Source organism: Crocodylus siamensis, chromosome 7, assembly GCF_052110815.1.
Source record: "Crocodylus siamensis isolate JL-2025a chromosome 7, ASM5211081v1, whole genome shotgun sequence".
In the NCBI taxonomy this organism is placed as follows: Eukaryota; Metazoa; Chordata; order Crocodylia; family Crocodylidae; genus Crocodylus; species Crocodylus siamensis.
Genome location: NC_143401.1, coordinates 27702216 through 27774304, shown reverse-complemented (window position 1 = coordinate 27774304; position 72089 = coordinate 27702216). Strand labels below are relative to the sequence as shown.

The 72089-nt window shown below is 44.6% G+C and overlaps 1 long non-coding RNA gene across 1 annotated transcript; it reads left to right on the top strand.

Moving 5' to 3' along the window:
- The first annotated feature begins 27231 nt into the window (after positions 1-27231).
- Positions 27232-39679, top strand: LOC149859642 (uncharacterized). Its single transcript, XR_016443666.1, has 5 exons — positions 27232-27351; positions 33326-33410; positions 34644-34725; positions 35332-35442; positions 39353-39679. It is a non-coding gene; the product is annotated as an uncharacterized LOC149859642 (long non-coding RNA).
- Positions 39680-72089: the final 32410 nt, after the last annotated feature.

The window sequence follows — 72089 nt, the reverse complement described above, 5'->3', positions numbered from 1 at the left end:
AGACTGACTGAAACCTATGTCAGGGGGCAGGCTCTGATCTAACGTAAGCCGGGCTGAGAGAACGTGGCAACCCCAAAGGGTTTGAGAGCCACAGAATGGTTACAAGAAGCCAACTGCGCTTGGCAATGTAGTTATTAGATGGTTTTTTAATGGTTTACTCAAGTCTGCAAACCTCATAAAAATCATTAGCTTCATTCTATTAAAAATTAATTTTAAAAAACCTCATATTTTGGCATCCTGTATTGCCACAATATGCCCTGTCTGTTATTTTCTCACATGTGCAATAACAGCACTGACCTTTTGACAATACACCCTAATAACAGATGGCATAGGAAGATGTAGCTAACACACAGTGTGGGACAGACTGATTTACTCCTTGGGCCTAAAGATATGAATTGCTAAGTGTACCTCATCTCCAGCAATATCTCCGTTTTGATTATATGATCCAAGACATTAAATGACTTAGTGAAAGACAGGGGTTTTGAGCTTTTTCCTGAGGTGACTGCTACAGCAACACAGAGGTCTAACTTCCTGAAGAGTCTAGACACAAACTTCCTCACCACTACTTTTTCACTCCCACCACTTGCTAAGTCAAATGTGAAAAGTCAGCCAGAAAGCTGCTGAGAATCACACCAGCCAGTGGGATGAGAAGTACTGTAAGCACAGAACTGCCAGGGGTAACATATTCACAACCTGTGAAGAAATACCATGTCACAGGCAGATATCTAGAGTTTTTTGCATGAAGGTCTGTTTTATAGTTATTTCAAATCAAGTTACATTAATTTATTGATTATAATCTATTTGTATCTAGCAGCAATAATCTGGGTATGGCTTCCATTACATTACACTGCATGAAAACGCACAGGTAGCCAGTTACTACACAAGTAATTTTTCCACCTGACTTCCAAGTGAAATTTGAAATTTTGACCAACATCTGAAAAAAAGAAAAAAAAGAGCAAACTGTGCTGGGGCCAGAACCCAAAAGCGGGGGGTTGAAGGGCCAGGGGCCACCTGCGAGGAATGCCCAGAGCAAGAGGCTCGGAGTTCTGGCTAGCTGGAAGGTGGGGCCAGGGCCTAACGGGGAAGTGCGAGAGATCCCAGAGAGGGGACCACAGATGGTCAGAGGCTGGTATGCAGGCAAGAAAGCCAGTCAGTGAATATGTAAATTGAGGCATCATGGGGGGGGGGGGGGGGGTGTTAGTGACAGGCTGGGATGGGGGTGGGAAGGGCCTGTCACTCACCCCCTGATGACTTCATTTCCATTTTTCACTGACCAGCTTTCTTGCATGCAGCCCAGCCTCTGACTTCTTTACTATTCATTCCATCCAGGAAGAGCACACACATCAACTGCAGATGCTTCCTCAGCCTGGCAAAGGGTTTTTAAACCCAAAAACTTGCTAAGTTATTTCTCCAACTATTCAGTTGATCTAATAAAAGATATCAGATGGACCCAAAGAACCTTGTATGCTTATGTCTTTAGACCAACACAGCTACAACTTATACCCCTTAACACATACAGGTGATGAAAGTTTTGCTTTCCACATTTTGAGGGGCACTTTCACAGAAACCCCTGCACCTATCTTCTTGACGTTGGCAGGCTTCATGCCCTCAGAAGGGGCTACCATGTCTGCTGTTTTCATCTGAATCGGCCAAAAAATGATTTCATAGATTTCATAGACATTAGGGCTGGAAGGGACCTTGGAAGATCATCGAGTCCAGCCCCCTGCCCCAGCAGCAGGAAGTCAGCTGGGGTCATAGTTTCTCAGCAAGATAAACATTTGATTTTTTTTTGAAGGCTTTCAAAGTAGGTGCTTGAGCCATCTCCAATGACAGGCTATTCCAGACCTTGGGGGCTCAGACAGTAAAGGAATTCTTCCTTATGTCCAGCCTGAAACGGTCTTGCAGGTTTATAACTGTTAGAATTTGTTGTCCCTCGGGGCGCTCTGGTGAACAAATGTTCCCCTAGATCCTGGTCGACACCCTTTATAAACTTATAGATGGCCATCAGTTTGCCCCAGAGCCTGTGCTTTTCCAGGCAGAGTCCCATTGCTCTCAGTCTGTTGTCGTAAAGTCTGTTTTCCAGACCTCTGATCATGTGCATGGCTCTCCTCTGCGCTCTCTCAAGCTTCTCTACATCCTTTTTGAATTGTGGAGCCCAAAACTGGACGCAGTACTCCAGCTGCGGCCTCACCAAGGCTGAGTCCAAGAGGAGAATGATGTCCTGGGATTTCCTTGAGAAGCATCTATGGATGCAAGTCAGTGTTTTCCTCAGTTTACTAGCTGCAGCATCACACTGAAGGCTCATGTTCATCTTGTGGTCAATCATGACCCCCAAGTCCCTTTTATCTGTAGTGCTAGCCAGCATAGCACTGCCAAGCCTATAAGGATGCTGCAGGTTTTTCCTCCCAAGGTGGAGAACCTTGCATTTTTCAGTGTTAAATACCATCAGGTTCTTGTCCACCCATTTCCTGAGCTTGTCGAGGTCAGCCTGGATCGCCCTCCTGTCCTCAGGTGTGGATGCTTTACCCCAGAGTTTGGTATTGTCGGCAAACTTGGCCAGTCTGCTTCTGACACCAATGTCCACATCATTAATGAAGATGTTGAACAATACAGGTCCATGGACAGAGCCTTGGGGACCCCACTGGTCACAGGGCACCATGACAATTGACTTCCATCAACCACCAGCCTCTGGGTCTGACCACGGAGCCAGTTCCTCAGCTAGTGGATCATGGTGGACCTGAGGCCACAGTTGGCCAGTTTTGCCAAGAGGTGATCGTGAAATATGAGATTGAAGGCTTTTTTAAAGTCAAGATATACGACATCAATCTCCTCCCTTGTCCAGGTGATAGGTCACCTGGTCATAAAAGGAAATAAAATTGGTCATACAAGACCTACCTGCAACAAACCCATGCTGGCTATCCCTCAGGATGTTGCCATCAGCCAGTCTGTTAAGACTGGCCTCTTTGATAATCTTTTCTAAGACCTTCCCTGGGATAGAGGTCAGGCTGATGGGCCTGTAGTTTGCCAGATTCACTTTCTTCCCTTTCTTGAAGATAGGCACCACATTGGCCTTCTTTCAGTCTTCGGGCACTACACCAGAGCGCCAGGCATTCTCAAAGATCCGTGCCAGGGGCTGAGCTATAATGCTAGCCAGCTCCTTGAGTATTCTGGGTTACAGATTGTCCGGGCCAGCTGACTTGAAGGCGTCCAGCCTCTCAAGGTGTTTCTTCACAATGTCAGCATTGATGGAGGGCAAGGAATCTGTTTCTTCACAAGGTCAGCATTGGGACTGGTGAAAGACCGATGCAAAGTATGATGAAGTTATAGGTATTTTAGGGATTGCTCATTATAGTCTATAGACGAATCTCTGAATCGGCGCCAAATCTATGAATCCGATTCAGCTGAATCAGGGCAGTGCTTCAATCACCTAGTCAAATCACTGTCCCTCTGTATCAGCCAAATCTGAATCGAATACTTGCCACTTTGCACAGGCCTAATATTCTGTGCAATTTAGGGTGAATAACTTAATATACACAGTGCCGTACATCATCATCTGGGAAATAGAAAATGTTTCCTTTCCTCATATGTGTACAAACACACTATTGTAAGAATACAAATCCATTAATAATTATGAGTGTCTTATAGTAGTTAGATATCATATGAAGAATATGATAAAGTGAGTCTCATTTCTTAAGGTAATGAGCAATGCTTTGATTCTTTTTTCATATGGTAGCAAACAATTAAATCTTATATGGTATATATGGAGTAATGGACTTAGCTTCAAGTCTCTTACAAGACACACATGTAAATAAAGATACAATAATCAAAAAGACATTATAGTTGTATACAAAAGTCCCAAACATACTAACAGAACAGTTTAAAAAAAGGACAGATCCTCCTGACTGAAGATTATTCATAGACACCTTCAGCCCAAGGAACGCAAAGCATTTACAAACATTAATGAATTAACTAAAGATGGACTCATTTGCTTGGATCAGTGTCAGGTCTATATTGTTTAGAATCCCAACTAATGATCTGAAAGAAGGGATATACACTAGATTAATGAAATTCAGCAGTAATACTCTTACTGGATAAAATTCAAGCTTTTCATCCATGCTCTGCAGACCTAACACGCTTCTGCCATTGACAGCTCTGCTCCTACTTTCTCTTCCCAATCCTCTCTCTTCTTTCTCTTCTTTTCCCCATTCCTGGCTTGATTCCTTCTGTCAGAAGAGTCCTAACACAGCTGGAACAGGTTTCCTCCTCTTGCCTTCCAATCTTCTCTCTTGCAAAGCCCTCCTTTAAACTTGAACCAAGTGGGCCACACAATTATTTGTTCCTCCTTTCATGCATTCACTTCAGTTACATTCCTTATCCTTCTTGTGTTTGTTCTTTGCAAACATTTCCACCGTGGCGGTGCGCCACAACCAGCTCTGGGTCGGCTGGGAAGCAATTAGGTTTTACTGGCAGAAATTGTCACAAAGTGAATCTCAAAATTGCATGTGCAATTATCTGCAGGAAATATTCCATTATTAGCATTCATAAGAATTTATACTTAATTTGCACTTGCAAATATTCAGTAACATAGTAGTAATATAACCAGAAAAACCCCAAACAGTACCCTGTAACCTAATCTCATTTCAATCATACCACTCACTTGGAATCCCTGCAATTAATCCAGGAAGGGAAAAAACAATTTTAAATACATTTGAATATTGAATAAATATGCAATTTGCTGGGAATGGTCTGAGAGCAGAAATGGCCTAAATATATCAGCTAATGTTATTTATCAGGAATCCTTTTATCTTTTCTCTACTTCTTCCAACAACGCTTTTCAACAGCAGTCTCCACTTGGACACCAACGTTTACAGAGTGTATTACATCCCATCCCTTTATTCCTTGGTACCTCACCTGTAATACCGTATTAGCTCCAGAGCACCTCATTAATGGGATGATATTGATAAATGGGATGATATTTGTTCAGTTACAAAAAGTATTTAAGGACCATGCAGGATTTGATTTACACTTAAAGATTATAGAAGCCCAATATAAACTGTATGACTAACATAAGATCAAGTGAGGAAAGCAAGATAAAGATCTTTGAATGTCTGACATGTGTAAACCAAAGAGGTGGAAGAATTGTGAAGTACAGTAAAATGGAGTGGAACTAAGAGCAATGAGACTAAATTAAGAGTGAACATTTAGGGCAGCCATTATCAACAAATTTTCTCACAGACTATGAGCAGGCTATGGAGTAGCCTGCCCAAGGAAGTTCTGGGGGATGTAACATTTATGATGACACTCAGGAGTGAGACAGATCGCAGAAAACGTTCTATGCTTCTGTTTGTTATACAAAATCTACTCAGGCTTTTGGAAAAAAATCTTGCCCAAGCTGAGCATGCTCAGAAGCTGAATACAGTCACAGATCAAGTCATTGTTAAATCAACATTATGGCATCTCATTTCCTTAGCCACTCCCATACTAGTCACTTGATATGTACCCATGGAAAAGCAGCTCCCATCACTTGGGACTTTTAAAACTAGCCTGAACAGGCACTAGAAAATGTACTGTAGTGTACTGGCCCCAGGGGATGGATTAGATGACCTCAGCAGTATTTTCCTTCTCTAATTTATATGATTCAATGATAAATACTCTGATTCTGCTAAAGGTTCATCAAAGCTATAATGATCATACTAAGCATGATTTGATACAACAGTTTTCTCCCAAATTAGATGGCTAATACAGTCTTTGTCCTCATTCTTCTTTCCATTTTCTAATTAACTTTACCCGTACAGTGGCTCAAGAATGCATGTAATCCCTCCTGGGAGGGTTTTTTTTTTCTAATGCTCTCTGACAAGCCTCACAGCATGGCTGATATGAAATCCAAAAAAGATGACTCTATATGACTTGAGAAAATTGTGAAGTAGAGTAGCTGTTAATGTCTATTCTGTGTCTCTTCTATAGGTACTACAGATTGAGGGCTATTCACAAAATTTCCTTTGGCTTCAAGTTTGGAGGTGGGAGTCGGGGAGGGAACAACAGTAGGCCAGGAACCATCCATTCTGTAGCATGAACAGAAGGCAAAAACTAAATGTGAAGACACAAAGGATGAAGACAAGCTAACCCATCCTTAACAGTTTTACAACTTAGACTCAGTCCTCTATTCAGGCAGACTTCAGTGCCTCATATGAAGCCCTGCTGACTTAAGTCACAATGTGAGATCTTTTGGTTCAGTCACACTTTGGGACAATTTTTAGCCATAAAATGAAATGGGTCAAGGGTTAGTGAGCACAGGTTGCTCTGGTTGAATTTTTAAATCCCATTTCTATAGATATACACAGATCATTATTCAATGATACTTTTGGCAGATGAAAAACTAATTGAAATAAAAAACCCGGAAGCATCTGGATCAAAAACATTAAAAACAAACAAACAAACAAACAAACAAACAAAGGGAGAGGCACAAAAGAAATGAATGGTGAAAAACAAAATTTTTGTTTGTTTTATATGAAAGCAACTCTGTTAACTGAGAAGACTGATGACAAACTGAAGAGTTTAAGTGTATTATCAAATATATTATTTATTTTAAGTCTAGGCAGTATAAAATGATAACACAAAGCCATGCATGCATGAGTGTGCTACGTAAAACTTTGGTAAGATTTATTGAATGAACAGACTCAAGGAGTTTCTAACATATTTTGGATAAGTAAATTGCTCTGTCTGTTTGCAATGATCTCTCCTTGTTCCACTATAATATAGCTTCTTCCTCAATTTACAGCAGCTGATGTGAAGGGTGAAAAGTAGCTAATCAGTTGAGAGAATAATCAATTCCAGGAAAATTATAGTGAACAGCTGTAAAGATTATATAGTGTTGCATAGTAATGTGTACATACCATCCTTGCAATAGGCAAAAAAAAATGTACCAGTCATTTTTGTATAAATAAACTGCAATAAGAAAACTTACATAGCTATCAGGGCAAAAAGTTCAAAGTGATTTCAAGCATCCAAAATGGACCACTTTCTGGGATCTGAACTTTCATTGTATGGATGCTCACCATACAATGAGTGAGGCCCTTAAGACAGGCAAACCAAAATCAATCAAAAAGGAGAATCTTAACTTTAGTATTCAGTTCTCACAACCACTGGTTCTCAATCAGGGTGCTGCAAGGCCCTTTAAGGAGTGCTGCAGCAGCCAGGTGAAAAGGCCCCGCATGGCTCCTGGAGAGCCAAAATGGGAAATGGCTGTGGCAGGAGTGCATGTTCCTGCCTACATTGGCCCTAAAGCAGGCAGGAATGTGTGCTTCTTCTCAGCCGAGCCCCACACTCCTCCCGGAAATAGAGGCACACAAGGCAAGTGCAAACTCTCACATGTCTGTTTCTGGGAAGAGTGTGCAGGGTTGGAAAGCAAAAGGGCCCAGCAATGGCACAAGCCTCACTCTTGTCCCCTGCTCCAGTGCGAGACGTGGGTATAAGCCCGCTGCACCCCTGTGAGCCCAGGGACTCTCAGCAAGACCCCAGGACCCCCAATGAGCCCCAGCCTGCCCCAGTTAAGCAGGGGCCCATGAAGGGAGGGACCTCGCCAGCTGGGAGCAGGCTAAGTGGACTGAGGAGGGTCACACCCCCCATCCCTGGCTCCTACTTCGCCCAGCCCCCCAGGGAGCTGCATGACCGGAGCCTTGCGAACTGTTACCTCTCAGCTCCATGTTCTTGGGGAACCCTGACACCGGACGCAGACTGTCTGACTCACAAAGATTCCCCGCCCACCACCTAAACAGAAACTGATTAAGATGCAGTGAGACACACACCTGAAACCCTCCAGATAAGGGTGACAAGAGTGAAACAACTGCCCTAGGTCTCATTTGCATCCGAGATGGGACCAGATCACCATTCATTTACATGAGAGAGAAAAAACAGAAAGCCTGAAGCAGAGACTGCAGTGAATTCTGGGATCAGAGAAGCAGGGGGAATGATGGGGAATCTGTGCTCCAAATGCTAATCAACCCACACACCCAGCTCAGCATTTATCAGACCAGTTCTAATCTGGATTTACAAAGGACTTCTCCGCCCCCCCGCAAGCAGAAGTAAAGTTTAATAGGCATCTCGGGCCATACATTCCCCGGTCCCACTATGGGAGGCCTATTTAAACTTAATTGGCTAAAACTCCGTTGCCGGGTTAGGGAATGCTGAGGCAAGACACCGAGTCGGGGCAACATTTGAACAATGGTAAAGGGTTCATCACTACGTCCAGCCCATTGGAGCCCTGACCAGAAGTGTTGTCATACTTTTCCCAGGACGACTGGTGGAAGTCCTCTCCACAAAATGTTATGAACACTCCAATAATTGCCTTAAGTCTGTTAAAAAACTGTAGTAAGATCTGGAAAAGTCATGCTAAGCTGAGGCTTGTTCACAAGTAAAAATCCCAAACCCTATTGTTTCTGAAGAAACCAGAAGATATCCCATCAGTATATCTGCTATCCATAGGAATGTCAAGCTGGCTCCTAAGTATGTGTTTCCTGAGATGTTCCAATCAGATAACCCCTTGTCAATAGAAAAGACAATTTGATTTACACTATTGAGAATGCTTGAAAGAAGCTGAACTGAGGGTATAAAAATCTGTAAAAGAAGCAGCAGTGTGTACGCTGACACCATCCGCTTTCTTCTTGAGAGGCTGAAGGAGGCAAATCGTCTCCCTTCAAGGATCATGCTGAGAACTTTAACCTGTCAGCTTTGCAAGTGCCTTGGACTGGTGAGATCCCAGCTCGCTCTCTCTCTTTTCTCTTCTCTCTCTAAGCATAGATTTCTGAACCTGAACTGTATTAGTTAAGCTTGAGCTAAGTTTCCCCAGATACTTAGTGAAACCAGGGTAATACTGTAACTGTTTGTGTTTGTTTTTCCTTTGCATGTCTATTACTACTAGTATCATTATATAGTTCATATACTTAGCAATAAATAACTTTTATAATCAAACTAATAGTAACTGGGTATATTTTTCCTTCTCTACTTCTCCTTTCCTACTTGCTCTACAGCAGTGCTTCTTTTACCTAAGCTAAAGATCCCTGGGAAGCCCAAAAGTACTGTGGGGGTCTGCTCATCAAGAGGCTAAAAGATTGGGACGTGCTGAGTTTGAAACACATAAGGGAATCAGCTTGTACAGGCTGATTGACCCAGTTTGGCTCAGACATGCCCTAATGAACTGAATGCTGGCCCATGAGGGTGCCATCTGGACACCCAGCTGGATTCAGAGGTATTCTGTTTAACTGTGTGCTTGTGTCTGACTGTAGTTATTGTTGCTCTGATGAACTGACTCTTGGCATATGAGGGTGTCACCCTGTCCATGCTGATCGACCAGGCCAGGTCAGGCATGTCACATTAATCTGTGTGTGTTTGTGTGTATGACTGATTTGGGGACTGGAGGAACCCAGACCCACTGAAACTGAGTCCTGTAAGATAGCTCCATTGGGGGTGAGGGCTTGCAGAAGGGAGAGATACAGCTCCGTATAGAAACACAAGTAACACAAGAAGCACATTAATAGAATTACCAAGACCCTAGAAACGTATCCCTAATAAATGAGCACACCCCAAAGTAATGGGCAAATTTGGTAACAGAACAAGTCGCGCTAACAGGTGTGCTCCTAGGCCTGGCATGTGACTTAGCACATGAGTTTGCTCAGGAGGACAAGCAGGAGGGCCTGAGGGTCTGCCTGTGAGCCCCCAGGGTAGACAGTCTCAGCCGCAGTCAGTGCACCAGTGGCATGACGCAGATGACCATGCCCTGCACCCCAAGGGTCCCCTCAGGGTCTGTGGCCTCCTTCTCTGGCATCTCAGAGACCGCCACCCAGACAGACCATGGTTCCGGGCTCCATGCAGATGGGGCCTCTGGCTCTCAGCTGCTGGGGCTGCCTGTTGCTTTTTCACTCTCTGGGGCTTGGGGGCATGGCCACCTCCCCTTGTGAGGTCTGCTCCCTACTGGGGTCTCTGGTGTGCCAGCTGGAGGAACTCCAGGCCACAGTCCAGAGACTGCGTGCCATCAGGGACTGTGATCGACTCCTACTGCCAGGCCCTTCTCCCCTGAGAGACAGAGGGTAGACCATTGTCTCCATCCAGGACAAGGGAGGACTCGGGGACCTCCCCTTCTGTCCAGCCATGGGATTGGACCAACGTGGTCAAGGGCCCCAAGGCCCGCCGCACCAAGGCCCCTGCCCTGGTGGAGCTTTGCAGCAGGAAAAGAACCTCTTGCAGCCCCAGCAGAGCCTGTTGAGTTGCCAACTCCTGCAGGCAACACAGGCTCTACTGTAGCTATTGCCCCCGCTCTCCCCAAGAAAAAACACAAAAAGTGTTTGTTGTGGGAGACTCCATCCAGAGGGGGACCGAGGGGGTAATCTGCCACCCCAACCCCTTAGCCCAGGAAGTTTGCTGCTTCCCGGGGGCCCACATCCAAAACATTGCGGAGAAGATCCCTAAACTCCTCCAGCCCACTGACCACTATCCCATGCTCCTTTTCCATGTGGGCACCAATGACACGGCTCAAAGTGCTCCCAGCTGGGTCATGAGGCACTACAGGGATTTGGGAGCAGGGCTTAAGGGTCTGGGGGCACAGGTGGTGTTTTCATCGATCCTCCCTGTTTTGGGTTATGGGCTAAGGAGGGAGAGGAGGATCCAGGTAGTTAACTAAAGCCTGCAGCACTGCTGTCATAGGCAAGGCTTTGGCTTCCACAACCATAGTCCGCTCTTTGGTGAGAGAGGCAGCGAGCTGCTGGGAAGGGATGATCTTCACCTCTCTTCGCTGGGGAGAAGGCTCTTCTCAGCCAGACTGGCTGACCTGCTCCACTAGGCTTTAAACTAAGCCCGACGGAGGGTGCGGGGACTACTGCCACTGCTGGCCTGCACAGCAACCCTTGCAAAGCCAGCAGGCCAAGGCATTGCCTGTACACTAATGCCAGGAGCCTGGGCAACAAGCAGGACGAGCTCGTCCTCCTGCTCAGTGCAAAGAAATATGATGTCATTGGGATAACGGAGACCTGGTGGGACTCCACCCATGACTGGACCACAGGTATAGAGGGCTATACCCTATACAGGAGGGATCGTGTTGGCAAAAGGGGCGGGGGTGTAGCTCTCTATGTGAAGGAAAGCTACATGTCCCTGCAAGCTGATGTTGGCGACCGGCATGGACACCTAGAGACCCTCTGGGTAAAAATTCGTGGGGAATTTGGCACAGGGGACACAACGGTGGGAGTCTACTACAGACCTCCCACTCAAAGTCCCGAGCTTGACCAGGAGTTCGCCCGGGAACTGACTGAGGCCGCTTGCTCCAGGACCTTGGTTGTCATGGGTGACTTCAATTACCCGGACATCTCGTGGGAAGATCACTCAGCCAAATCTGAGCAGTCACAAAGCTCTCTCTCATGAGTGGATGACCTCTATCTGACGGAGGAAGTCTACGGGCTGACAAGAGATAAAGCGCTGCTCAACCTCATACTGGCAACCAGGGATGACCTAATCAGTGACCTAACGACTGAAGGGAAGCTGGGTGACAGTGACCATGAGCTGATTACCTTCACCATCTGCCATAAAGCTGGCAAGTCAGTCAGTAGAAGTCCTTGATTTCAGGAAAGCTGACTTTGACAAGCTAAGGGGCTTGTTGGTGAGGCCCTAAAGGGCCACAACCCAAAGGAGAAAGGGGTTCAGGATGAATGGTTGATCCTCAAGGGAGCAATCCTGGATGCACAAGCAGTCCATCCTGTCTTGGAGGAAAGGCAGTAGGAAGGCACAGCAGCCCCCTTGGCTCTCCAGGGAACTGGCGGACCTCCTGCATCTTAAAAGGAAGACCTACAAAGGATGGAGGACTGGAACCATTGCCAAGGAGGAATACTTTATTCTGGTCTGGACCTGCAGAGAGCACACCAGGAAAGCCAAGGCTGCAATGGAACTCCAGCTAGCTACAAATATCAAGGATAATAAAAAGTCCTTTTTTAAATATGTGGGTAGCTGGAGGAAAAGCAAGGGCAACATTGGATCCCTGCTAAACCAGATGGGGCAACTGACAACCGATGCCCATGAAAAAGCAAACTTGCTAAATGGGTATTTTTCGTAAGTCTTTCATCAGTCCCATGGGACGCCCCTGCCCCCTGTCAGTCAGGGAGGCCTGGGTGAGGGAGATTCCATACCCTCCATTGAAGCTGACCTCGTAAAGGAACACCTTGACAGGCTGGATACCTTCAAGTCAGCTGGCCCTGATGGTTTACACCCAAGGGTACTCAAGGAACTGGCAAGCATCATAGCTCATCCCCGGGCATGGATCTTTGAGAACTCCTGATGCTCTGGTGAAGTGCCTGAAGATTGGAAGAAGGCCAATCCCATGCCTATCTTCAAGAAAGGGAGGAAAGTAGATCCAGCAAACTACAAGCCCATCAGCCTGACCTCTATCCTGGGCAGGGTCTTGGAAAAGATTATCAAAGAGGCCATCCTTAACAGACTAGCTGACAGCAATATCCTGAGGGATACCCAGCATGGGTTTGTTGCGGGTAGGTCTTGTTTGACCAATTTCCTTTCCTTTTATGACCAGGTGACCTATCACCTGGACAAGGGGGAAGAGATTGATGTTATATATCTTGACTTTAAAAAAGCCTTCAATCTGGTATCCCATGATCACCTCTTAGCAAAACTGGCTAACTGCTGCCTTGACCTCACCACGATCCACTGGCTGGGTAACTGGCTCCATGGTAGGACCCAGAGGGTGGTGGTTGATGGAAGCCAATCATCGAGGTGCACAGTCACCAGTGGGGTCCCTCAAGGCTCTGTTCTAGGGCCTATACTGTTTAACATCTTCATCAATGATGTGGACATTGGTATCAGAAGCAGACTGGCCAAGTTTGCCAACAACACTAAACTCTGGGGTAAGGCATCCACACCTGAGGACAGGAGGGTGATCCAGGTAGATCTTGGCAGGCTCATGAAATCAGCAGTTGAGAACCTGATGGTGTTCAACACTGAAAAATGCAAGGTTCTCCACCGTGGGAGGAAAAATCTGCAGCAGGCTTATAGGCTCGGCAGCGCTACGCTGGTTAGCACTACAGATGAAAGGGACTTGGGGGTCACGATTGACCACAAGATGAACATGAGCCTTCAATGTGATGCTGTGGCTAGTAAAGTGAGCAAAACGCTGGCTTGCATCCATAGATGCTTCTCAAGCAAATCCCAGAACGTCATTCTCCCGTTGTACTCGGCCTTGGTGAGGCCGCAGCTGGAGTACTGCGTCCAGTTTTGGGCTCCACAATTCAAAAAGGATGTGGAGAAGCTTGTGAGAGTGCAGAGGAGAGCCACACGCATGATCAGAGGTCAGGAAAATAGGCCTTATGATGAGAGGCTGAGAGCCATGGGACTCTTCAGCCTGGAAAAGCACAGGCTCAGGGGTGATCTTTTGGCCACCTATAAGTATATCAGGGTGCTCATCAGGATCAGGGGAACGTCTATTCACCAGAGCGCCCCAAGGGATGATGAAATCGAATGGTCACAAATGCTGCCGTGATCCATTCAGGCTGGACATAAAGAAGAACTTCTTTACTGTCCGAGCCCCCAAGCTTTGGAATAGACTGCCAGTGGAGGTGGTTCAAGCATCCACTTTGAACGCCTTCAAGACATATTTGGTTGCTTATCTTGCTGGGATCCTACGATCCCTGTTGACATCCTGCCAATGGGGCAGAGGGCTGGACTCGATGATCCTCCAAGGTCCCTTCCAGCCCAAATGTCTATGAAATCTATGAAGTCTATGAAAGGGCTGAGGTAGGAGCATGCACTCCTGCCTACCTTAGGTTCATCAGATAATCCTAATGCAGGCACAAGTGCAGGCTCCTGGTACAGACACTTCCCAACAAGGCTCCTCTCCCCAAGGCACACACAGCAGTGCCACCTGGTGGCAGTACCCCCACTGAGAACAATTGAGGTAAGCTGAGGGAGTACAGCAGTGCTTCTCAACTGAAGCACCACTAAATTCAAATGTTATGGAAGGGTGTCTTGATTTTAAAACTGTTGAGAGCCACTGGTCTAGATCAAATATTCTGCCAGCCAAATATTATTAAGCTCCAGATGGGAAAAGTTATACCCACACCAACTGCATTTTCAAAGTTCATTTTGAATCTAATTCAAGGCCTTTTAAAATTAGAAAGTCTTCTAATTATTTTTTTATTGTATCAATGAGATGGCTGAGAGAATTTAAACTGCTGGAAAATTTGGGGGGGGGTTCCCAAATTTTGGTCAAAATTTCAAATTTCACTTGAAAGTCAGGTGGAAAAATTACTTGTTCAGACACCAAAAGGATGCATGATACTAACCCTGGTGGCCCAGACAACACCATCTGTGGTTGGCATTAAGCGGGGTATAGGGGAGGTAGAGCCCCAAGCAGGGAGGACAAATGGAACAAGTGGAGCAAGGTACCTGGCGGGATGGAATAGACCATCTTCCTCCCATCAAATGTAATTTTACAGCAAAGACGTGGCAGGCGAGACTCCCTGGGGGTACCAACTGAGGTCTATTCCATTAACAAACCTGTTCCTTCCTTAAAGTGATGGCAAAGCCAGAAAAAAAACACACAGACGTGATGCACAGGTGAAAGGCATGGGAAATTACAAATTGGTCCATTGGCCAGGAAGGTGGAAGAAGGTGTAACCCTAGAGGCCAACATGGAAGTTAATTTAAAGCCTCAGATTGAGTTTTTAGGTCAGACATTGCACACAGTAACGAAAGTATTAGAAGTCCAATAGCAGCAGGCATTACAACAACGTGAGTGGATGCGCAGGAATTGGACAACTTTCCGAATGGATAGAATGACACATAAGGATGATGTCAAAGCTTACATCAAATCATTCAGACATAACTATACAAATGGGACTGGACAGGTTGCAGTGGGAAACTGAGATGGGATCCCTCATCATGGGCAAGGCACAAACAGCATACCGGGCTCTCCCAAGGAAAGATGTCTATGGTTATGAAAAGGTAAAGGCGGCGATATTGCACCATCTGGAGCTAACCTGAGCATTATCAAAAGTTATTCCAAACCCGGAAGGGGAAAGAGGACCATAAGCCCAGGAATCTCATGTAACTTTTAAAAGACCTACTGGACAAATGGGTACCTCTGGAAAAGATAGATTGGGTATCTCTGACCAACCAAATTTTATTAAAACAATTCGGAAAAGATTCGGCCAACAAAACACAACTATGGGTATGTGGACACTTATCAAGGATGACCGAGGAGGTGTTAAGAGTTGCTGAGACTTTTGCGGCATCTGAAGTGGAGCATGCCAGGGAGAAGACTTATAAAGGTTCAGGAGCTGCGATTAAGATGGAAGAACCCCAACAGGGGCCCTCTTGATATGCATGGCACGGCGTGATATGTTATCAATGCAGGAGAGCCAGTCATGTGTCCAGGGAATGCATGGGCTCATGGGCTCCCAAGATAGGAGGAAATCAATGGGTGAGAGCATTAAGTTGAAAGAATGACCTGAAACCAGTGAGACCACTGAGGAGATGGACTGCAGCTTTGGGTGTAGCGAAGAAATAACTGTGTGGGATCGAATCATGGTGATGGCCTGGGTAGTAGGCAAACTGATTCAGGCCACCCTAGATACAGGCTGTTTTCAAACCCTAATCCGGGTGTGGCTAGAAATGCCATTGACTGGTGTTAGCTGGTGAGGATGAGTGATATACATGGAGAAGCAGAACAGTACGAGAGAGGTTTTGTGGATATGAGGATCACTAATCACAAAAGTAAGATGCGAGTAGGATGTGCCCCAGAACTGGATGGTCAAATGATCGTGGGGCGAGATTGGCCACCCCTATATGAAGTTCTAGAAGAAGTCCAAAGAGATTAATTAAGGTGGAAGGGTTGGCTTCACATCGAGGGTTGGATAGCTGAGGAAGAGGCAACGTTTTCAGGGGAGGATGACTGGATAAATTTTAGGATGGGCACCAGAGGACCCCAATTCCAAATGGCACAAAGAGAAGATGAGGAATTCCAGAAGATTCGGGAAGAGGAGGTAGCCTGTGCTGAGGACAAAGTCATACAACCAGAATTTGATGTAAGTGATCGTCATTTTGTGATACATAATGGCCTATTGTATCAGGTTAGAAAGTGCCCAGTCCAGGGTGAGGGGACCCAACAGTTAATGGTGCCTCATACCTTTCATAGTCAAGTGTGGGGCACACACCAACCCCATGGGAGGTCGTTGCAAGGTAAATAAGAGGCTCACCAAGATTGAGCAGTGGTTTTTTTGGCCAGGGATGAGAGAGAAAGTCACTGGACAGTCAAGCCTGCCCAGAATGTCAAAGAGTTCAAGAAAGGTGGCCACCATGGGTGCTGTTGCAGATGATGCCTCTTATTGATAACCCTTTTGACAGAATAGCACTAGATATAGTGAAACCCCTGACTAAGGGTAGCACTGGATATCAGTATATACTGGTCATAGTCGACTATGCCACATGTTACCCAGACACAATACCTTTAAGGTTGGCGACAGCACCCTGAATTGTGGAGGAGTTACTGGATTGGATGTCCCAGGAAGGGGTACCAAGAGAAATAATAACAGATCAGGGTACAAATTTTATGTCCGGGGTAATTAAAGTTATGTGCCAAGTATTGAAAATATGACAGCTACACATGTCTGTTTACCATCCTCAGACCAGTGGTCTGGTAGAGTGCCTGAATGGAACAATTAAGCTCCTGTTGTGATGCTGTGCACAAGAAGACCCCTGAAGATGGGACTTGATTTTGATACAATGTCTTTTTGCTTTAAAGGACATGCCACAGGCATCCACAAAATTGTCCTCAGTCAAGTTAATATATGGCCATAAAGCACAAGGTTTATTGCAGGAAATGAGAGAAGAATGGGAGAGCATGGGCCAGAAGGAAGTTAGAGTGCAGCAGCACCGGCAAGAGATGGTAGCCCGACTTGGAAAAACTAGACAGTTGCTCCACGAAAATCTAGCAGAGGCCCAAAAGAACCTGAAACAGGAGTATGACAAAAAGGCTCATGTATGAGACTTCCAGGTAGGGGTCAAGGTTCTCATGTTACTCCCGACTACAGCAGACAAGTTATTAACACATTGGCAGGGACCATTCAAATAGTTCGACAAGTCAGTCCTGTAGACTATGATGTATTTCGGCCAGGGCACCCTAAGGAGTGACAAATTTACCATGTTAACTTGCTGAAAGCATGGCAGGAGCCTGAAGGGTGGATGCTGAGCCCCAAGGCTCCACTGGAGGAACTAGGACCTGAGTTAGAAGATGAGCAAGAGAAAGTAGCCCAGAGCATGGAAATAAGGGAGGGCCCAGAGCTCAATAAGGAACAACACAAGCATTTACAAATGCTTATAGAGGAATTTAATGATGTGTTTGAGGAGAAGCCTGGGCAGGCCAAAGGAGTAAGACATGAAATCAGCACTCCAAGCGCAACCATTGTCAGAGAAAGATGGAGACCCATTCCACACAATTTACAGGAGAAAGTGCATCAGGAAATACTAAGGATGCTGGGATAATTGTACCTTCACACAGTCCATGGCGGAACCCAATGGTAGTACTACCCAAAAATGATGGGTCCCTTCGAATATGTATCGACTTCAGGAAAATCAATGGAAATTGCTCAATTTGATGCATTCCCTATGCCAAATGTGGAAGAACTATTGGTGAGAATAGGCCAAGCTAGTTATATTTCAACAATTGATCTATCAAAAGAGTATTGGCAGGGGCCTATTGTGAGGAGGGACCAACAGAAAACTGCCTTTGGTACACCCTGGGGCCTATTTGAGTTTACAAGATTGCCATTTGACCTTCATGGGGCTGCGGTGACATTTCAGCATCTCATGGACCACACCCTTGCCCCACATATAATGCATGCTGCTGCTTAGATCGACAACATCATTATATACTCTCAATCCTGGGAGCAGCATCTGCGACACGTGAAAGAGGTGTTGAAAGAACTCTGCCAGGTAGGGATGATGGTCAACCCTACGAAATGCTCTCTAGGAATGCAAGAAACTGACTACCTAGGCTTTAGAGTTGGACAGGGAGTCATAAAACCATTGACCAGTAAGATAGAAATGATATAAAAGTATTTACCACCTCAGACCAAGTGGCAAATGAGATCCTTCCTTGGGCTGGCTAACTATTACAGGAGGTTTATTCCTCATTTTGCTGAAAAGGCAGCCACATTAACCAATGTAATAATAGGGAAAGTGCAGGGTTCAATACAGTGGACTCCCCAAATGGAGAAGGCTTTTAAAGATATCAAAAGGGCCCTGTGTAATGACACAGTAGTGGTAACACCTGATTTCTCTAAAAATGTTATCCTGCAGATGGATGCTTCTGAGACTGCTGTAGGTGTGGTCCTGTGTTAGAATCAAAAAGGCGTGGAGCGACCAATCACTTTTGCTAGTAAAAAAATAAATGCCACTGAGACTAGGTATTCTACCATTGAGAGGGAATCCTTGGCAGTAAAGTGGACCATAAATTACTTCAGATATTATTTAATGGGGTGATAATTTAAATTAATCACGGATCATGCCCCTTTACAACGGCTAAATAAGTTCAGGCATGATAACGTGCAAATTATGTGCTGGGCATTATCACTACAACCTTTCAAATTTAGAGTCAGCTACAGACCAGGAGTGACTAATAAAGTTGGGAATTTTTTATCAAGATACAATGAGAGTGAAGGGGCAATAACAGATCAGTGCAGGGCCTGTGTCAAGATGACTGATGATCAGAAGCAGGAAGCTGTTGTGCCACAAGGCAACTTAGGTAGGGGAATATGTGGGAAAAACTTACCTCCATCTGATGAGGAGAGGAGCCAGTGAGACACCACGCTGGGAACATAATTTTCCAGCAAAGAGGTGGCAGGTGAGACCCGCTGGGGGTGCCAACCAAGGTCTATTCCATTAACAAGTCTGTTTCTTCCCTTAAAGCGATGGTGAAGCCAGAAGAAACCACACAGATATGACACACAGGTGAAAGGCCAGGGAAATTACACCCCCACCAAAAAGTATGTGATAAATGGCAAACACACCTAGAACTCCTCCACAAAAGAAGAAAGGAAAGCCAAGTAGATACTGGTCCTTTTCTTAGCTAGGTCAAGTATTGATATCTGGATGAGTTTGTTCTTAACATCATTTAAAACTATTATATTATTCTAGCTAGTCCCAGAGGAGCATAAGGATAAAAAGTGACTTATTGCTTCTTGTACCACCAGATGCACATGGCACTATACAGTTGCACAAGATAGCAAGGTTCATGCCTATTTGTTTCTCCCTCCTTCCACGTGCTAGGTAGAGTTTCATTCAAGCCCAGAGTTGAGCTTCCTGTGGACCGTTTTCCAAAGATGAATGACAGGTAATGAGGAATTAGCAGGAGAAAATAAAGCAACGTTAAGCGAGTTAAGAAAAAAAAGAAGAAAAGATTGCGTAGCTTTCTTACATGGAAATATATCACCAGGACACTCAATGAGAATTTCTAGTTCATTTTTCTATCAGAGTAGGGCTTGGGTTTGCCAGAAAGAGGATGATCCAATTTCACGAGCCTCAGAGATCCATTGGGATCTCTGACAGGCCACAAGAAACAAGAACCATCCACGCAGAATCCCTTCATGCTGCCAGGTCTGCCACCTTACCTACCCCAGCCGCATGGTCCCCTGCTGGTACAAAAAGCTTCTCACTTTCCCTTAGAGAGAACAGCCCACTGTGCCATGGAAATTTAACACAGATCTAGACTTCATGCTCCACTTCCCTATGGGAACTGGGGAAGGATGGGTTTCCTTCTGGCTCCATCTCTGGCCTATCCACTCTTTCCCCAGTCTACCCATTTCCCAGCTACTCCTCTCATAGATTCCATGAAACTAAGAATGAAAGCCTGCTGTGCAGAAACAGGAGATTTCCTTACTACATTTTGCATGTGGGAGGTGTAAGATCCACTGACAGTCAGTTTCTTTCTGACAAAAAGCGATCAGACCCACATTGACTAAGCACTCCTATAGGACACAAAAACCTATCAATGATACTATGAATGTGCTAGCTCTGAAGGAGATTTCTCGTAGCATTTAATTTGAGAGTCCTTTCCAAATATTATTTTTTCAGAAATAACTCAAAGTTGGTAAATCTCCCCTAAACCACAAAGCCTTTTCATCAGGAGACAAGTTTTACCTAGATCCTTACCAGTTTTATGAGCCCATAATTCTAGTTGTTAAACCATTCAATCCTTGTTAAAGCAAAAACCTTTATCAATGTCTAAGTCAAAACTGCAAGGTCTAGAACAAAGGTGAAACCATAATCATGCTCCACATTAGGATTTGTAGGTCTTCTTTAAAATGGGTTAACTAATGGCTGGTTTTAACTCACAAATATAAGGGCAGATTTAGACTTACAAACATCTTTTTCTATGACCCAAATATTTGTGGTTTACTTTGGGACTGGATCAGAAATGAATGCTTGCTAAAGCAGTGCTTAAAATCACATTAGTGAGCTGGCAGGAGAAATTTCAATCTAGGTCTGTAATCTGTAAAAATCTTGACCCATTATGCCCATATTTGCAATAAAAATAGTAGACTTGAGGTAGGCTATTAAAAAACTTGATCCTCAGCTAGTAGAAATAAATAAAACTCCATTGAAGCCAATGGAACTACTCCAATTTAATCTCTATTTGTGTCTCTTGGGAAATTTCTACCTCACAGAAGACACCAGCATTGTTATATAAGACTGAAAGATAGTAAGAATTTATGATTTCAACTACCCTACCTTCATTCCACTGGAATCCTCTGAAGCTCAGACAAGTGTGTTGCAGTGATCTCAACAATTAGTAGCTCATAGCTCACCATTTGCCCAATTATCCATGCTTTCTACCCCCTTTAAAGAAACTAAAACAGGATTAGGAACTTGACTGACCTACGCAAATGAGCTTCACATGTTTTAACTTGAGAAATAGTAGAATCATTACAGATCTAATAGAGATAAGCACCATGAACTTAACAAAAGAAAATTCATTCTAGTAAGCCTCCCTGAATATCTTTTCTTATAGATTACAGATAAAGATGATAATGGCACTAAATATGACATAATTTATTTGGATACTCAGAAATCTTCAGATTAAGTTCCATATGATGGACTCTTGTTTAAACAAAGTAGTAAAAGATCCAAGGTAACACATGGGGAACATTTAGAGAGAAAGCTGGCTGAAAAAAACCCCAGAAAACCAAAAAAAACACATCTGAGAAGAAGTGCGCATGATTGAAGCAGACAAAAAATGAGGTCCTAGGGAGGTCAGGGAATAATACTGGGTTAAGATTATTTTTTCCTGTTGTTGTTGTTGTTATTCCATTTAGGAGATCTAATTTCTGGACGTATAAAACAGAATTGGAACTAGGGAGTATACAGAATATAAATACTATGGTAAGTACAAATTTAAAAAGTAATGAGAACTATTTTATATAAAAAAGAGCCAAGAGAGAATTGAATCTAGCACATATAACTTCAAACTAAAGGTTATGATCACCAGGCTCACAAGTAAGACATGTTAGTACAAACGGATGGAACTGGGCAGAAGTTAACGAATAACGTAGGAAAACAATTGGATTCTTCTTTTAAAATACCATTACAATATGAAAACACAATTTAAAAGTCAGATAATGATAGGAGGCTGGCCTCAGTTACATGGCTCTAAATACAGTGACTTCTAGATCTACATTAGTATAACTTAGATTGGAATCCATCCCTTAGCTTATTGGGCATGCTGGCATATATCTACTTAAACAGAAAAATATTTATCTTCAGAAAGCCCTGCACCAGCCCTTAGTGCTACTGGTATATTTTTAAAGCTGCGTGTAGGATATGAGCAGCATTACTTCCTCTGACTTTAATGACTTGCAGTGCAGGTCTGCTATGAAAAGAAACTGTAAAAATGCCATTGTGAGGTTCCATGTTTAATGTCTTTCAGTAACTCCAAATCAAGCAAAATGAGTTTACAACTACAAGAAAAATATTTTTCCCCCAGAAACTGCCAGCTATGAAAACTCACCCAATCTCAGACTGGAGAGAACTTTGCTTGACTTTCTGTGCATCATTACTAACACTAAGGTCCCCCCGCCAATCAAACTGAAATGGCTGGTTATGCCTATGTACAACTCCAGTGCTATTTGTGGTTTGCCCATGTGCACCTAATCAGCCCATTAACTGGAAGGAGTAAACAATTCTTCTGAGGCACAGAAAGGAATAGGATCCTGCTCACTCCAGCTGTGTTGGCTCTGCAGGCAGTGTGAGGGGAGAGTGGTACATGCTTATTCTCCACTCTAAAGTCAGCAGTTACAACTCTGAACCCATAGGAAAGAGATATTACTAGTTCTTTTAAATGTGGTCTCACAAATCCATTTGAAAAGCATGTTCATTTACTTGCTGGTATTGAAGCTTTGTATTGAGCATCTTGACAGAGCTTCTCTCATTGTGAAGTGAGTGAAAACACTTCGGATCTCGGGTCCAAACAAGCCTCAATTCTCAGGTCTGACCAAGTTTTTCCATACATAGAACTTGCAGGACATTTATAGCTTCCTTCTGTCCCTGGCACAACTTGGATTATCCACTGGGCTTTTCTTATTTGTAACCAGCTACAGACCATTCCAGGGTAGAGTGAGTTTTGGAAACACCTCCTTACAGCCAGCTACACCTTATTTATCAATGGAGAGGACCTGGATTCGCTGTGCCAAAGGAGTCCTCATCTAACTTTGAAAAGCTGAAGTGGCAGCAAGGAGCTACAGTGGGTACTTAGAGCTGACCCTGAAGTGCAGCTGAAGAAATTAACTATAATTCTATAGCAACTTTCAGGAAAGGATCTCAGACACTCTACACACTTACAATTTTTCTTGGCTACTGTATGGAAAGTGCTCAGACAACAACAACAAAAATTGAAGCTAGTATCCCAATATATTTTAAGATGTGTTGCTGAAATGCAAGCATCCAGGTTGCCAATCAGTAGAAAAATAGGCTAACCTTCAAAATAGGGCTGTATGAAGCTTTTGGTGCTGATTCAATTCAGAGGAGATCCGGCCTGATTCGGTGGCTGAATCTCTGACTCCCAATTGAATCAGGAGACCAATAAAAAGGTCTTAATCAATTCAAAGCTCTCCAAGTCAATTTGGAAAAGATTCAGAGAGCTTCGGTGATTCGGGCTGTCCCTGCTCTCTACCACAGGGAGTTGGACCAGGACTCCATGCCAGTAAGTAGGGGGCAGGGGAGTGGGGGGACTTAAGGTGGGGGAAGGGGACAATGAGAGGACCCCTGTGGGGGGGAGCAATTCCCGCTGCACCCCACTGTGCTGTGGGGGCAGCTCTGCCACAAACCCCCATCCCCCGCCCACTCTCCCAGCGCCCCCCCAATAGTTGTCCCACCTGGCCCCAGCTCCTGGTTATTTTTAAAAAAAAACATACACTCACCGGCTGCTGCAGCAACCATCAGAGCTTTTCGGGGCTTGTGGTAGAGCCCCCTATGCAGCAGGGGGCAGCGGGGATCATGCCCCCACCTGGCAGGAGATGGTGAGTGGGGGCTTCTTTTCTTTTTTAAGAGCTGGGAGTTGGGACCAGGCAAGGCAGCCCTGGGGTGGGGCTGGGAGAGCAGGTGGGGGCTGGTGGGGCTCATGGCATAGCTATCCCATGCAGTGTGGGGCAACAGGGATCACCCCCCCTCCACCTGGCAGCAGCTAGTGAGTGGGGGCTTTTGTTTTGTTTTTTTTAAAGAGTGAGTAGCTGGGGCCAGGTGGAGCAGTCATTGATGGGGCAGGGAAAGCGGGTGGGGGATGGGACCTGTCCAATTCGGACATTCGACTGATTCAGCAGCAGCTGAATCTCTGAATCAGATTCAGTTGAATCCATTTGGGACAGTGATTTGAATCACCGAATCGAATCACTGTTCCATTGTGGCAGAGCACCTTGGGGGTGCTCGCCACTTTAGGACTCTCACGGGCTCTGAGGGGAGCCTGCTTGGAGAAGCAGTAGGGGAAACATCCCCCATGTACCATTTGAAGGGGGATGGTATGTGGCAGGGCACTGCTTGTGCCTGCCACTTCAAGACCTGGGGCCAAGCAGCAGCAGGTGCTTAATTGCAGTGGCCATTTTAGAGCTCTGGCAGCCCATATAAACAGGGCAGTTTGCTGCTGGCAGCAGAGCTTGGCTGTGAGGCTCCATAACATCCTGGAGGTAAGGGAGGAGCTGTTACAGTGGTGTGGCAGCCCCCAGGAAATGCCAGGCCAGTTACCACCCCGGTGAAAGGCAGGTAGGGGTGCCTTAAACCTAGCCCTCACCTTTGGGTGGGTTCTGTGTAACACCAGAGGCAGCTGGGGGGCCAGGCATGGCTGCGGCCACCTGAGCCCTGTGGGGTGCAAGACCCTGAGGAGGGAGAGTAGGGGCCAGGCACAGCTGTGGCCAACTGAGCCCTGTGTGGGGTGCAAGACACTGTTGAAAGGCAGTTGGGGGGCCAGGCATGGCCATGGCCACCTGAGCCCACTGGTGAGGGAAGCCCCATGGCCCCAAGTGAGGGGGGCGGTGTGATGCGTAGCCCCAAGTAAAGGGGGCTGAGATGAGTAGCCCCAAGTGAGGGGGCGGTGTGGAGCCCTGAGTGGGGGGGCAGACATGAGTAGCCCCAAGTGAGGTGGGCAGAGATGAGTAACCCCAAGTAAAGGTGGGGGAGAACATAGCACATTGACATTCTGCTCCAGGTGGGGAGTGAGAGTCTCCTGTGAGACCCTGGAGCACCAGTCGTGGTGCTGGATAAAGACGCCGTGGTGAGGGGTAGCCCCAGTGAGCGGGGGGGAGATGAGGACCCCAGGGGGTGGAAGAAGAACCAGAAGGTGGAGTGCCCAGTGTATTTACATGTATCGAGTTGCCCCTGGAAGGGGCCAGGGTAAACTTAGACCCAGTTGGGTAACTGGCTGGCCACTACCCCGGTGAGGGTCATGAGAGAGACCCAAAAGACAACACATCACAGGCTGCCCATTCATGACAGTAGGTCACGAATGGGCGGCCTCCCACCTTAATTAACATCCTCATTAATTAAGAACAAGGCGTGGCAGGAGAGTCAGGTGGGAGGCATGCCCAAAGGAAAGTGGGAAACCTAGCACTGTAGCTAGGTGGGGAGCCCTACTTTGCCACACCCATGAATCAGCTGAATCTGAAGCGAATACCAGCTGCTTCACACAGGCCTATTTCCCAAGTGTTTTTGGTGTGTTTTGATGAGATTCAAATTGTGTAGAAAAAAGACTGTAGTGAATTTGCACATGAGAATGTATGCAGGGAAATATTTCCTACTGCCAACAAATTGTATATTCCTGCATAAATCTGGAAGAGGCAATATTTCCACAGGTGATTTTTTTCATTTATATTTTTGTGGAATCTGAAACATAACTTTCCTGAGCAGTGCAACTTATAACATACATACAGAATGTTTTCCAGGAAAGCTGGGACAAAGTTCCACTTAATTCTAAATAAAAGGCTTTCTGGTGACCTGGGTTAGGGTGGCGTGTTATGAATATAACTTAATTTTGATGATAAACAAGTTCATTTCTGAAGATTGGGAATTATTTGCTCAGAAGATGAGTTGTGGGGCTGCAAAAACCTAAATGGGTTTTGCTTAGTTTGACATGCATTGTAACCTTTTAAAATGTGTATATTTCAGAATATTGGAAGAGAAAAGATTTCCAAAGAAATACATTCAGACACTAATTGTGGTGTCTAAAATTATTTTCTTGATAATTGATTTAGCAAATACATAAGAATTCAATTGTGTGTGTGTGTGTCTGTTAATAGATGTCTAGATTATGAGAGGGTAGTACAGTAGCACAGGATAAACTATCAATTTCTTTTGATCCTTCTCTAATTCCAGAGCTGCTCAGACTTTTTCAAAGGTTTGTCAGTTCTTTTATATATATATAACAAAGTTGACAGGGCCTGGAAAAGTAAGGAACCAAATAGCTAATGTTAAATTAGAACTTTGCTTTATCCATCATGAAAAAGGAATCATTTTTATTCATCAGAAGTTACTAAGGGATTTTTTTAAAATTCATTTACAGCCCACATCAGTGGCAGTTCATTTACATTCTGAGATCAAAGATTATGCAGCTGTATTGTTATGGCATAGAATCCATCCTCTGGCTTCCTAACAGGTTGGTATTATAGCTCATGTTGATCAGTGAATGCAGAATCACCCTAGTTTAGGAGGAAGAGAGAGCTAAGACGGAGCTGCTTACGTAATTTGCCTCAACAGACCCGAGTCAAAGGGCAACCGTTGATAGCGCATCTTTCATATAGGCATAGAAGATGAAAATCGGGTAGTGAAATATACAGTACAATCTGGGCCATTGTGAACATCACAGCATCTCTCTAGAAATGTCAATGAAAAGCTCTGCATAATACCTATGAAGGTACATATCTGGCTTCTGAACAGGAAAGTTTCATAGGTCGCCAAGTATTACTGATGCCCATCTGAAACACTTGGAAATGAAACACGGTAATCAAGCACTAAACACAGAATCCCCAGACTAATTATCACAGATCAGATCAGACCATGAATTTCACTGTGAGATGAATTGATTGGGAAATTATCTTGGACTATGTTCTTCTTAAATAGGCCCCTAATATAGGACTTACAAAAATATTTGAAGTCTAATTTAAAATCTGCACAGACAGTTTCTTGTCAGCATGCTATACAATTTAGTAAATGTTCATTAATAATGGATTGTCATTCATTTTATTAAGGCAAGCTGCCAATATTGCTCAAAGTTCCTGGGAGGCTGATGTTTTTCTTTCATTAAACAATGCATGCTGGTGCAAAGCTGTAAAATAGATGGTGACTGACCTAATGGTACAGGGCAAGGTAATCCAAACAAACTCTGGTCATTCTGCGAAGCATAAATATTTTTATTCTTGGGGTTGACTTTGTACAGAATGCCGGTCCTATAATAAATTCAATGTTGGGACATTAATACTTTGAATGAAACCCAAACACAGTGTTTGCATTGGAAGATTCTAATGAGACCAGTCATTTCAATGGATAGGATACAGAACTGAGACCCAGAAAAAACATTACTTTTGGTTAAAAGCCATGTCATCAGTGGGAGTTCCAACCAAATCAACCAAAAACCAGTTGAAAGAAAGATGCCTCACACTGCCCAAGAAACTGAAATGTATAGAAATAATCTGCTAAACCATGATGTTGATACTGGTTTCTATGATATAGGAAAAAGTGCCTAAACTGTAAGCCTAAACCTGTGAGGAGAAGTTTTGGGAGGCGTCACTAGCATGGCCTTTGCAACAGACCTGGAAACCCATAGCAGATGTGGTGAGTTATTACTCAAATATTAATCTACAAAACTGTCTATCTGATGTCAACAAGAGTTTATCCTAAATAAGGACTGCAGGGACAAGCTCATGAGTTTATAGTGAGGCAAGTGAGTGGAGAAGACTAGGGAAGCTAATTCAAATAATATTAGGGGAGTATTTCAAAGGTACAACAGAGAGTTAGGAGATGGATATCTGAGTAGCCTTGCTTCTGAAACAGTAAATGGATTAATATGCTCTAAATAATGCAAAACACTTTGGTATCCAGGTACTACACTAATATCAGAGAGGCTAAAAAGCTGGTTATGACAAATTCTGGATACTCAAAAAAAAAAAGTAATGTTGGGTGTTTTTATGAAAAGAAGCTAACCAAAATAAGAGAGTCAATATCCTTTTCACAGGTCAACAAAAAGTGGATGCTTTCCAAGGTGCCAAATTCTTGAGTAATTTTGCTCATCAAAAAATGTTTTGAAAAACACTAGCAGAACTTAATACTATTTTTATAAACCTGTCGCCCCCCACCTTCTATACATGGCTGAGATTTTAAAATTCAACACTCTTCTCCTGGGACTTCTAAAAACAGCCAGGGATTTTTCAAAAACTAAAAAGGCAGAGTTATTATGCGAGAGGGAAAGCAAACAGGATGAAATTATTCTTTCTTTGGTAGCTCAGATCATCTGCTCTCTCATGTCCTGATAAATGTTTCACTGATTTCAGGAGATGCTATTCATGGCTCAGTGACAAGGGACTCGCCCTCAGATTAAATAAGAGCATTCTACAGTGTTAATAGCTGTTGCTTAATGAATTATTCATTAGATAGGTTTTACGTTGATGCTAACTTTTAACAGTAACCTGCCCTCCCTCCCCTTTGTTTTAATTTGGCCTGTTTGGGGTTTACAAATTGGTCATACACTTAGAGCAGCTTAATGAACATTGCCTATTGCTGTTTCATTTAATAAGTTTCTGTGCACATTTTAAAGATGGGTGCCAAATAAATAAATAATTGCAAAATATTCATGCAACTTTTGACAGACCAGTTAGCTGCTTTGTCTAAACTGAAATTGCAGGAATGGATTGATTATGATGAAATTTAACAAAATTAATTTTGAAATCATGTGAAGCAAATGGAATGTTTTCTTTTAACTTTTTAATTTGGGCTGTCATTTCATTTAATTCTGTTTTTTAATTTTCTAAATTAAAATTTTAATGGAGCTTAATATAATCATACATAATTCTACAGGATATTAGATTGGTTTAACATAACCAATATGTTTTGAAGTTTCTGAAATGAAGTATTTCAGGATTCTCATTCTAATGCTTATTTCCCATCTCTGTCCCAATTCAGGAGAAAAAGGAAATTTCAAAGTGTCAGAATTATTTTGAGGACAGCAATTTGATTTTCCAACTAGCTCCTCTCAAAAAGAACATTTTATTTGACTAATCTGGCTTTCGAGTTCTTAGCTGATAGGTATAGTATCTATTTCAGAATAAACTACTACCTTGGGCATCACTTGGCATCCTATTGACAAATTTTGATGACTGAAATGATAACACTTCTTTGCTGTACTGTAGAGGTAGCTCCAACTTGGGTCAGAATCACCTCTCTGGTTCTTGATTCTTCATTTTGCAGAGAATCGCTCCAGTAATAAGAGTGCTAAACTGGCAAAACTAAGGATGTGAAAAACCTGGAAACGGAACAACTTTCTTTTCCTAGGTGCGGTCCCTCTGGAATAGAGCCTAGACAATGCTATGAGGACATGTAGGAACTTGAACTGCACTGCTTGTGTCATACCTGTGCTACAAGCAGGGAGGATTTTGGTCTCCAGGGTTACCTGTCTGGTATCTTTCACCAACACTAACATTCACTTTAAAAACTTTAGAAAAGAAATGGCTTTGAAAGCAAAACATGCTGGATACTGGTACCTCCAAGGCTGCACATTACAATTCTGTCACCTTGAGAAATTAAATGCAAGACTCTTTCTATGCTATTGTGTAATCCAGTGCCCCGCACATACATTCCAGCCTTCACTGAAGACAGCCTTCAACTTGACAACACTAGAGCTCCATTAAAGCTTAGAAATACATCTCAAGAATTCATTTGAATGAGATGAGGTTGTACATATTGTGACTAGTATTTGTCAAGCAGATGAAATAAGGAAACATACAGAGAAATGGAACTGCTCAATCTCATTATTATTTTGTGGACTTAGGAAACAAAAATTCCTTAGAAAGGGTGGCTAAGGAACTGCCTGGGGCAACCATACAATCTGGGCCGATTCAAAGATGACTGTACTGGGCTTGCTCAAAGATTTGATATATGTGGTATGCTCACTTGTATTATCAAATGAGAAAACATATAGTTCCAAAATTGCTACTAAGAGATGTTCCACTTTGGGATATGTAATGCTATTCAGAGCTTGTCACAGGAGATTCTTGAGATGTAAAAAACTCTTGTCCAGTTACCAGCCAAAGTGTTTTATGAAAACAGAAATTCAATTTCAGTGCTGTCAGCTATAGTATACAGATGGCATTGATGATATTCTCCTTGATCCAGTACTCTGTGAATCACCTTCTAGGGGACACAGTAGCACACGCTGTACAAAACTGTAAAGAATGTTCCTCTCTACTGCAGGAGCCCCCCAGATTCATGGCCAAACAGATAAGAAATCTACTTGTAAGGGGATAAACAAATAATTTTTCTAAAAGTCATCACTGTATATCTTTGTATAAGAGTCACCCTCAAGTAATATACACCTTCATTTAGCAACCACATCTTTACCTTTATATGGACTTCATATAGCAGCCACCTTTTAGCATCTGTCCCTTCATAAAGTCACAACGGAATGTAAAGCAAACAGAAATCACTCTCAAAGCCATGAGAAGCAACAGAAATAACCACCAAAGCATCAAGACACAGACTAGATACTGTGCCACAGTCTTTCTACTTTTGTTCTAGTTCCCACAATGCATGAATGAAATACTTGTTCCCATCCAGTTTAGCACTCTTATTACTGGAGCGATTCTCTGCAATACGAAGAATCAAGAACCAGAAAGGTGATTCTGACCCAAGTTGGAGCTACCTCTACAATACAGCAAAGAAGTGTTATCATTTCAGTCATCAAAATGAACTATAGCTGCCCTCCTGTTGACTCACGTGTTGCCTGAAGGAAAGAATAAGTTTTTCTAAGACCCTGGAAGGAGTAAGAGAAAACTATTCCACTTGGTGGCAGCAGTGTACTAAAATACAGTAAGATTCCATGTACGGAAACTTTCCTTCTTAAAGATTTATGTTGTCTACCAATTCATTATGTGTAGCTAGAAGAGAGATCTTCCTTCTCTTGATAACCTCCCATATTTCATTCTTTCTTTTATATCTTAATAAGGATCATGACCTCCTTGATTGTTTCTTCTCTGTGATTTTGAACCTCAAAATAGCATTGGAAACAGTTTCCAAGAAAAACCAAAAGTTTCCTGTTTCTGTAAGGTTGGCAAAGACATAAAAATATGTTAAACAATGGTCTTTGTGGGGGAAACAAGTAGGAGAATGATTTCATTATCCAACATATCCACCACACTGCCCTATTGAAGCTTTTATGAGGTGAGAAATATGAAAGAATCATCATCTCCTCACTCTGCTGTGGATTTCTGTTCTGATAAGACTCACATTGGGCTATTTCATCCTGTGGTCTTTAAAGACAGCTCCTGGATGAATAGTGTTAAAGAATAGACCGGCCAAATCCTCGTCTCTGCATAAAAGAGAGATAAATAGGGGCTGTGGAGGAATTCCTCCCAAAGGCAGGAGAACCATGTGGAGCATCATAGTAGTTAATGCAGCCTTCCACAGCCCATATGTCCCCAGTCAAGGGATGGCTTTTACCAGTTACAGATTCATTTACTAGTAGAGTCTAGATCTGGCTTCATACCCTAAGTATTATCACTTATATGTATGTTAAAGACTGCTTATGTCACATGAGGCTGTATAGTGAGGCAGCCAAAGCTGGAAAGTATGTGATGTGACATAAAGGAACAAGTCCAAGAGTATGGAGATTATTAGAAATTATATCATTGTAATAAGCCTTCCTGAATTTGCCATCTAGTAGCTACAAAGGGGAGGGGATTTCAGAGGAATGTAGCCCCCTCACTTGGAATACATAAACTAATGTTTTCACTGCTGCCTAAGCTGTATTCTCTTGAAAAAGCTGGCTCTAGGAATTTTCTGCCTTAGGCACACTAGAAAATGTGTACCATTCCCACCTCACTATTGACACACTAAAGAGTCACTAAACGTGTCTCTGCCCTAGGCAACCACCTGCTCAGAACTTCTGGCAGTGCCAGACCGGCCCTTGTCACGGAGTATATGGAATACCCGAGCCATTCCAACTCTCTTCTCCTGATTCATGCTACAGATCTCTTATCTATGATCCTGTGAGCACTGGGCTGGTGAATAGATTGGTCATACATGATCACTGAGACAAGGAATTGCTGTTTTGGATTATTTTGGTATTGAAAACAATGCCCCGAGTGATCCAATTGACTTCCATAGGTAGTGAATCAGGGACAGAATTAGTAGTCTGCAAATGCAGGTTCTTTTTACTGCCAATCATATTTTTCTCTTCCTTGCCTCTTCCCTCTTTACTTCATGTATTTCAACTTATTTCAAATGTAGCTGATCTTAAAGGCAAGGCAGTTATAAGAATAACTGTGACCATCTGGATTGACACAGTGGACATTCTGAATGAGTTAGCCTTTAAGGCTAGGCACAAACATTACACACAAACTGGTTTAAATGATCAGAAACTAGTTTAAACCTGTAACAGAACAGATGTTCAGTGCACAGAAACCAGTCTGAGAATGGCTGAAACCAGTTTGAGATAAACCTGGTTGATTATAGTATCAGACTTAACTGATTTGGGTCAAACCAATTTATGCAATGTCTGTCCCAGGCCCCTTGCTGGTTTAAGATAAACCAGACACCCCCAGCATCCTGGCATGCTCTCTGAGCTGGGCAGGGCTCTCTGCTCTGCAGCAGGGCTGGCCCCTCTCCTCTGCTTCCTGGCTCCAACTCCAGAGACTGTGAGCTGCTTCCCCCTCCCCGTCACCACTCCCTGCTAAGCAGGAATTCCCTGCTCCCCTCTGCCTTGCTGAGGAGGTGTCTGTGTATTAGCTAACAGACTACATGCTAGCTATGGTCCATGATGAATCAACAGGTGGAATCAACAAGTAGTTGGTAATGTCCCTCTGTTGTTTTCTTAATGGGTGATAGACACTGTTATCAATTCCCTGCTGGGCTAATCAGAGGTCCTGCAGGAGCCTGGCCACACTCCCCTCAGCTTCATGTTGTGGAAGGAAGGGAGAGCTGCTCTAGTGACCCCTGGCTTCTAGCCTGAGCCACTGCAGGCACATGCCTGCACTTCTGGGATGTCTGTCCAGTTACAAAACTGGTTTAGCCTATCCAGGTTAAACTAACCTGCAAAGATTGAATCAATTAAAGCTCAGGCTTTTTGAATGTCTGTCCCTAGCCTTAGCGTCACCTGCCCTTCCTTCTCCAAAGGAAATTGTGAAACTAAAGCACAAACTGCTATAGCCTACATTAAAGGGCAAGGCTGTCCAGATAAGGGCTCAGCCAACACTGACACAACACCCACAAATTAGCACATATGAGGACCCATAATTTGCAAGCAGAAGTAACCCTACTTACTCCAATGGCACTACTACATAGGTAAAGTTACTTCCAAATACACATGAAGAATTGTGGTTTTGTAAAAGAGGACAGAAAACATCTCCCTGTATGTCTGCAAACAGTCTGACACAACTGAATCTTAACAAGGATCTCCTGGAACTACTGCAATACAGCTGCTAAATATTCATTCTAACAGGTTTCATCATTGGTAACTTCTCCCTGGTACTCAAATTAAAATCTTCCTATTACTAATTACATTCCCTCAGTTAATTTACCAACATTTTTTTCTTTTCAGACACAGACCATCTCATACCTGGTAAAAACTCAGTCTTATTGATTACCGTTCAGGTCAGGAGTAAAAGATATCTTTTAACATCTTGGTAAGTGGTTTAAAACTAATTTTCCCCTTTTCTTTCTTTCTGGTTTGTTTGAAAAAGCAAAATCCATTTGTTACCCCCAATTTATCATCAAAACAGGTCTGACATTAATTGCATTCTGTTATTACAAGCGGAGGTCATATGTGCTTTTCTTAATAGAGTTTGCAGCTCTTATTTTTATAGATATTCCATGTGGGCTAAATAACATTAAAAAAGCTAAGGTCAAAGCCCAGTCACTTAGAAGGAATAAAGGGAAAGATTTACAAGGCATCTGGTGAGAACAGTTTATAAGGGAAGCAAGGCTTTTCTTGTGAGATTACACCGATTGAAACTTAAATTGGGGAGAAATTCCCTAAGGAAGACACACTCCATGTTGTAAATCAATATTATTCAGAGACACAACTGATCTGATCCTGCATTCTAAACTGCTGACAGCAATTCAAACCTTACTCCCCCCACCAAAAAGCTGCCTGTAATATACCCTACAACCAGGAAGCACTGAGCCCCATAAAGCATTGTTGGATTTTGTTTAAAACCAGTTCTGCTGGGAGCAACATTCTGCTCATTACCACGACAAACACAATGCATAGAAAAACAGGACTTTCTAAGTCCAAGTGTTTGTTGCAGGCTAATTAGGGTTTTGTGATTAAAAGCCACCAGCACTCTGGCTCTGATTCAGAAAAGCACTTTACATGTGCTTAACTTAAAAATGACCTTAAATCCAGCTGAAGTCAATGAGACTTAAGCAGATGCTCAGTTTAAACACGTACTTATGTTCTTTTCTGATTAGGAATGAGATGGAATGGTTTTCCATACCAGGGTCTCTCTGAGTCTTTCTACAATGCATCTCTCACAATGTATTTTCTGGCTATAACTTAGCACACTAATGTATGGTTAGATAGCAGTTACTATACAGAGGAGAAATACTTCAGAGATGGGTATCTGCCCTAAGAATTTAGAGTGCTGAAAGATGCCAGGCAAGAGCTCTTTACCAACCAGATAAAATTTATACTCGCTTACTGTAACATTATATCTCCACACTGACCTAGAAAGATTACAGCTCAGGGGAGAAAACTGTTAAAATCTCCATTGACCACACAAACCTTCTTCTCTCCGTTTTTCTCTCCGGATTGTCTACAAAAGTCAGTGGTGTTTTTTGTGTTGTGGACATCAACTGTCTAAGAACTGGGCCTGAGGAACCTAATCTTGTGTTTGTTTGTTTTGTTTTACCATAAGCCACAGAACAGTCGTCAGGTGGTAACGAAGTTCTGTCCCTACTGACCAGAGCTGGATCTGAAATTGTCACAGTAACCTAGAGGTAGAAACTATGTTTACTCCATTAGGTGTCCTAAATCATGGTTCTGTTTGAATATGAGTCTTTCTCTCAGCTATATACCTGGTGGATTGTAAGGGGCATTGCACACTGGGTATTGCACACTGGACAAAGTATGGCAAGCGCTAGGACCCAGGGAGAGCAAGCTTTGCAGACCCTTAGTAGCAGATCCTTAAATTCCCTACAACATTTAATGGAATATTAAATACAGGCGACAGAATTCTAAGAGGGAAACACAGAAACCATGTGAATCTCTTAAATTGTGGAAGCACTGAATGGTGTTCTATACTTAAATATGAGCAGGGCTTCAGCTACTTTTGTCATGTACAAAGAACATAGAATAGTACCCAAGATTTCAGAATGTACAAATATTTATAAGCAAGATAGTTTATCAGTTATTTAGTTAAAATTAATTTTAGAGTGGCTCCTTAAAAACTAAACATCTTGTATCAAGGCTAGTTTATTAAAATTCTGAATGACCTAAATAGAACTCACTGAAAATGTGTGCGCTGGCTATACCTGAAGGGGGGCAGTTAGTATCAACAGTCATTTTGTGCCATTATTCTTTATAAGTCAAAGTTTCTTTTCCAGCAGAGACTGATGAATACCATCCCACTAAAGAGAATTCCACAATGAATTGTCCTTTCAAAATGGCGGCAACCAACCTTTCAATAGTTATCAGTAGGAGTAAAGCTGCAAGAGGTCAGTACCAAATGCTGTTTCACAATGGCAACCACCTCTAGCTCTTCCCAGGAGTGAAGATAAACTTCCCTCAGGGAAGATGGTGTCCCATGACAGCCTAGGTGGATATAGACACAAATACAGGACAAAGGAATAAGAATTCTATCACAATATTCTATGTGTTAGCAGTATGCTTGAGGCTGTATACAACATGGAGTAAAACCTGGTCCTTATTCTGCCTAGTTTACAATCTGCTGCACACATAAGATCCTATGCTGCTTTACCCATCAAGTCTCTGGGGAGATATTCCAGAGAGAAGCCAGCCAACAGAAGCAGCTGAAGCAGCAGCCAAAGCAGGGACATTCAAGTATTCTGACACTTTCCTATACAGCTGGACCAATAAAAGATATCACCCACAAAAATCCTTTTCTAAACTATCATATTGTGACCACAATATCACCCAAAAACTATCTTGAGTCTTCCTATAGCTCTGAATACTTTCTTCTCCATGCTGCTCAGCTGTTTTCTTCAATCATCTCCCTCCCTCTTAGACTCCTCACCTCAGCCTCACTCCACACTTCCTAATTTTACCTTCTCCACTGCTCTGCTCTCTTCATCCCATCTTCCTTCAGTGCTACCTCCCCTTCATTTTTCTTTCTATTTAGCTGATCCCCTCCTAATTTAACCTACCCATCCCTGCACCAACATTTGCTGACACCATGTAAATCATTCTGCTTGTATCATGTCCCTTTCCCAACACTGTGTCTATCTTTAGACTGTAAGCTGTTTGGGGCAAGGTCTGTCTGCGGTCGGTGCACAATACCTTGCATTTTAGGGCCCAGCCTTGTTTGATCCTTAGCACTACCTTATACACACAATTAATAAACAATTACATCAGGCAAACCTTGTGCTATTTCAACAAATTAAACTTATAATGTGATAAAGTGCCTTGCTTTCCCAATTTAATGGGAATACAATGCAATTTGCATTAGCATTACCCCAGGACTTACAAAGTATTTGCTTCTAGTGGCTAATGTTTTATTTTCTAATGTTAGTATAACTATTTGCAGAGTCATAGTGACAGAAGTGATATTTGTTGTGCAATCAGCTCCCTGAAAGTGATCTACAGCCATGCCCTGACACAAGTGTATGGCTGCAGAGCACTTTAAAAGGGTCTGATCATATGACAAATTAATCCTTATTTAGTGAGGGTTCAGCTGAAGGTGCTCCAAAGCAGAACACCTTCATTAACTTGTGCTTGTGCCTCTGGATAAGCAGAGCTCAGCTGCATCAGCCCAGCCCTGTCCTGCTCCTGGTGCTCTTTTCAGGATGCAAGGGGGAAAAAAGCAGGGAAGGGAGTTCCAGTCTGGGGTTTCCTCCACCTGTGCCTGGAGGTGGGAGGCAAGTGGATCGGAGCCCCCCACCTTTTCTATAACCCCAGACTAGAGCTCCATTCCCTGCCTTCTTCCCCATCCCATACTGAAGACAAAATGGGGTGGGTGGGGGGGAGGGAGCAGATCTAGGGAAGAGTGGCTGCAGATACAAAACCTCTCTCTGTTGGATCAGCTCCAAAGTGGAGCTTGATTTCCCTCCCCCATCCTTCCCCAGCAAATGTCTGTTGGGTTGGGGGCATTGCTGTAACTCATGGTGCTTTCTGTGAAGTGCCATGAGTTACAGCAGGGAGCTGCGTGTCTGTCAGTGCCCATAGTCCTTCCTCCCCTTCCTTACTACTTAGGAATGAGATGACCCTGCTCTCTTCTGAGGCCTAGAAGAATAGTGGTGCACAATGACACACTGGGGGTGTTTGTACATGCCATGTTTTTGCCCTTTCTTGCTCTACAACAGCGTGACTGTTTCCATGAGTGGGTTTTCTGCATGCTTTTAAAGTCTTTCTGGTGCATTAAAGTAAAACTCCTCAGACATAGTTTAGCTTGGCTCACTACAAATTAAAGCATTGCGTCCATGGATTCGTTACATGCAAACACAAAACCACTAAAAAATGTGTAATGAGCCTCTTTGTCCACCAGATAGCACTGCAGCTTTTTTGTAGTTCATCCTTTTGTCCGCCAGACGTTGCTTTAATTAGCAGGTTGGAGACAAAGAGGACATCTGCAATTTGCTGGCATTTCTGAGTAATATTTATTTTCAGGCGCTGAGTGAACAGCTTACCTCAACATGAATAAATCTGCTTACCTACCTGCAGACATCCATGCCTTCCACCACCCCCTCCCCAGCCTGTAATCATATCTACATGGACAGAACCTTTTGCTCACATGAACTCTAGAGCAACGCAGCAGGATTCTCACACAATACAATTGCAAGTGCAGGCTTATCTACTGGTTTAGTAGTTCCTACTGGCTAAGCCAGGAAGGGTGAGAAATGGAGCAGTTGTAGTAAATTATTTAATTCTGTATATAAAGAACTGCTTCAAAAACAGCTGGATGAATGATTACAAATGTGTCTAAATTAGAATTTAGAAGACATTTAAATCACCAAGCTGAGCTGCAGTTTTTTATTGGAATTACTGATTCTACCAGTTTTTCCCATTTTGGGTGAATTTGTAAAATAATGTTCCTTTTAATTACTTGAGCCACAGGACATAAGGTTCCACCCTGGAGTATATTTTGAGTGCTGCAGGATTGATCCTACAGACTTTACCATAGCAAAGCAGCAGTCACCTTCTTATTGAACTGAATGGGGATGAGAACTTCCCTGAGACTTCACCCCAAACTCTGACCATCTTGAAAGAAGATTTCTTAATCTTGGCCCTTTGTTGCATGCAGATGCACTTGGTGCCTCTTCTTCTGGGGTAAAGCCAGGACATTGCATGTCCAGCTCCACTGAAACTGGGACAGACCAGAGGTAACCAGCCCTTAGTTGAAGCTGCAGCACTTTCACACTTTTCCCTTCCTTCCCCACCCCCTCATATCTCTACTCATTGTCTTCCAAACTTCCACCTATTAATTTTTTTCACAGGTTCTTTTCTATCATCTCAGAACAGCAGCAATCTTGAAGAAGATTGTTGGTGTCTGAAACCTTGCAAAGAACTTTTTTCCAACTATTTTGTTGAAGGCAGAATATGGTCAATTAGCAGCAAATTAACAGCAGCTGGTGGAGGGACCAGCAGCAGGGCAGGAAAAATTGGTAGAACCAGTAATTCTGGTAAATAACTGCATGTCAGCTGGGTGAGGGAAGGGGGCATGAATCCCTGCACACTGGAATATGAATTTAATATGATGCCTCTCACTTTGGACCTGTTTGGACCTGGGGAATCCTGTGAGTAGGAGGGGACCATTTGCTCTGAAGAGCAAATTAAAGCACTTCAGGGTACATTCTTTATTAATTCTTTGATGAAACCAGGGGTGGATTATGTGGTGATGGCACCACTGTCAGTAAGCATACCTTTTGGATAGCCATGGGCAGCAAACATAGGAGGGCACACATGCTAAGGCCATGTTGAGGGACAGGGGAAGGGCTGGATGACCATGCAGGCATCTGCAGCTTGTCATGGGGAGTGGGGGGAAGGTGACTGCAGCTTGGCGCGGGGCAGCTATGGCTTGCTGTGGGGGGCGTGTTTCAGGGGTGAGAGGATTACTGGTTTGCTAGCACCTCCTGCTTTAATTGAGTACCAAAGAGATCAGCAGGTTAGATTGCTGATGTCTCCCTCTGCTGGAAGTTACTGGGAGTTGCACACTGGGCTTAATTCATTATAAAGACTAACGTGCAAACATTGATGCTACATTTTAAAATAACTTTAAATTTTATAAACCTATTTAATTTAATGAGGATTAAACCCTGTGACGTATACAAGCACCCTGAGAGTTTACCTATCACTATGCTCAAAAAAGCTTGTTAGAGTGAGCAGCCCTAAAAATCTCTCTCTCAAAAAATATAATTTCAGATAAATTAATCCTGTCTTTTACTACTGTAGCTAACTCCTGTGCTGAAAGACCAGCTTCATCCAATCAAAGGAACAATAAAAACTGTGGACAAAGAAGCATTCTGCAAAGAAGAGGGATGAATCACTTCACCAATGTAGCAAAACTTCTGTAAACAAGAGATTTTTTAGTGTTAAAGTGTCACGGTCATTTATTATAAACACAAACATGAGCCCTTTCAAGAAGGCATAAATTATATTTTAATCTGGACTAAGCAGTAGCTTTTGTTAATAATGTTGAATATAAAGGAAATGCTCAATATTTAAACTATTATGTCATAGCACGTAGCACATAGTCATGCAATTAAATTATACCAAAATGTGCAGAATACTATACCTTAAAAATAATATAAAAATAAAATAAAATTTGAAAAAAATTCTAAGTTTTTCTGAAACAAATCTTTTCCAAAATGACCAATTTTTCATTGCAAAATATACTCCCCCAGGGAACTGTCATCAAAATCTATATTATATTGGGAAAAATTCAATAAAACCAAAAAACCTTATGAAAAATTTCTAGCTAGCTTTAATTCTGATGGGGTGTAGCTGCTTGTTTTTGTGAGTAATGAGAGAACCAGGCTTTGCTGCAACATCAAATAATATTGCTTCCCATTTTGGATTTTTAATTCAATTAAACAACTAGCTTGTCTACTTTAGTAAATGCAAGGTTTGAAAAATATAATTTGTGTTTCTTTTGGTCAATCTTGTATATCTAATACTCTGGATATTTAACTTTGTCAACCTAGTTTAAAGCTTCTAAAATCATATAACAAAGTACCTTCTTCCCCTTTAGTAATTCATCAGTGTACATTCTGGCTTAAGAGTCAGAATAGATTGCATAGATTCATAGATTGTAAGGCTGGAAGGGACCTTGGAAGATCATCGGGTCCAGCTCCCTCCACCAAGCAGGAAAGATAAGTGGGGGACAGGTGACCCCAGCAAGGTGACTGTCTAGTCTCCTCTTGAATATTTCCAGAGTAGGTGATTGCACCACCTCTGGAGGGAGCTTATTCCACAGTCTGGACACCCTGACTGTCAAGACGTTTTTCCTAATGTTGAGCCTGATTCAGTCTTCCAGGATTTTGTGGCCATTACTCCTAGTTTTTCCCTTGGGTGCCCTGGTGAACAGTTGCTCACCGAGCCCTTGATGTACTCCCTTTGTGTAGTGGTAAGCTGCTACTAGGTCCCCTCTCTGCCCTCTTTTCTTCAGGCTGAAAAGTCCCAGATCCCTCAGCCTTTCCTTGTACGGCTTGTCATGGAAGACTTTGATCATACAAGTGGCTCTTCTTTGGATTCTCTCAAGCTCATCCATGTACTTGTTAAAGTGTGATGCCCAGAACTGAATGCAGTAGTCTAGCTGCAGTCTCACCAGTGCTGAGTACAGCAGAAAAATCACTTCCTTGGCTTTGCTGGAGATGTATCAATTGATGCATGCCAGAGTATTATTTGCCCTACTGGCTACAGCATCGCACTGCTGGCTCATATTCATACTGTGGTCTATTATTACCCCCAACTCCTTTTAATTCATGGTGCTAGTCAGTTTGGTGCCATCAAGCCTGTAGGTGTGTTGGGGTTGCTCGTCCTGAGGTAGATCACTTCACATTTCTCGATGTTGAACTCCATCAGATTCCAAGCTGCACAACTTGCTAGCCTGTCTAGGTCTGCCTGTGACTGTAGCCTATCTTCAGACATGACCGCACTTCCCCATAACTTGGTGTCATCCATGAATTTGGCCAGTGAGCTCTTCAACCCCACATCCAAATCGTTAACAAACACGTTGAAAAGTACTGACCTCCATGGGACACCACTGCCCACTTCTCGCCAGGATGACACAGATCCATTCACTATGACTCTCTGGGTCCTATCCTGCAGTCAGTTTCTCACCCACCTGACTGTCTCAGAGTTAAGCCCACAATCCTCCAATTTTCTCGTGAGGACATTGTGGGATACTAGATCAAAGACCTTTTGGAAGTCTAGGTATACAATGTCAACCTGGTCTCTTGTATCCAGGTGGTGAGTTACCTGGTCATAGAAGGAGATGAGGTTGGTAAGGCAAGACCTGCCTGCGATGAAGCCATGCTGGCTTACATTCAGAATCTTACCTTCTGCAAGCTTATCACAGATAGACTCCTTGATGAACTTTTCTAGGATTTTCCCTAGGATGGAAGTTAGGCTGATTGGCTATAGTTATCCAGGTCCTCCCTCCTGCCCTTCTTGTGGATGGGCACATTAGCCCTTTTCTAGTCCTCAGGGACTTCTCCAGAGTGCCATGAGTTCCACAGAGTTGTGGAAGAGTTTCACCAGGAGTTCTGCAATGACTTCAGCCAGCTCCTTCAGCACTCTCAGATGTCAGCACTCACTGACTTGTACATGTCTAATTTTTTTAAACTGGTAATACGCCAACTCTACAGCAATAGTAGGAAGGCAAGTATTCCTACTATGCTCATCCTGTACTCTACCTGGAGCTGTTTTCCCCTTGGTCTGGTGAAAAACAGATTCTAAGTAGTCATTCCGGAGTTCAGCTTTCTCCTGGGTGCTGGTAACCAACTCTCCTGAGTTGTTGAGCAATGGCCCCACACTCCCATTTGTTTTCCTCCTGTTCCCTACCTACCTAAGGAAGGACTTCTTGTTATCCTTGATTCCCATTGCTAATCTAAGTTATTCAGGGGCTCATAGACAAAAGAATGCAACCCCAAGAAGAAAATGACTGTCTTGTTTTGAAATTACCTTAGTTAGCCCAATACTTTATAAAGTTTTTAATTTTCACAATAATATGGACATCAACTGGAGTTTGAGCTCTTTGTATAGAATTCTGATCAATGCAAAGGATGAAGTCGTTAAAATCCACCTGTGAAACAAGACCCACAAATCTAGACAGGGGGACCAAAACAAAGTATTTTAGAATGAGGTCTGGTCACAAAACATCTGTCTTTAAGGCAGAGTGGATCAGAGTACTGGAGTAGGACCCAGAAGACCTGGTCTCCATTTCTATCTCTACCACTAGCCTGCTTGGTGACTGGTTATGAGCTATAACCTCTCTGTCTGCATAAGTTTCTCCATCTGTAAAATGGAGGGTCTATCTTCCTTCATAACATAGTTCAGAATCTGTGGGTGAAAAGTACTATATAAGTCTAGGTGGTGTTACTGAATGCCAGCCATCTTATTTTCCTGCATTCAGCATCAAAGAGCACTTATTTAACAAACAACTTTTAAAGATTCAATACAGACTTACTGGGGCTTCAATTTAGCAGCTGGTGTTTTTAAACATACAAAGTGCAATTGTTATCAAGTACTGGTCTGCTTTGAACGAAGCTGTTGGAGGTTCACAAACCTGTAGAACAAAATCTCCTGTATCATTTGAAAGGAATAATGTCCAACCGTAAGGAAAAAATTAATCTTCCCTGACAACTGAAATATCACCATACTGCAGCATGGTGATGTACAGGGGTGTGTAAACAGGCTCTATTTGATTCGGATTCAGATTTGGCCCGAATCAGGGACAGTGATTCAATCTGTTGATTTGGATCACTGTCCCCAATTTGATTCAGCCGAATCCAAATCTGAAGATTCAATGCTGATTCAGAGAACCAGTGATTTAGACATAGACACAGCTTTAAATGTTTTTTCTACATACCTCCAGGTACTGTGGCTTGTTAACACTGCAATGCTGGGGCAGATGGAGCATCCCATAGGAGTGCGGGGGGGGCCCCCACGTGCTTGACAGTGAACCCAGAAGTGGACCAGAAGTACTGGTCTACTTCCAGGTCTGCCGGGGAGCATGACAGGCTTCTTCCCCGTGCCCCTTCCTGGCTCAGTAATTGGCCTATGGGGGGACCCCGGGTGCCTCCTCCAGACCCAGGAGGCACCAGTTGTTGAGCTGGGAAGGCATGGAGGGGCCCCCTGTGCACTCCCTGGTAGACCCGGAAGTGGACCAGAAGTGCTTCTGGTCCACTTCTGGGTCTGCTGCCAAGTGTGCTGGGGACCCCCCCATCCCCTCGCACTCCTGTGGGATGCTCCATGTGCCCCAGCATCACAGCATTCACAAGCCGCACTAGTACCTTGAGGTATGTAGAAAAAACATTTAAAGCTGTGTCTATACTCAAATAGCTGAATCTTTCCAAATCTCTCCAAATTGATTCAGAGGGTTCCAGTTCGATTCAGAGAGATTAAAGAGTCTCCTGATTCAAATCAGATTTGGAGATTTGGCCACCAAATTGGGCCGAATCTCCACCAAATTGAATCAGCCACCGAAGCTTTGCACAGCCCTAGTGGTGTACTACTTCCACTTCTACTTTGAGTAAGTGGTTCCACATAGCATCAAGTAGATGAAGTGTGATCAATAGAATGAATATTTTGCATTTAGCTATACTTTCTTAACGGTGCAGCTCAGCTCCCCAGGTTAAAAAGACTAACTGCAAAGTTAAAAAGACATGTCAGACAACCAATAACAGTGAGTTTGACCTGAATATCATATTTTACCTTAAAAAAAAAATTATACTGTGTTTTTGATCTTTAAATTCCCTTTGCCAATGCTCAGTGTGTGTGTATGAATGCACAAATATGTGTCCACATGCCTGTGTCTCTGTGAGAGAAGAAACAATATTCTGTTACCACCTGGCTCCTGCTGCAAGAGCTCTAGCTGGTTGCCAGATGGGGCTGATCTTTCAGCCTCTCTCCCAATAGTTAAAAGATAGTTCTGTGTTCCTCCAATCCTATATCCACTCACCCCACATGCTAGCAATTTCATAAATCCCACAGCCTCGATACTCCAACCCAGAACTTGCCCCTTGGTTCCCCCAGGGGCTCTTCACCAGGTCTCTCAAGTCTGAGAGAGAAGAGCTGCAGCAGGGTCCCCTTCTCCCTCTTTAAATGCCAGGCACTGTGGGGAAAGAAAAAGGAAGCAGAGAACACAGAAGGCCAGGAAAAAACAGTCTTCCTGAGTTGCTGGACTCCTCTCCTCCTGTCTTTAAATTCCTCTTACCAATCGGCTCCTCCTTACCCCTAACCCAAAAACTTTTTCCGGTTCTAAGGAGAGGGGCAAAATTATGCTTGTCTTCTGTAGCACCTCTGCTTCATTGTTTTTCCTTCTTTCTAGCTTCCAGCAGCCAATCAGAAGGGATTTCTCCTGGACAAGGCAGAATATTGCACAAGGACAGTGGATTCTCAGTCACTGGGTGACTGGCTCCAGCAGAGACCAAAATGATATCACTGTCCATTAATTCATGATAGTTGGCAACACTGTCTAATCAAACCCCACTAATGCACTGTTCTAATTATTTCAATTTGTTCTACCTCATCCAATTGTGCTATTCAAGTATAACAAAATTTGCACTGTTATGGAACTGGAGATATCTTCTTGCCTATGATCAGTGACTATCTTTAGAATTACACACCAGTGTTAATTTGTTAAAGCTCAACTGATGTCATATACATGTTGATGATTCAGGCCCCTATTTCTTTTTCTACTCTTCCAATGGCTCCCTCAATTATCCTGAAACTATTTTTAAGGGAATATAATGTCTTGTTGTGTTGCCTTCTTATGAGCACTCATTTCAGTATCCAGCATCCAAGTATTTGTTCAAAGACTAAGATCTGTTTTCTAGCATGGTTTCTAGCGAGCACTGAAATCACATTCGGCCAGCTGAAATACCTGTAGCCTGTGGGTTTGCCTGAGGCAAAACCATCTCCAACACAAGTAGTCAAAGCAGGATCTTTTGTCCTTAGTTAAAAATGTGCGTAATTCAAATGCACCAAGCGGTTCCCATGACTAATAGCACAGAAGATAAATCAAGCAAAGCCGCAAAGTTTGAATTTTGGTCAAGAAATACCTAAAAAGTGTTAGGAGAGATGGAATTTAGATTGGCCACAATGGAAGGTATTTAGAAATGTAAAACTATAAAATTTGCATCTGGATCATGGTTTGGATTCTGAAATACAAAAACAAAACGAATATTTAGAGGCCTTCTGAAACAAGATTGAATTTAGGCCTCCATTTACTTTACAAAAAATAAATGCATCAGAGACAGTGAAGTTTTGTTAAATATTTAGCTTTTAGGCCAATATTTTAAACCTGAAAGCACTCATGGGGCATGTCCACACATGCAGGCACGTCAACTTGCAGCAGCTCAAACAGAAGCAGTGCAAATTTGAGCCACGGATTTTTCCCTTAGGGCACATGCCTGGAAATGCACTTTGGTGTGGTGCAAGTTGTGCCACTTCAGGCAAAATAACCTTGCCTGGCTCCTCCCGGATCTGCAGCCAGGGGGGAGCTAAAGCCTGGGGCCAGCACCTGTGATGGCCCCAGCAGTGTAAAAAGCTGCCTTGTCATGGCCCCATTGGTACAAAAAGCAAGTAGCTCAGGTCTGCTCACTCTCAAGAGTTTCTGGGGGGTATTTGAATGTTACAAATAGACAGGCGTTTCTGCGGTGAGGGCTGCCAGAGTTCTACCAGGACACCCTCTGGGCCCGGAGGCTGGTCCTGCCTCCAGGTCCTGTGTGACACTGGCCCAAGGTTCTGACCTGCTCATTGAGCCCCTCCTCTGGAACCCCCAGCTGGGGTCCTGACAGCAGAGGCACCCCGGTTGCAACAGAGGTTGATCCTGGCTGGTGTCACCCTTATCAGAGACCTCCTGGACTATGATAGGCAGGAGTGGGTAGACACCGCTGCATTAGCCCAGTGCATGGGTAACCTGCCCACAACACAAGCAACCTGTCATCTGGTCCAGGAGGTGAAATCTGCCCTACTTCCCAATGCCCTTGCCCTTGTTGACCAGGTCCTGCATGGTGGTGGTTCCCACGTCCTCCAGCGCACTGCAGTTTGTCATGATGACAGTGCCTCACCTGGCCTCACAGCACTCCCTCCTCTACCACCTGAGACAGCTGGAGGACACCAGACTGGTCCACTTGTCCACAATCCATCACCACCATCTCTACATGCTCATGTGCCACATGGTCCATCATGTCTCCCTCACGTCCCACGCACATATCAAGTGGCAGGACCTGCTCAATGAGGGCATGGCTGGGGCACTCCAGTGGCTAAGCCTGCACTCCACTTTCATCCCACAAGCCACTGGGAACTCAGCTGGTGGTTCCTCCATGGAGCCGTTGCCATGGGCATGTATGTGATGAGCTTCACAGACACCCCAGTCTCCTGCCTCTTCTGCAGGCAGAAGAAGACACTGGTGCACATGACCCTGGAGTGTGCCAGGCTGCAGTGCCTCCACCTCCACCTCCACCTCCAGAACCTCCAGGGCAGTGTTTGGGTGGCTGGGGTGGGAGCAGACAGGGAATGGGGCCAGTTGGGGCAGTGATGGAGAGATTTGGGGCAAGGCAGGGGATGGGTCCGGGTGGGGCAGTGTTCCAGGAGGGCTCAGGGAGCGGGCAGAGGATGGGGCTAGGTGAGGCAGCTATCAGGCAGGTATGGGTAGCAATTTGGTGGGTTCAGGGGGCAGGCTGGGGATGGAGCCGGGCGAGCTGGCTACCGGAGTGTCTCTGTGGAGGACCCAAGCCTCTGGCTGCCTACCCTGCTTTTTTCACCCAGGGTATTTTTTGACCCCTGGATATCCAGGAGTCTAAATTTTGTCCCATGCTGAAAATTTGCAGTGTGGGAAACTATTTTTATTCCCGCACATGCCTCTGGCAGTGTCTTAAAAGGCTGGACGTGCCCATGGAAACCAGAGCAGAGTTACAATACTCAGCATCTCAGAAAACCATGATAATGGAGTGTCTTATCTTGAGTCCCCAAGTTGGAAAACACTGGTTTTAGCACTTACAGAAGGCAATGCTTTCCTAGAGACATGTCACAAAACAGAACAATGTCCCCATCCCCCTCAGGAAATACATGTCTAAATTGAAAGCATAAGGGCACATTCTGCTACATGGTCCAACCCATTCCTAATGGTAAGTGCATGGCATCCCACTGACTTCAACAGGGCTGTTCAAATGTTTTAAGTGAGAAATGTGTGCTGATAATCCTTGTTGAACTGAGGCTTCAGGATTCATGCAGCCCTCTTTTCAGGGGGTGTGGGTTCAGGCAGCCTATCTACCTTTGGTTCAGCAGCCCCACAGTGTACTTGTACTGGGCTGATTCACATAATCTTTTCCTACTTGATACGAGAGTCCTACTTCTTACTGAGGCACATTGACTCCAGCCAGCTGCAGCCTTAAATCATTTTTTCCCATAGCTAGTACCTTTGTAACCATGAACACCTTGTGGCTCTTGAGGCTGGGGGTGGGGAGGGGTATGGCAACCACCCAAAGGGGGTGTTGGCAGCAGAAGCATGGCAGTGGAAAGCAGGGACCACTCGCAGATGGTCTCAGTGACACTGGCCAAGCGGGGACCGCCTGCAGGCGACAGCAGCAATCTCAGCAGCAGGGGGCAGGTGGTGGTAAGTGCCAAGCAGCATTCAGCAACCACCCACAGATGCTGCCAGCAGTGTCAACAGTGGCCAAGCTTAGGGGGTCATGGCCAATCACAGGGGGTGCGCATGCACCCCCTATTTGTCACCAAAGTTTGTAACCCAGGAGGAGCTGGGACATCAGTCCTTTCCTGGGCTGAATATATACAATCCACTTACTCAGAGCTTATCTTGGCTGGCTGGAAGAGTGGCTGGGACTCTTCACCTACCTTATACTACAAGGCTTCTGGTTTTCAGTCCTTCAAAAGCCAAAGACAGGTTCTTTTCCCACACCAGTTTCATACACCAGTTATTTCCAAGATTACTTTCTCTGTTTGCCAGCACCTGCTTTTGCTCTTCCCTAGGTCTTCAGGCACCCCAGAACTTTAGGGACCTTAGAGGACTGCACTACAAAACAAGAGTGATCCTTAGACCCTTCTAGCCTTGAAGGGGACAGTCTCTCTAAGAACCATCAGCTTGACTCATTTAAGTACTTTTTTGCCTGCAGGAAGTCATAAAATCATAGGATAATAGGGTTTGAAGGGACCTCAAGAAGTTATCTAATCCAACCCCCTGCTCAAGGCAGAATCAGCCATCCCACACAATTGTTTTGTCTAACCTGTCTTAAAATTTCATGAACAACCCTTTCATACAACTACCAGACACAATACCTGAAAAACACCAAGAAAAATTTAACTCACCACAGGTAAAGTCTGGGGACCAGGGCACAGTCACTGTCCTGCCACTCCAAGGACAGGAAATAATTTGTTGAAATACACTTGAGCAGTCCAAAGATGAGGGCCATGGCCCCCCCTACAGAGGGAGGCAAACCCACAGCTGTCCATGCTGATCTGACTGTGGGATAAAATTCCTACCCAAATACAAATGTGGTGATCAGTCCCTGATCAGAGGTGCAAGAGCCTCCAGTCGTGAATTTCCAGGTTTAAGTCCTAGCAGAAGCATCAGCACAGTCCATACCCATGGCCTTGGCTGCAGCCAACATGGAATGCTTCTGAGGAAGGTAAAAAAAAAACAGATACCCAAAGCAACAGGGTAAAAGAAAAGTTCTTCCTGGCCCTATATAGCAACCAGCAAAGCCCAGAAACATGGGGAAACTAAACAACCTGCACTCTGCACTGCAACCTATCCTTGACCAATACTTATCCAACATATTATCTTAAGCTTCTTCAGGGAAAGAGATTTTACAAACTTCCCAGGGAAGTCTATTCTAGTCCCTCATTGTTCTAACAGCAAAGAAGTTTCTCCTAAATCTAAACCTTCTTCACTGCAGTTTCAAGCCATTGCTGTGCATCCTACTCTCAACACCAAGGGGGAAAAGATGTTCTCTGTCTACTTTATGACAGCACATTAGATATTTGAAGACTGTTATCATGTCCCCTCTTAATCACCTTTTCTTCAAGCTGAACATGCTATTTTTCTCTACCTCTTCTCAAACGCCTTGCCTTATAGGCCCTTTATTATGAGGTGTAGGGAGCAGAGTTCAACATTTAAAAAGGCCTAAGAAGGACTGGAAAGTTTTTTAAATTGCTGAGTTATAAATTTTATCAGGCCAGATCCTTGGGTTGTATTGGAACTGTGACAATTTACAGGAGCTGAGAATCTGGCCCTCACTCTTAAACAAATCAGTGCGGTTGATTTAACAGTGGTTTAATATTCATATAATACAGAGTGACTAATGATCTCCTGCTGCAAGAAAAACAAGAAGCAGGGATAAATCTTGAGGAAAAATTAAACTGATTGATTCTAAAGCAGAAAATATTTATCTTGTGGCAATATTTTTATAGCAACTTTTTTCCCCCTATTATCCATAGTGACTAATACACTGTGGATATACCATTTAATCTGATGGCTACTGGTTCAGTACACACTGAAAGCTATGCATCATGCTACTAATGAAAAGGGGCATGCAGATGAGCTTGAAGAAGGTATTGTCTTGAAGCTCAAGCAACTCAAATCAGCTTCTCACAGAAAAATAGCTCAAATAACTGTACACTACCTACTTATGAATAAACTAGTTTATGATGATAAACTGAAATTGTAGCTAAGTTTTATAATAAATTGGTACCAAGCTGGTTGTATGTCTTGGAAGTTACAATACAAATTAGAATTGTAATTCAATACCTTAGAAATCCACTACATACTAGGGCTGTGCGAAGCTTCAGTCCCTGATTTGATTTGGCGGAGATTTGGCCTGATCAGGTGGCCGGATCTCTGAATCCAAATCAAATCGAAGGACCTTTTAATCTCTCCGAATCAATTTGGAACCCTCTGAATCAATTCAGACAGTTTTGGATAGATTTGGTGATTCGGATGTAGATGATGATTGAATGATTTTTGTGCATACCTCTAGGTAGCAGGGGCTCTGAACCCTGCGGTACTGGGGCAGATGCAGTGTCCCACAAAAGCACAGGAGACTCCCCAGCATGCTTGGCATCAGACCCAGAAGTGGACCAGGAGCACTTTCAATCCATTGGGGAATGCACTGGGGTACCCCCCTATCCCCCCTGGCTCGGTGACTGGTGCCTCCTGGGTCTGGATGGGGGACACCCAGGGTCCCCCAGTGGCTGATTGCTGAGCTTGGGAGGGCATGGGGGGGATCCCCTGGCTCACTCCCCAGTGGACCTGCTTCTAGGTTCACTGCTGAGCACACTGGAGACCCCCCTGCACTGCTGTGGGATGCTCCATCTACCCCAGCACTGCAGCAATCATGAGCTCTGGTGCTACCTCAAGGTATGTAGAAAAAACTTTTAAAGCTATGCATCAGCACTGAATCATCAGATTCGGCTGAATCAAATCAGAGATGGTGATCCAAATCAACGGATTGAATCACTGTCCCTGAGTCGGGCTGAATCAGAATTAAATAGGGCCCATTTCGCACTGCCCTACTACATACCATTTTCTCCAGCTGGGGCTGTGCTTAAGGTTTCCAGTCTCAACACTACAAGCAATTTTTCTTCTGTTCCTGTGCCTCTTTCAGTCAATATAGCCCTCTTTCTAAGAACAGTTTCTTTATTAAAGGGTACTGGGCTGGTTCTGTGATTCTCAAATTGGGGCCTAAATTATTACTGTACTGGTCAGCTTCACTCATCTGTTGCCCTGTTCTCCAAAGCTAACTACAGACAGTCAAAAAGCCAGAGGCTGAATTGATTCAGTCTTTGCAGGTTAGTCTGATAAGCAGGGATTCTGGTTTTCCATGATAAAAAAAACACAAATTCTCTGATAAAACCCCAAATTCTGTGGTTAAAATTAAATTCCACCCCCACCACCCTGCTGGTGTCCCTCACTCCCCCACCACAGTCCCCCAGCCCTGCTTGTGCCCCTTGCCCCCCACCAACTGCCCCTGCCCCCCAGCCCTGCCAGAGGGGGCCCCAGATGCCAGGGCTATGGTCTGCAGCCCCCTGCCCCCAGTGGAAGACAGCGACTGCTGCAGCAGGAGCACGAGCTGGCTCTCCTCCTGCTGGTGGGGCCAGTTCTCAGTGGCAGCATGCACTCCCAGGGAGTAGGGGGGACATGCACCCCCCCCAGATCTGTGGGGGGGGGCAGGGCAGGTGCACACTGCGGGATCATGGTCCCCACCCTGCTGCCCTCCCCCAGATCCTCCAGAGTTCAGCATGTGCAACCCAGTGCAACAGCACACAAGGGAGACATGCAGGAAAGCTGCCTGCCACTGCAAGCTCCACACTGCCATGGCAATGCTTCCCCTGCAACCCTGCACTGCCCCCATGCATACAAAGGAAGCATAGCCAGGGCAGTGCAGACCTTGCAGCGACAAGCAGCCTTCCTGTGTGGTGCTGCTGTGTCCTGCCACGACAGTCATACACGCTGCACTCCAGAGAGCCTGGGGTAGGACAGCAGGGCAGGGAGCGCAGTGCTTGCAATGCAGGGTTTGCAGCTGGCCAGGGACTCTGGCCAGGGTGGGGAGGGTTGCAGTCTTCCCACTTCCAGCTGAAGTACTCAGCCAGCTGCAAACCCCAGCCCCCAGCCACCTTGGGCAGTCTCCAGCTGGGAGTGGTGGAGGTTTGCAGTCCCTGGGCACTCCAGCCGGGAGGCAGGAGTTTGCAGCTGGCCAGGAGCGGCAGGCATTTGAAGCCTGCTAGTCACTTTAGCCAGGAGCAGGGTGGCTGCAAACCCCCTCCTGTCCAGTGCTGGCTGGCTGCAAATCTCCCAGCTCCCTCAGCCCTGAGACAGCTCCTCCCCCCACATCACAAGCCCAAGCCCCACTTACCTCCAGCAAGAAGAGTGAGCCTGAAGGAGCCTCCAGTAAGTGTGAGCATCAGGCCCCGCCCTTCCCCCCCTTCCCCTCCAGGCAGGACTGGGGGTTTTTCCACTTCTTTTGCAAATAGCGCTTGCAGGTTGGAACTCACCTAGCCTGCAAAGCTCTTTGCAAAAGGGGGAAATCCATATATTTCTCTTCTAAAAGGGAAAATCCGTGTTTTCTCTGAAAAAAATGGGAAATCTGTGGTTTTCTCTGTTTTTCCATGGGAAATGGAAAACCTGGATCCCTGCTGATAAGCAACTGAACAGACATTCACTTCTGATTCTGGAAATGCAGCCACATGCCTGCAGTGGCCTAGGCCAGAAGCTGAAGGGAACTACAGCACACCACCCAGCTTGGCTAGAGCAGACAGCTTAAGTCAAGACTAGCCCACACACCCTGCTAAGGGAAGTTTGCAGGGAGGTGCAAAGCATGCTAGGATGTTGGGGGACTGTGAGTTAACTTGAATCTGGAAGGGATCACAATTCAATAAACTGACTGAACCTATCAGTCAGGTCTGATACTACATCAGCCCAGGTTTATCTTAAACCAGTTTCGGCCAGTTTGAAAGCAGTTTAAGTGTGATGAACTACTGTTGTATTACAGATTTGAACTGTTTTCTGATCACTTATGCTGGTTTAAGTGTAATTTCTGACTCTAGCCCAGGGGTGGGCAAAATATGGCCCACAGACCTGATCCAGCCCACGAGGCCATTCTATCTAGCCCACGGGACCCCTAAAAAAATTGGAAAATTAATATTTCTCTGCCTTTGGTTTCTGTCAAAAATGACAGGAACCAAGGGCAGTAAGACCCAGGGGAAGCCCAGCAGCGGTTTCTGGTCTGGGAGTACGTGGCTGCCCCAGTGCGGAAAGCTCAGGTAAGTTGGGGGGGACCCTGGGCAAGGAAGGAGTGTGGAGGGGGAAGCGGCCCCTCTCCACCCTAACCCGGTGCCCCGTGCTACAGCTGCTTGCAGCCCACATGGGGCTGCCTGTGCCCATTCCGGACAGCCCTATGCAAGCTATGAGCACCTGCAGTGGGGGGCACCGGGCATGGGGAGGGGAAGGGGCCTCTTCTCCCCCGCTCTCAGCTTTTCTCTGGACTCCTTCCCTGTGCAGAGAAAAGTTGCCCCTCACCTGCCCCATGCCTGCCCCCCCACGCTGCAGCTGCTCGCAGCTCACACAGGGCTGTCCAGACCAGGCACAGGCAGCCTCAGGCAGGCTGTGAGTGCCTGCAGCATGGGGTGCCAGGCATGGGGTGGGGAGGGGCTGCTTTCTCCCTGCCATGCACTCAGCACCACCTTGTAACCCGGCTCCACTGCCAGGTTGGCAGCAGGGCTGGATTTCAAGCTGGTGCTGAGCACAGGGAAAAGTGGCTCCTCATCCGCCCCATGGCCAGCGCCCCATGCTGCAGCCACCTGCAGCCTGCCTGGGACTGCCTGTGCCTGTTCCGGACAGCCCTGTGTGGGCTGCGAGCAGCTGCAACATGGGGCGCCAGCCATGGGGCAGGTGAGGGGCAACTTTCCGCCATGCTCAGCACCAGCTTCTTCCCTGCTGGCAAGCAGGGGGTTGAGGCTGTGCACTGCCCCCCGCCTGTACCGTGGGGCTGGGGGGACACTGGGTACGAGCGGGTGGGGAGTTAGTGGGAACACAAGGCCCACATCCGTGTCCCAGGGCCAGTGCCAGCAGGGCCCAGAGCATGGTGGCAGGAGCATGGGGTCCCAGGCAGCAGGGGCTCTATGGATCTGGGCAGCTCCCCTCTCCCTGCTGGTGCAGCCCAGCCCAGCTCCACAGACCCCTGCCAGCCTGTGCCTCTCTTTGGGCCCCACCAATGGTGGCCCTGGGACATTGGTCCCAAGACATTGGGACATTGGTCCCAAGACGGTGACCAGGGGGCGGGGCACTTGTCAAGGGGTGAGGCACCTGTCAAGGGGTGGGGCTACACATGCGGCCCTCAACAGCCTGCCAAAACTGGGTAAGCGGCCCTCCACTCAAAATAATTCCCCGTCCCTGTCCTAGCCCAACTACAGAGTAGGAATAATCCTTCCTTTCTCTCTTGTTCAGTTAGATTATAAACTCTTTGGGCAAAAATTGTCTCTTACTATGGGTAATAGGACCTTGAATTTGGAGGCTAAATATTTCCCAGGAAAATTACAGTATTACCTGTACCAAAAGCTATCTAAGTAGTTGGATCTGTCAGCTTCTCCCTCTCACTCCTCTTATTGTTCTTACCAAATCCCTCTATGGACTGGGAGAAAGGGAAGGCCTATGAAGTGACAAGCAGCCAACCCATGCACAGGATTTCAGCTTCAACTCAGCCTCTTTTCACTTCTGCTTTGCTAGGCCAAGCTGCTGTGTGGTTTCAGAAAAGGAAGTTTTGGTACAAAGGGATAGGAAGAAATATGTTCAGTGCAGAAAAAAAAATCCAGGTGGCTCTTAGAACTGTCACAACCAAGGATCTGGAAGAAGATACACTGACCATATCACAAATCTCCTGTTTCATCCACAGCAAGTACAACAGCTAGAGAGATAGAAGAGAGAACTAGACTAAAAGAAAAAAAAAACTGGTGGGTTCTCTAGTTCTGGATGTCCTTCCCCAGACACTTTTGTGGAAGATACATTTTGGGCAAAATACGATTTGCGCTTTAGTCACACATAATTTATTTGACACAATATAAATGTAACAGGGTGAAATTTAATGGCCTGTGATAATGATCCCACAGTCCTATTCAGCCTTGAACACCACGTTTCTAAGGTATAATAAATATGTGGGAAGGGGGAATAGGCTACCACAATTTAACTCAATATTAACCTCCAGTTATCAAGCCTGAGTTCTAACATGTGGCATCTGTTACTATATCAAATAACTGGTCAGGTAGTGAGGATCTCCTTGCCTGTCCGAGTATATTATTCTACTGGATTCAGTCCTGATCCTGTTCTGTATGGGACCCTCACATACCAACTAATTCTTTACTACCTTGTAATATTGTCTTCAGTTTCACTTGGGATGGGACAAAGTCACTGTGGAGGATGCTACCCAGGAACTCATCACTTCCTTCATAGACTGGAGTCAAAGAACCATTCAGTTCCCCTTCCACTACGTATTTCTGGTGTGTATATGACCCCTGCCCATCCCCACTATGCAGGAGCTATGGTGCTTCCTGCAGATTTCTCCAAACTTGGGTCTGGCTCTAGCACTGGGTAACATATTTTAAGGACCCTGTTTTAGTCTAGAGCTAGACTAAAGTGTCAATTCAACCCTTAGGGTAATTTTTGAATGCTTGATGAGCGCCACACAAAACACTCAAAACAGGGCATTTGGACAGCTTGGTTCAGTCCCCACCCTTCACTGACCACAGGTCCCTTTATTCCTTTTTGCTTGCAACTCTTTCAGCAAAAGGGAGGTTCCTTCCTTCCTCCCTCCATCCCTCCCCTCCCCCTGCCCCACCCTTGTGATTAAATTGTTTTGACTACTAAAGGATCCCAAGGGTCAAGCTTCAAAGAAGATGACTTCCCTGCTGAGGGAAGAATTTATACTGGCATTTTTTATATTTGCAGCTAAACTGAAGAAGCAAATCTGGATACTGATGTCTTTAATTCCTCTACTGCAAATAAAATCAGGTAGTTAGAAATGAAAATACCATGATCTTCTATTGTAGGGAGGTACAAACATATAGATACAATAGGAAAAGCTATGGGTCAGTCCTTTTCAAATAGGTCAGTAAAGTTCCTTGACTGACAGTACAAATTCCACTAAGGACCAATTGCAATAGATAATCCTGTATCTACCTATCAATCTGTGTTTAACAATGTGTCCAGTACTGCACAAAGAAAGACACAGCCCCTGTGAAGAAAGACTTTCAATCTAAAGTATTTGTTCTCAAGCTGGCGTCTCACTGAATTTCTAAAGCGGTGTACTTGTGCAAAACAGGATTGCACCCTAAAAAGACAGACCAAAAAAAAATACTTCTTACGGGCCTTCATCTATCCAAGTGAATGAATGAGGTATGATTTTCCCTCCACAGCACCCTATCTTTAATTAGTTCTGCAGCTACAAAATTGAAGAGCTGCTAAACCGCAACTACCTTCAGTGTAAATGCTTCAGACTACCAAAAGAAGTGAATTTAGTCACATGATTGGGATCTGACAGATCCCCAAAACTGCATGACCTGCTATGCCAGACTTGCAAGAGACCTGGGATCAAATTTGGAAGATCCCATCACACACCACACAGGGAAGCCTGATGTCAGGGACCAGCAATGCAGGGCTGCAGAGGAAGGCTTTAAAAAATGCTTACCATGGGAAGCCAATGGGCTCCCCCACTTCTGGCAAGAAACACACCAGGAAATCCAGAGAATGAGGACAACAGAATTTTTTGATTGGAACAGTGTGCGAGGGACAGGTGCTCTTTCTCATAGTATATGACCTCTTGGCATTTTTGAACTGTAGAGACAGTGAAAACTAGCAAGGTGTGATACAGAGGCATTCATGTGCCTTAAGATCAGAACACATTTTAGTAATTATCTAATTTGTTCTCAAGAGTAGAAGTCACATAATCTCACCCAAGAATTTCTACATCAAGTCAATACTGTCTGCTATAATGTTTGGAAAGATATCTAGTCTTGACTTGAAAAATGCAAGTGATGGTGATTGCACCATGTTTCATTTGAGAGAGTCATAAAAGAAGAAGTCAAGGCAGGTACATAAGGAAGAAATGAAGGAAACAGTAGGGCTGTGTTGGCAGCGATATGATCCGGCTTCAGATCCAGCTGCTTCGGATGGCCACAGTCCAATCTGAAGCTCCAGACTGGGTTTCCGCCTCGATCCAGCTGAAGTGGCTCCAAAGCTTTGAAGCCGCCTCGGAGATCCAGCTATAGGATATAATGGGGGATCAATGAAAGATCTATACCTTTTTGTTTTTTCTATGATTTGGATGAAACTTGCAGAAGAGGTAGCCTCTGCTAAGCGCATGAAGCTTGCCAAGTTTCAGGAAGATCAGTGCAGGGGTTGGAACTGCACCCCAAATCCTCAAAAGCAAAGCTCCTGTCATGTCTATGTGCTACACCATAGGAGGCTGAAAACTGCAGGGATGGTGGCCCCTGGTGAGGCCACAAAGCCTGACAAGTTTCAAGAAGATCAGTGCAGGGGTTTGGGAGGAACTTCACCCCAAATTCCTGAAAGCAAAACTCCTGTCATGTCTACGTGTTACAACACAGGGGGGTCAAAACTGCAGGGGTGGTAGCTCTTACTGAGGCCACAAAGCCAGCCAAGTTTCAAAAAGATCGGTGCAAGGGTTGGGGGGTGGAACTCCACCCCAAGCTGCTGACAGGCAAAACTCGTGACACAAATGACCCTGTGTGTGTTAAGGCGCAGCAGGCTGAAAACTGCAGGTGTGGTAGCTCTTATTGAGGCTACAAAGCCTGCCAGCTGTGAGTGTGTGTCCTAGAGCAGGCCTGAGTGAGTGCTGTGCCCTGCCAGGCTGCGAAGCCTGCCAGCTGCGTGTGTCTCGCTGGGGGAGTCTGTCATTTAGGGCCCTGCACCCCAACCGGCTGACAGGCAAAACTTGTGATGTGGGTGCGTTAGAAATGCACAGCTTGCATCTTGCTCCTGATAAGAAAGAAATACTGCCCCAGGCTCCTCTCCCCCATCCTCCTTACTCTTTCTCATGCTGATTACAGAAACTGGAATTTAACTGTATGGCCTTGGAGTATAAACTTTTGAACTCTTGTGGCTTTGAACATGCTTAATGAGCTGTTGCATATTTACCTCAATGAGCTGTTGCATATTTACCTCTCCGCCCCGCATACTCAAATAACTAATTATAATATACATGTGATGTATGTAATGATGTAACTACATGTATGTTTGTATGAAATGGAAGTAGGCTGCAAGAATTCCTGTGTCTGCACACGTGCCCAGGAGAGAGAAGATAAATTCCTCTTGCAAACACAATCAGTTCGCCAGAGGTGATTTGAGCTTCAAAGCTCCACTCTCTGACCTTTGTTTGCAAACAAATACATCCTTTTGTGCCGACTGATGTCTGTGTGTCTGTGATCTCAGCGCGCCTCCAGGGAAACGAAACGCCTTTGTGCAACAGGTGGGTGACACTGTGTGTGTGTTAAGGTGCACCCTTCCTAGTGCTGGGGCCTCTGCACAACATGGGAGTGTGCACCACTGAGGCCTCCTCCTCCCCTACAGCCTCACACCCAGTCCTCCGCTTTACGTGACAACAGGTACAATAACTTAGCCGGCTCAACGCCAGTAGCATTAACAGCAGCATCAAAGGTACCCTCACAGAGCCTGTTGTTTTATTGAATTAAAATCGTGGTTCGTTTCTCGGGAGGCGGAAAAAAATCTTCAGCTACAGACACACTTTATTAGCAACACAAAAGGTATATATTTGCAAATAGGGTCAGAGAGAGAGACAAAAGATCAATCACTCTGCCCCCGGGCACAATCATTAGCAGGCTTTTATCCCCTCTCTCCTGACCACGTGTGCAGAAGGAGGAATTTTTACAACTCATTTCCGGTTCATACAAACATATATGTAAACATGTCGCTTCATACGTCCCATGTGCATTATAATTAACTACTTAAGTATGCAGGGCGGGTAGGCTTAATATGCATTAGGTTATCACGCGTGCGTAGATGGGACCCAAGGTTACTCAAGGTTCAACCTGAAGGCAAAAATGGCATTTGCTCTTATCTTAGCCTAAGAATGTGGGGGTCATGAAAGAAAGTGTGATTTAGTGTAACAAAGAGATAGTAAATTTGCAGAACAGAGAGGGAGTGATACCTTAGTACAAAGGGCCTTTGGTGGTTTTTCCCTTCAATTTCCAACCCCCCCCCTTCCCTCTCCCATTAAGGAGACAAGGAGGGGTAGCAGCTGTGTTTTTTTTTCTAAATCTGCTATTGATAATGCATTTTTAATAATATTTCTAACAGTTTTATAAAGGAATTGACAGCAGGAAGTAAAGATGTTGCGTTGTGTTGTGTTGTGTATATGATGTTGCTCATGGTGTGTGATGGCTTATCTTGTGTTTTTTATGTGCATTATGAAAAAAAAAGGAGTACTTAAAACATGTATCTTTGGAAGCTTTAGGGTTGAAAACCCCTTTGTTAGGCTGGGGAAGTACCTGCAGTTGGTCCTGGATGGAGGCCTGGCCTGCAGTGCAGGCAAGAAAGCCAGTCTGTGAAAATGGAAATGGAGGTGTCGGGGGGGAGGGAGAGGCTGGGGTGGAGGGTAAGAGGGAAAGGGGGTGTAGCAATGCAGGTAAAAGTGCAGAGGCACTTCTGAATTGACACAGGATCCGAGTAATGGTGTCCAGAGTGGGCCGGGGGCATCCAAAGTGCTTTGGACCCACTTCAGATGCTTCGGAGCCACTTCGGCCATTTTGAAGCAATAAGAAGAGGGAGGGGGAGCAGGGAGGGGGAGCATGGCAGGGAAGACTGACATCTGTAGGTAGCCAGTGAGAGAGATTTCTCTCTGGCTACCTTTCCAATGGCAGCATCTGTGGGGGTGGGACTAAAAAAAGTATAAAAGCCCCTGTTTCCAGCCTTTCTGTGCCTTTTGCAGCTCATTCCCTGTCAGCAGTGGTGTGAGAGAAGAATGCTGTGACTGAGACCTGCTTGCTGCTCTTTCATGTTATAAAGGAGTGGTTAGGATTTAGCTTAGCTTAGCTTAGTTTAGCTTAGCTATTCAGTTCAATTATTAGTAGTATTACAATTCAATTTATTTCTTTGAATTCTTTTTTTGGGAACTGTTTTGGAAACTTTGCAAAAAGACAGTTGTGTTTTCCCAGCCAGTGTTATCTATCACTGTGCAGGGAGGCACAGATTGCTTGCACACATGCACGCACACACGCATGCACATGCACAGAGACCCAGAATATAGAAAAAAAATCACAGCGGAAGAAGACAGACAGATATTTACAGAAGAGCAAGGCACGGTTAATATATTAAGACACAGGAAGACACGCAAATAATTTCATTCACACTACAAGATGGACAATATAGTGAGAGCCAGAAAGAAGACACACAAATAATTTTGTTCACAGCACAAGATAGACACAAGTATTCACAGGAGAACAAGACAGATATACAAAAGGATTCACACACATGCAGACACCTTTTGCAGCACAGGAAAGATCAATGTGAAGCGTGCTGGAAAGGCAGGTGCCAGGTCTTCTGGCAGGGGAGGGAGAGGGGGTAGGGGGAGAGCCAGAGGTGCAAGGTGTCAGGTGTCCGGCGGGTCGCAGTCTGCCCGAATTCCACGGTCTACACTGAGTCCATGAGTTTCTGTACCTACTACCTAGGAGGCTGATGAAGTGCAGTTCATAGGCCCTCCCCTGTCCCAAACACAGACACATTCTATTCCCAAGCAGCCAGGACATCAGAGCTGCCAGTGGAAGCCAGGCGGTGGGAGCAGTGTCTGCACCTAACGTCCCTGCACCTGCAACACCTCCGCTCAGTCCAGAAGTAGGCACCAGCAGTGGAATCACTGCCTCATCCACCCCAATTTCAGCTCTCAGCGTGAGCCTCCCACTGCCAGAGGAGGAGCTGGAGCTGGGACCAGGGATGCTGAGTGCGCTGGCTCAGGAAATTCTGGGGACTGAGGGGGAATCAGTTTGTGCTCCACACACCTCAAGTTTCCCCTAGACCCAGGTCTGCTCCGGAAGGCAGCACCTCAGCGGAGGTTGAGGTTGTGGAGGCAAGTGGCTCAGCTGAGGCAGCTCCTCCTGGTGTTCAGCCTCAGCCTGCTGAGAAGGGGGAAAAGGAAGTATCCTTGCCCTCAACCCAGGAGTGGGGGAGTAGTGTGGGATCATTTTGAGGTGGCAGATGATCCCAGGTTTACCATCTGCCACCATTGCTGAAGGCACATGAGCCATGGCAAGGACATGAGACACTTCTCCACCACAGCCACGCTGCTGCATCTGAGAAGGCACCACCCCGTTGTCCTTCTTCCTGCTGCTCAGCCTGGCACCAGTGCGAGTGTGCTGAAAGGGAAGTCCTCCTTTCGCTCCAAAGCCTCCTTACTCTGAAAGCAGAGGCAGGCCACCCTGGACCAGTGGGGGAAAGGTGGACAGAAAGGGGGCGTATTCCCAAGAAGAGCAAGATCACCCAGAGCATTATGGAGATGCTTGCTCTGGATAGCCAGCCCTTCTCCCCAATTGAACGACCAGGGTTCAGGCAGTTCATAGCACTTCTGGCCCCATTTTACAAAGTGCCCACATGTACCACCTTTAGCAGGCCGGTGGTTCCTTCCCTGTATCAGGCATGCAGGGAGTACTTGAGGGAGGAGCTGTGCAAGGCAGGGCCACAGGTAGCCTTGCAGTTCACCTCCGACATCTGCCGCAGCTGGGGTGGCAATCACACCTACCTCTCCCTCACTGGTGTGCTCAATCAAGCTGTAGGTGGGCTCTACTGTAAGCCGAGGTGCTGGATGAGTCCCACATGGCAAGGGAGATCACGGAGTCCAGGTCAGGCTCTGAAGCGGGGTTTGTAGTCTCGCACAGCCCTAGGAAACAATAAGATTTGTATTTAATGATGTAATGAAGGAGATTCAAAGGGATATGATAGGAAACAAGGACACCTGTAGAGAGAACTAATACAACCTTAGAAGTGCCCTACACTTCAAAAAGTCTCTAAAATTTCAGCAGGTTCCAGCTTTTCAGTGGATCTAGTGACTCAGTTGAGCTGTTGAGACAAGTTTTTAATGCACTTTCTAATTTCTGTAAAATACATAATACTCCAGAATACTACAGATACCCTAACTGCATTATTTTAAACATAAGTGGCTAGCTATCACATGATTTTTCAAAGATCATGTTCTGTGGCAGTCATGCAACCATTCTGATTTCTCTCATGAAAGAATTTCTTTAGTTATTTTTCTAATAGCCTCTTGCCTTTATTGGTAGGTAGTACGGCTCACCAGAGCAGCTTTAGTGTCATGGTACAGTGCTAAGATAATGCCCCATGTATAATAATTTACATTAAATCTTTTTGCTAAATACATATTGTTCCCATCAGTGAACAAACAGCCTATCCAAATGTCCAGATAATTTGTTTTAACAACATGTTACTGTTCCTTGGTAATGCAACAAAGCAGGCAATCACAGATGAGTGAGCAATATGTCAATAAAATTGAAAGAAATAAATTAGTATCATGGTAACACATGTGTCTTCACAATTAATAAATTCCACTCCATCAGTCCATGATTTAATTATGCATTATGTATAGGGGTACCATGAATCATTCATGTATTCTGTTAACTAAATGGTTAGATACAAAGCATGTGATAGGAATATTTACATAAAAACCTCATGAAGTGTAGCACATAAAATGATCTGAAATTAATTTCCAGTTCCCAGCATTTTAAAAAGTTGTTTTTAATGTAAAAGGGAGACTATTTCCTCTAAATTAGATATAATTTCTTCTGCTGTTGGGAAATGAGATGTTGTGGTACAGTAGTAACCATGGCTTTAACTGTGGACAAACTCCTGAACAATTTTGTAACACATTCCTTTTCAGATAACTGCCTACCCATAAAATTTTCATAGTGATACACTTCCCCAGCTCTGCCCCATTCCCTGCCAGGAGGACTCTACCGGTATACATTTATCCAGCAATTAATGCTAAATGCAAGATTGCTTAAAATAACTTTTCTCCAGTTCCCTTTATACCTTATCTAACCCTCTGGGAAATATTGCTCTTATGGACAAGGGATACATTGCCATGTCACTGTTTTCTATCCCTCAGCTGATAAATCCAGAATTAAAGACGACTATTTTTCAGGAAGAGAGATACTATATGCTAGAATAGGAGCATAACACTCTAGCATACTGTACTTTGTGACTTCACCTTTGGAACTACCTTCTGTAAACTACACGTTAGTCATTGTGACTCATTCTCAGATCTAATAAAGACAGGATGTCTCTCTTAGGGTTTACTCCAAAGACCTCTAAAGTCAAAGTTGGTTCCTGCATTGATGTCAATGAGCTGTGAATCTGGGCCATAGCTAGAAAATAGACTGAGAAACATGACCTTTATTTTGCACAAGTTCTATCCTGGATTACTGAAGTAATGGGAATTTTGCTGTGACTTCAAATGCAACGGTATCAGGTTCCCTGAACTTTATCTGCAGTCCTTATAAACTAAAACATCCTTGTGGCTTCAATGGAAGATTTCCCTTAGTATTAACTGCATGATTTGACCAAGTTCAATTAATCAAGCTGAAGATATTGGAGGATTAAAGAAAGATCTGGCATGTTATGCTAGTGGAAGCCACTTACTGCAATTACTAATACGAATATCAGATGGTTCAGAGATTCCACTCAGATAAGAAGCACCTGGATAATTCTATATTCCATTAAAAAGTTTTTCTAGATCTTTCCCCTTTAGTAAAATTTCACAAGAGTTACCAAAAGAACTTCATCATTTCTTGATTTTGGAGAGGCTAAATATAATATGAGAATCATACCACTGCTCCCTGCTCTTCACTTTCCCCCTTGGCCAGATCATCAGATACATGGGACATCTCCACATTAGTGGGACACTTTTGTTATGCCAGGACTCCTGAATATCTTCCTGTCTCTAAGAAGTTCCTATGTAGCTATAGCAGGACAGGCCTTGAGGGCAGTCATGTCGCCCACTAGCATCTGCCTTGATCCTGCCCCAGTTGCCCACTCTGGCCTCCCAGGGTCCCACCCTGCTGTCTCTCCTGCCATGCCTTAATGTTAAAGCAAAGTGGGGAGGCTGCGGTCAGAAGCCAGTGAGCTTGGCGTATTCCTCCTACCCTGACCACACAGTCCCACTACCTGCAGGACTCCAGCCCCACTGCCCTAAATTGCCTTCAGGGCTAGAATCATGAGCTCCACCTCCCCTACAGCCAAATCCATACCTCAAAGATGTTATTTTGTATGAGTCAGAGGGGGACCCCTTGGCCCCAATATAGCACTTGGTCCCTCAAGGCCTCAAATCTCTGTCTTGGCTTTGGTTGGCACAGTGTTGGCCCTTTACTCTGGCTGTGCCCCTTAGCCCAGGACTACTGCCATAGACCTTGGTCCTGGGCCCCAGTCCTTATCTCACCCTCTCAGGTGCCAGCCTCCAGTCTCACCCTGTCAGGCTCTGGTTTTGCACTCTTGAGCTTCAGGCCCCTCAGCCTTGGTCTCACCTTCTCGGTCTCCAGTCTCTGATAATGCCTTCTTGGGCTCTAGGCCCCGCAGCCTTCAAGTCTCACCCTCTCAGACTCCAGTCTTTGGTCCCTTGATTCTAGCCCAGGCTTTATGCTGGGTGCCCCTCAGGCTTCCCTGTGGTTTCCATGCCTCCCTTATCAGGCACACCTGGTCCTCTAGTATAAACTTAAACGAAGGTATAAGCTAGCTGCTTTCAAACTGAAATACACCCCCAGCCTGAATCTGTATCACACCTCAGGGATAACAAATAAGCATACAGCTAAAGGAAGCTCATTTTGATGCCTTTTGCTGTTGAGCTTCTGTGAGCCCTTTTCTAGTCTGGAGCTTCTTTGCCCTGGCAAGTCAGAGTCTGTTTGAGGCCTCAGTGATGGTCCTGGCCTTAGGAAGCCTGCAACTATGTCCTCCTGCGTCTCCCAACCCACTACTTTCCCACCAGGCCTGTCAATGGCAGCATTTATTGTGCTTTCTGCACCAGGACCAGCAGCCATTTTTCTTAAGGATCTCTCCGCTCTTCACAGTTCTTCCAGATCCCTGGAGCTAGCTGGTGTTCTCTGGCTCCCTTTTCTTCAATAATGGGATAGGAGCCCCATTACAGTAGCTTTGAGTCCAATTAGAATGACCATTTCTGAGTCTATGGTTGTAACAGCCACCATCTTGCTAAAAAGTGACCCAAAAGTGACATTGTCACCACTGCGTAAGATGATCACCACAGGCTCACTCAAAACCATTTTCAGATGAATTGCATAGTTTGTCCATGGTGAAAAATACTTCTTACAGGCCTTCAGATATCTAAGTGAACAAATGAGGTATGATTTTCCCTCCACAGCACCCTATCTTCAATTAGTTCTGCAGCTGCAAAATTGAAAAGCTGCTAAACCACAACTACCCTCACTGTGAATACTTCAGATTACCAAATGAAGTGAATTTAGTCACATGATTGGGATCTGACAGATCCCCAAAACTGCATGACCTGCTATGCCAGACTTGCAAGGGATCTAGGATCAAATTTGGAAGATCCCATCACATACCACACAGGGAAGCCTGATGTCAAGGACCAGCAATGCAGGGCTGCAGAGCAAGGCTTTAAAAAGTGCCCAGCATGGGAAGCCAATGGGCTCCCCCACTTCTGGCATGTCCCCAAACCTTGCCATGCAATCCCAAGTCAACATGAGCCATCTGATGCTTGCCTTTCCATTTCCAGCATTTGTAATAGGGATAGCCTAGCTGTTGCACAAAGCCTGAAGAACCAGGAGCCCTCTTGATCCCTCTGTGTAGAATTGATAGGTGGCATGAAAAATATGGTGATTATCAATGTTATTTTTATAAAAGCCACACACAGCTCTGCAGATTTAGAGACTTAGATGTTATGTGGAGCAGACAGGGTTAAATGCAGCTCATCAGAATCAAAGGAAGCTTCAATATAATAGCCTGGTGTTTGCCCCTAGCCACTCAACTGATTTTGTCAAATGCAAAGCTACTGCTGATCTGGATCCCAAATCTAACAACAGAACTTTGAAACCTTGACTGAAGGGTCTCTGCATGCTCAAAGTTCATGTTGACTTAGGGAAGCCCAACTGTCAGAGAGGCAGAAGCTGCACAAAGAAATCTGCCTCCCATAGCACCAGTGCTTAGGGCAGTGAGTCTCAACCAGCGTGTCACGCACTCTGGGGTGTCTTGCAAACTCTTCAAAGGAGCTGCAATATTAGCACTGTTAGATATGCAAACATGGTACACAAGAGATTTCAAATAGGAATTCACAGATTTCATAGACATTAGAGCTGGAAGGAACCTTGGAAGATCACTGAGTCCAGCCCCCTGCCCCAGGGGCAGGAAGTCAGCAGAGGTCATAGGATCCCAACTGACTCATAAAGGAATCCAGAGTAGGTGGTTGCACAACCTCTGGCAGCAGTCTGTTCCAGGCCTTGGGGGCTCGGACTGTAAAGAAGTCCAGCCTGAAACAGTCTTGGAGAAATTTGTGACGGTTTGACCTTGTCATCCCATGGAGCGCTCTGGTGAACGGATGTTCTCCCAGATCCTGGTGTACGCCCCTTATATATGTATAGGTGTATATACTTCATAGTGTTAAAACCATTCTGCCCTCTTGGAGTCTTTCTGAGTTAATTTGCAGCATAAGAATTGCTCTATTTTTTTCTGTAGTTGAAAAACAAGTGAAAAGTAAGAACTGGCATTTTCCAAGGGATGCTTCAAGTCTCAAAAGGCTGAGAACCACTGGTTCAGGGTCTCTGAGTTTAGCAGAGCCTCCTTGCTTACTTAAGAAAAGATAAGACAATATACATATAGATTTTCTTATTTTTAATCCCCTTTTCCCTGCTAGTGATTTTTCCTCATGGATAAATAAAGCACACCCTATTTTTAACAAGTTATTTTCTATCAATCTTTTTCCCCATTGTGTCATAGCTGCTGGAGAAGATTTCTCTACAGAATCCAAGTTTAGTTGGACCTGCTAGAGGTAAATGTCCTGGAAATGCGGCATGCTAGTGATTCATCTTAATAATGGCATGAACTACAGGATTTCATTCTTGAGAGAAAGGCAAGGGCAAGCTTGTCACTTGGAATAAGACCCAAGAGACAGAAACCAGAAGACAGATCATAAGTACAAGCTTTTCTTTGAACCGTACCAGATAGATCTCAACCCTTCTCAGATTGTGACCCCATTCACCTACCTACAATCAATTTCACACTCCATTCTTCTACTTGTACTTCCAAAGAAACATCAGCAAACTAAGGCCCTATTTTTTATTATAGGATGCAACAGGAGACTACAGAAGGGCTCACACTTCCAAAGAAAACTTCTGGTAACCTGTTTGTGGGCAACAAGCAATAGGTTGAAAGTTGTGGCTTTACAGAGCCAGTATAATTTCTTTCCACTGATGCAGCAGTCATAGACTCCCACCCATTTCAGTGGCGGAGAAAGGTAGAATCAAATAGACCCACTGATCCAGGCTGCATTTTCCAAGTGGACCAACAAGCAGTATGGTTTAATGGGTCCCCAAATGCTGGAATTCTGCAACCCAAGTACAAGGGACTGGGTTTTTTCACTTGTCTGCATTCTCTCATTTTCACGCTGAAATTTGGGACCACAAACTTGGGTCAAGTGACTATATTTAGCCTTTAGCTGTTCTTGTTCAGTGATGGATGAAGAAACTTTCCTGAGGAAGAGATAAAATCTCAGCATTCTCTAAGTCATGCATAAGGAAAATAGCATAGGCTGGGACCAGAGGAATGCCCTACAGCCAGTCAAGGGGTGGTAAGAAAATCAATGCATCAGAGGAACATATTTCCATCATTTTGCTAATAATTCACCCTCCACTAAAGAAGAATGGATGTAGTTTATATTACAGTATATACATACTGTTTATACATAAAGTTATACCTCAATAAGGAATTCTCTTACTAGGACAACAGTGAGAAATACCTATGGAATTAATTGTGGAACTCCACTGAAACAGGCTTAGGAATGTATTATTGGAGTGAGGTTGGGAGGGAGAAGAGGGGAGGGTTTGAAAATACAGTGCACTCACACTCTATTCTGGATCATCATCACACAATGATGGTGAATATTTTTGTCTTACCCAAAATTTTAATAAAATCTTTTATATATATCTCTCTCTCTATTTCTAAACAGCTTTGGACGATTTCATTCCTGTGCACTGAGGCAAGAAAGATTTTTTTTCCTAGACCAGTTGAAAAGACTCAATGGATTAATCTTAAGGGAAACGTCTGTAGTCGTACCAGTTCAGAAACATGGGATCTCCAGCTTCCCGGGATGCCTTGAAGCATAAGAGCAATATGTCTTAGTTTATTAAAGAAGTAAAAATGGGGGGAAAAGCTTGACAGTTTGCTGGCTGGACCCAGCCTACGTGTATTATGCCAAGTCTGTTCTAGAAAATCACTTTAGTAAAAGGCTGCTTTATGTTTCTGAACTAGTTTAGTTTCATGAAATATTAAAAACCAGCCGTCAAAAAGGGAGCATGTCACCATGAGCATTTCTTCCCCATACAGAAGTGTTCTACAGTAAAATGACACCACATTAATGTTGCATTCTTACTCTGCTCTTTTCCCATCACAGCATGGCTCCTGTGTTCTCAGAGAATCTGCAGACTGGTTTATGGTGTCCGTTGTTTCACTGGCCTCAGTGTAACAGGGAGGAGGAGAAGGACATGGACAGTGAGTTGGCAAAGTTTACTAAAAACAGTAAATTGTTTCAGGTGATGAGAGCTATGAAGGCTGGTGAGATTCTCCAGTTGGACAGAAACATGTTGGGGGGACCAGGCAACACGATGGCAGATGAAATTTAGTCTGCATAAATGTAAGCTAATGTACACTGGCAAAACAACCTCAGTTTCTCATGTATGCTCGTGGGCTTGGGCCCAGTAACAAAGGCTTGGGAGCCATCTTGGATGACTCAGTGAAGCTATCTGCCCTGTTGCTATGCTGCAAGAGTTATAAAAGCATGTAGGATACTTGATGTTGTCAAATGAGGCTCACAAAATGATACCACATATAAGACAGGTTATTGGAACAAACAATGATTCACCCTCATGTAAAATACTGTATTCAGTCTTGCTTGCCTGGTTTTAGGAATGGAAGAGAAAAACCTGGGAAGGTTAACAGGGCATTGGTGAAAATTATTAGAACCTCAGCAGGATTTAAAGTCCAGGAGAGATGGCAAAAGTGATGGTAATTACATAGGTCCCTGGCAGATATTAATATAATCTCACAATTGGAGGAATTTATCTGTTGAATTTTATGCCCACCTGGAGATTTTTTTGATCAGACATAAAATTCCTTAGATCTAAATCACATGACACCCAGGGGCTGGGGTGCCAATGGACTCCCCACATGTCTGGCAGGTTTCTGGCCTTGCTCTGCAACCCCTGGGGCTGCAGGGCAAGGCTGAATGTGCCACCTTCATATTAAAGCATCATACATATGAGGCAAAGATGTCCTAAGTTAAATATGGAACATCTTGGCCTGTTTTGTTATTTTATGGCACCATGAATCTGTTAAACATGTGCCATGTTACAATTTATCGCATGATTAACACCTTAAGCATGTAATAAATATAACATCTGCCAGGGCCTTACTTTTAAAAGCTGTCAAATTGTGCTCCCCTCCCAACACAGAGAGGTTCAAAAAAACAACTCCATCCATTAAACACTATAAGAAGGGCATCCCCTGGAACAAAGACCATTCCCTCCTTATACCACTAAGGTCCCTGCATAGCAAGCCAACAGGGGTAAGCAGAAAATGAGACTATGATAGGAAGCAGGAGTATGGGGGAGCAGGTCCCATACCCACAACTCAACAGAACATCCCTTGTGGTAGAAAGCATGATCCTGCTGTGGGTCCGAGACACAAAAATTAGGCAGGCTTGCCACAGTAACAGCTTTTTGTATCACTATGGAGCTGCAGAGTGCTTGTATTTATATATCTCATTACTGGGACTCGGCATCTAGGAACAACTTTAAATAAACTGCTACATTTCAATGAACAGAGCCTTGTACTCAGACTAGTACTGATCCTGACTCAGAGATGTCTGGGAGAGTTGTGAATGGTTTTGACAGCAATGTTTTGAAACAATAGCTAAACAAACATGCAAGGAAATAATATGCAATCCTTTACAACATAGGATCTGCCAGGTAAATCGACTTGCCCCATAATAAACAGACAAGTTAAAATTTCTGGAACAATCAGTCAAAAAAAAAAATGGGGCTAGGGGACAAACTGTCAAAAAACCTGGGTTCTATTCTCTAGTTCTGACTGGCTGGTCCCATGACCTTGGATCACTCACTTCCCTTTGCCACCATTTTCCCTCCTGCTCCATTAGATATGTATATGGTAAGTCTTTTGGGACACAGACTGTCTCCCACTATGTACGTTTCCATCATCTGGTATAATCAGCTGCTGCTATAAAGAGTTACGCAATGACAATCGAAGATAACAGCTCATGCATGACCCAACATTCCCCAAACCCACATAGTAAAAAGAAAAGCTTGACAACCATCAATACTGGACCTTTCTCAAGTGTTAAGTCATTTGCACATATTTGGTGGATGGTAGAAATAGGGTATAGGTGGGGGACCAAAATTTCCTTGACTTCTCAAAGCTTAAAATGTGAAAGAGCTGAGAAGAGCTTCAGAGTATGACTGTATCTTAGGCATTACAGCTGAGTAAGTTACGGTAGGAAAGGTTCACTAATGAAATTAATGACAGATAATACAATGATGATTAGACTGACAAATTCTTTTGATATGGAGTGAAACCTGGGACTAGAAGCAGATTTCAGAGACGTAAATCAATTCAGTATTACTGATTGCCAATGTATTAAGAAATTAGAAGTTATTAAAATCATTCCAAAAAGGTACTTGGGGAATTGGTTATTTAAATGGCAGAAGTTCTACATCGTGTTCATGCAAGCCCAGATATCACTGGAACCAAGCCTCTTCTGTAGAGTAGAGGTCACCAGTACCCACCACAACTGGAGTGGCTGTCAGTTTTATAGTTAATCTGTGCTGATGGATCCATTAATTGGCTCAAATAACAGTGCTTGTGCAATGTAGGTCACAGTGATCTCCATGATACTGGTACAAATGGGTCACTGTTTTAAATGACTTCATGCCATAACCGTGCCTTTTAGAGCAGGGCTGGATAACTCTAGCTACTCCCTTTTTTCCCCACTGAAATCTCCTATCAGAGGAACGATCAAGCTAAGGGTGGAAGTGGGAGAAGTCATTTGCTATGCTGGTAAAATGTTAGAGGCAAACACTGTACTGTCAGTTGCAATTTGATTTTACAAACTGTTTCATTGGAATTTTTATGTCTAGCAATAAGATTTCCCTCTGCACCAAAAATAAATCTGCCCATCCAATTACCACTAAATTATCTCCCGTTAACTTCATTAGTGAACAGTAAATTTTTCCTATCCTGCAGGGCTAGAAGAAGCCAGAAACATCACATCCCAACTTGGGTCTAACTCAGTAAGTATAGCCACAGGCCAGTGCTTTCAACCCACCACATCTACTGGACCCAAAAGCACTGCGTGTCTATAGTGCAGATGCTTTAAGAACACCCTAAAGCTATGCATGACTCTGAGTGGCAGCACAAGTTAGGAACAGGTTTAGCACTTTTCAGGTCACATGCCTGGCCTCCATTCAGCTGCCCCTATGCAGGCTTCACACATCAGCTTCTGGACAGGCCTTTTCCTTGGCAAATAGACCACACCCAAGGGCACAATAGCAGATAAACGGCAAAGCTGGAGTGAACCCTAGGTCCTTTGACTCTTGGTCCAGAACTCTATCCACTTTGGCGGCTCTCTTTTAGCCTGGGAGCCATTTCAGAAAAGTGGAAGCATTATAATTAAGAGCCACAAGCTCACTCCAGCCGACTTCTTGATCTCCCCCTCATAAGGGCTCCGTGAGGAAGGCAAACACAATCAACAGTGGATCTGGCATTTTGAAAAGGGGCCAGGGTGCAGTCAGGATTGGGCCCTTAGCCTCCAGGCCTGACAGGAGCAGATAGGTGCTGGTGAGTGTCCTCCCAGCTTGGGAACGGGCCTGGGCAAGCCCTGCTCTGGCAGTTTCTGCAGAAGGTAGGAGTGATGAAAGACTGGAAAGTGGATGCATCCGCACCCTTCCTCAGCCCTTGATGCAACCTGAATATAAATCAAAGTTAGTTGCCATTTGTACCACCACAGGAAATTTGATTGATCCAATGCAGCCCCTAAATCATGCAGCATGCACTCCTCCTGCTGGCATGATCTACTAGTACATGATCTGCAGCAAAGCAAGAAATGGAAACTATTGCCCAGAGCCACGGAAACATTTAGAAGCCTATGACCTATTTAGT